The 65650-nt window shown below is 41.1% G+C and overlaps 1 protein-coding gene and 1 long non-coding RNA gene across 3 annotated transcripts; both read left to right on the top strand.

Annotated features, from left to right (window-relative positions):
- Positions 1-7351: 7351 nt before the first annotated feature.
- HNRNPR (heterogeneous nuclear ribonucleoprotein R) lies at positions 7352-43693 on the top strand. 2 transcript variants are annotated; one of them, XM_004592268.4, is made up of 11 exons: positions 7523-7659; positions 10772-10937; positions 13130-13248; positions 13856-13963; positions 16115-16228; positions 26716-26892; positions 28392-28527; positions 33109-33314; positions 38760-38909; positions 42164-42285; positions 42404-43693. In XM_004592268.4, the coding sequence occupies exons 2-11, from the start codon at positions 10781-10783 to the stop codon at positions 43014-43016; spliced, it is 1902 nt and encodes a 633-aa protein (XP_004592325.1). In that variant the 5' UTR covers positions 7523-7659; positions 10772-10780; the 3' UTR covers positions 43017-43693. The 2 variants fall into 2 exon arrangements, with proteins under 2 accessions (XP_004592329.2, XP_004592325.1); XM_004592272.4 differs by lacking the exon at positions 10772-10937 and having other exon boundaries at positions 7352-7659.
- Positions 31836-33004, top strand: LOC131482450 (uncharacterized). The gene is made up of 2 exons (XR_009247008.1): positions 31836-31879; positions 31924-33004. It is a non-coding gene; the product is annotated as an uncharacterized LOC131482450 (long non-coding RNA).
- Positions 43694-65650: the final 21957 nt, after the last annotated feature.

Genomic DNA, 65650 nt, shown 5'->3' with positions numbered 1-65650 from the left:
TAGGGGGTGAAAATGCTTTACACGGGGCATAAAAAACAAATGTGGAGGAAAAATCGTAATTAGCAGTACAGCTAAGATTAGGAAAACTCTTTTTAAAAATTTTTTTTTCTTAAAAAAAAAAAAAAAATCTCTCTCCCTTCTACAAGCTCAGTGTTTTTGATGGCTGGAAAGGAAAGTTAAAGGACAATGCCAGGACAGCTGGAGGTGTAGCCTCCCCTCTAAGGTGCTTGATATGGTAATAACTCACCATTATCATCATTATACTGAGCTGTACCCGTGAGTTAACTGGTGTCTAGGAGGCTAGGGTGGGTTAGGGCTGCGTGCCCCGGCCACTGGAGCCCTGCTGAGCTCAAGGAAATGCTAATTCCTTCAATGGTCCTCCCCTGTGAGGGAAGTTCCCGACCCCAGGGAGTAAAGGGCACTCCGAAAGCTTGGTGAGACACCTTCCTCTGCGGTAGAGACCTTAGTGAAAGAGTAAAATTAGTGGGAGGAAATGACCCTGCAATGACCTGAAACCGTTTTGTGGCTCCTTGGTTCCTTTCCTAGATGCATCATTTTTTGATTCTGCAAAGGTCATTCTACTTACCTGTGTTTCTGGGAGAGACTGAGGCCAGCGACACCCAGATCTCTCTTGGAGTTTCACACCAGCCCCTGCGGTCATCTTCTAAGCAGCCCTGCTTGGGAATGACCAGACACCCTGAAATCAGACCCAGACTTGGCCTACTCCCCACCTGCTTCACTCGTAGAAGAAGCTGGCATGTCATACTTAACCCCTGCTCCCTTAGCCACTCTCCCCAGGCCAATAGAGAATATTAACTGCATAATCAGTCATTCAGTCATGCCCACACCACTTGCTAAATGTTTCACAAATCCGTCTACCTCACTTTCTCAGCAACCACCACTTACCGTATGACTGTGGGCAATTACTTCGCTTTCCTGATCCTTGGATTCCCCATCTGTAAATAGGGGTAATTATATTTCCCTTGCAGAGCTGCAAAGATTAAATGAGATAATGGGGCTCTGGATATTAGCTGCAATTATCCACACCATCCTGGGAGACACATCTGGCTTCCGGAAACAACCTCCTAATGAGTTTATTCTGCATTCATTTCCCTTCACCTTCAGGCTGCCCTCCCTTGCTGCAGCTGGAAAGATGTTGGTGAGACAAGACCCTCACACCATTCTCTGCGCCAAACCCTCTGGAGCATTCCAAAACCTTCAGCAAGCCGCCAGCTCCTGCTGTGCAGGGTTTGAGCAGCTCAGCCAGCTCTGCCCTCCACAGTTCCAGCTCCCTGCAGTTTCCTGCACCTGTAACACCTCCAAGCAGCATCTCTTTCTCAGCACTCCTCTTGCCAATTTGTCCTTCAAATCTCAAACCCAACTTGTCTTAGGAAACCCTTACTGATCCCACAAGACTGGTTTTGCTTTTCTACCTTCCCTAGATTTGTCCATCAAAGGACTTTATTCTTGTTTTGTGATTGCCTGTTTCCTGTGTGTGTGTGTGTGTGTGTGTGTGTAGTCGCCAATTCCACTCGGGTAGCCTGAAGAAGTTACTGGGTCTTGATCACCCTCTGGCAAATGTTTGAGCCAAAGTATCCAGGTGACAAGTGTTTCTGGGATAAATAAGGGGGATGTGCAGAAATCATATTCCCTTAAGTAGAGCTGGTGATTAAAAAAAAGATATTTTTATTGGAAAGCCAAATACACAGAGAGGAGGAGAAATAGAAAAAAGCAAGATTTTCCATCAACTAATTCATTCCCCAAGTGGCCGCAAAGGTCGGAGCCAAGCTGATCCAAAGCCAGGAGTCAGGAGCCTCTTCTGGGTATCTCACATGGGTGCAGGGTCCCAAGGCTTTAGCCCGTTCTCAACTGCTTTCCCAGGCCACAAGCAAGGAGCTGGTCAGTAAACAGGGCACCGGGATTAGAACTAGTGCCCATATGGGATCCCAGCATGTGCAAGGAGAGGATGTTAGCCACCAGGCTATGGTACCAGGCCCCTTTATTTTTTATTTGTTATATTACAATAACTACAGAACTCATGCCCTTGACTCTTGGCCTTATACAAGAGGAAGAAAGCCCCTGGAACTGATGGGTTCTGTCTCAGACCCCCAGGTAAGGTTGCAATGAAGACAGATATGTCCCCTTGTGCTTCTGCACTTAATGATGAAATAGGTATATATGTATATTCAAGCTTATTTTTATTGGAAAGACAGATCAGGTTTATGGAGAGAAGGAGAGGTGGGGAGAAAAAGATCTTCCATCCACTGGTTCCCTCCCCAAATGGCTGCCACAGCTAGAACTAAGCTGATCTGAAGTCAGGAGATTCTTCTGGGTCTCTCACACAGGTTCAGGGTCCCAAAGCTTTGGGCTATGCTCTCCTGCTTTTCTAGGTCACAAGCAGGGAGCTGGATGGGAAGTGGAGCAGCCAGGATATGAACCAGGTTTCATTGCCAATCTAGCGAAAGTTTTCAGTCATCTATTTGTTAATGGGTTTTAAGAGTTTTTTTTTTTTTTTTTAACATTTCAGATACAAGTCCTTTAACAGGTAACATGATTTGCAGAACTATATGTATTCCGTTTGAGTACTGTTTGAGTCCCAGCTGTTCCACTTCAGATCTAGCTCCCTTCTGATGCACCTGAGAAAGCAACAGATGGTGGCTGAAGTGCTTGGACTTCTGCCATGCCTGCAGAGGACCTGGATAGGGTTCTAGGCTCCTGGGCTCAGCCTGGTCAGCCCTGTCCATGTAGTCACTTGGAGAAGGAACCAGCAGATCTCTCTCTCTTTCCCTTTCTAATAAATAAAATAAACCCTTACAAAGCATATATTATTTGAAAATACAGTGTTTCTCCGTTTCTAGTATTTCCTCTCAATGGGGCTGGCACAGTGGAAGAGCAGGCTGATCCTTTACAGTGTCGGCATCCCATATAGGCACCAGTTCTAGTCCCGGCTGTTCCACTCCCCCTCCCTGCTTGTGGCCTGGAAAAGCAGCAGAGGATGGCCCATGGCCTTGAGCACCCTGCACCCGTGTGGTGTGGGAGACCCAGAAGAAGCTCCTGGGTCTCAGCTTTGAACTGGTCCACCCCTGGCCGTGGGTGACATTCTGGGAATGACCCAGCAGATGGAAGCTCTCTGTCTCTCCCTTTCTCTCTCTGTATCTATGACTCAAGTAAAACAAATCTTAAAAAAAATTATCTTGGATCCGGTACAGTAACGTAGTGGCTAAATCCTTGCCTTGCAACCACCTGGATCCCATATGAGTGACAGTTCTCTTCTGTTGTTGCTTTTCCAGATCATAAGCAGGCAGCTGGATGGGAAGTGGAGCAGCGGAGACGTGAACCAGTGCCCACATAGGATGCCAGAGCTCAGGAGAAGTTTAGGTAGCTATTCCACTGCACCAGCTTCCTTCCTTTTTTCTTTTTTCTTTTCTTCCTTCCTTCCTCCCTCCCTTCCTTTCTTCTGCTTGCTTGCTTGCTTTCTTTCTTTCTTTCTTTCTTTCTTTCTTTCTTTCTTCCTTCCTTCCTTCCTTCCTTCCTTTCTTTCTGTCTTTCTTTTCTCAGAGACAGACTTTCAGGACTCAACCCAAGCACTTAGGTCACCTGCTGCTGCTTTCCTAGATCCATTAGCAGGGAGCTGAGTTACAAGCGGAGCAACCAGGACTCAAACCGGCACCCATAAAGGTTGCTTACATCACAGTTGACAGCTTTACCCATTATGCCACAATGCTGGCCCCTGGGAATGTCCATTCCATCAATATAACATACGTTTTTCATTGCCATTTCACTCCTCTCCTGTTCTTTCTTGTTACAGTGTTTCTTTCCTTGCCTTTGCCTGTGCCTTTAAACTGTGGCTCTGGGGCCCCGCACAAAGGTTCAACTGGTTAATGCTCCCTTTACAAGCGCTGGGATCCCATATATGTGCTGGTTCATGACCCAGCTGCTCCACTTCCCATCCAGGTCCCTGCTTATGGCCTGGGAAAGCAGTCGAGGATGGCCCAAGTCCATCCTGAAGCCACGTGGGAGACCCCAGAGGAAGCTCCTGGCTTCAGATTGGCTCAGCTCTGGAAATTGTGCCATTTTGGGGGGTGAACCTGCAGACAGAAGATCTTTCTGTCTCTCTCTCTTTTTTTATTATTAAGATTTGTTTTACTTTTATTGCAAATTCAGATATACAGAGGAAGAGAGAAAGAGGAAGATCTTCTGTCCAATGATTTACTCCCCAAGTGACCGCAACGGCTGATGCTGCGCCGATCCGAAGCCACGAGCCAGGAGCTTCCTCCAGGTCTCCCATGCAGTGCAGGAACCTAAGGCTTTGGGCCGTCCTCAACTGCTTTCTTAGGCCACAAGCAAGGAGCTGGATGGGAAGCGGGGTTGTTGGCATTAGAACTGGTGCCCATATGGGATCCTGGCACATTCAAGGCGAGGACTTTAGATGCTAGTCTCCTTCTTGATGGTTGCACTGTTACGGGAGTAGAGCAGAGCTTGCTTTGAATCAGTGCTTACACTAACCTCAGACTGGAACCCGGAAAGGACAGCACAAATATGGCATACCCCTGAGGCAACAGAGCCTTTGCTGCAGCAATGATGGACGCAGGCGAATATGCCTCACCAAACAAGGCCCGAAGTGACACCTGCTTCAGCTTCCATGTCAGGAGGGGTTTAAAACCCCTGTACCTTCTTTCCTTAGCTTTCCTGTTCCTCTGTAGCTCCCTCTTTGATGTCTGTCTTTTTGCTACATGGTGGTAGAAAGGCCTGTGAACAGAGTTTCTCTGACTACCTGCCATCTATATTCTTTTCTATACTTGGCTGATGTGTTCCTTCATGGATGGTCAGCGAGTCTAACACTTCTTTCAGTAAATCTGCCATTTGAAAAAAAAGTGTGGCTCTGATGGTTTATCCTAGTTAGTGAAGCCAAGTCAGTGAAGTGAATGTGTTGAAAAGACTGATATAACCCTGTTTCAAGCTTGAGGTATGGATTAGATGTTTGTTTTAGTATTATGACAGCGACAGATTAACAATCCCGTTTGGAGTTTCGTAATTGTGAACATCCTATTATTTCAGTTGGAGCTTTAATTCGAATATTTGTGTGCCCTATAATTGTTGGAAGAACCAAAAACATACTCCCCAATTCAGTGCCTCAGTCTACAAACTGGTCCCGTGATGGGAAGGGTAGTGGAAGGGCCTGGTTGCACAGCTACCTAATTTCAAAAGAGTAGGGGTACAGCTGGAGCTCCCCTCAATAACTCATTTTTATTCTGTTTATACTAGTTCCATTTTGTTAGCTAGTATGCAAACTCTTGGAGGACAGGGATTGTGTTTTATTCATTCTATACTCCCTGGTCTTAACACAGTGCTTTGGATCTAGACAGCATGCAACCAGTGTTTGTGGGATAATGAATTCATGTATACCTAGAATTTTTGTATTGGTTAAGCATTCTTCCAAATATAAGAAATCAAGATAAATGTTCTGAAAAAGGTGGAGTATAAGAGCAATATGGCAGAATATTTGAAATACTGCCCCCCTAAAATGGTGGGTGATTTGGATTGTTTCAATTAGAGCATGTAGGCTAGGCATTCCAACCCTGTAGTTGGTAGACTTACTGGGGGTCTCTAAATGGAATCCAGGAGTCCTAAAATAACATCTTCACTTTTGCTCATGCCCAACGAAAAGTTTGCCTTCTTCCCCCAACCCTTCACTTTGTTAGCAACAGAAATCGAACCTTTATGTATCACATGATAGTTGTTACAGCTGCCTGGCAGTATCTTCCCATTGCTTAGACCTGCTGCAAAATCTTGGCATTTAATGCCAATCATCATTACATTTTAAATTTGTTTTAAAATCTATTGTGCATCGATGTAAATTGCTTCCTTCATAATGCTGTGTATTTCATTTTATGCACTGAGAAAGTCAAGATGCACAGCTTTAACCAGAATCAAACAGCACAAAATCGGTGAAGAACCCTTGAGCTAGAGGTAAATTTTTGTGACTAAATAAAGTTTAAGCTTCAAGATCCTTTAGCTCTACCATTGTATTTCCAAGATTGTCACCAAATTTGTATTTGTCACCTTATATTACTATATTTTCCTGAGTTCTGTGAATTTCACAGCCCATAACACAGCAGTTTGCTCCACCAGATTTAGCTGGCAATTGGGCACATAGCAGGTGCCTTAGCTCGGTTTGTGCTACGACTCAAAGTCACGGGAAACAGACTCCTTCCAGTTCTGCAGGTTGGAGGTCTGAAAACGAGCGGTGTATCAGAGGAGGGCTTTTTTTTTTTTTTTTGCTGTGTCATCCAGCGCGGAAAAGCAAAGGGAAAACGCAGACATCCACACAGCACAGCCTCAAGCCCTTTTCTAATTGCCACGTGAGGGTGGGGCCCTGCTGACCTAGGCACCTCCCACCAGGTCCCGCCTCCCCAAACTGTGGCTTTGGGGGAAATCGGTTTCCAACACCTGCTCCTAGGGGGGATACTTTCAAACCACAGCAGTAGCTTTCCAATACTTCAGTTTTGGTGTAGAGTCCTGAGAAATTCAACCATTCGCAAGCCTGTCTAAAAATTCTGCAAACCACTGGACCCCTTCCACTGCCTAAGCGGTGAGCAAGTTAGAGTGAGTTCTGTGGGATGAGAGATTTGGGACTAAAGCGAGGAACAAAATCAGAAGGGGTGAAAGGTGAGAAATAGGTTTAGGAACAACGGGAATTAATCTGTATCCGGAATTAACCTCTTTTGACCACACAGATGAACAGATTTATTCCCATCTACTTTACGATTATTAATTAGTTCTAAATCCTGTGGGAAAAAACATCGCTGCCCTATCATCTCATGCCCACTTCAGCGATTTCCATCCCAGCCCCGAGCCGCCACCGACGATGTATGGAAACGAGCCAGGGATGGAAGGCGGCAGTTTTCCAAACGGTCCAAAGGGATGAAATTTTTTTTTTCCCCCACACAAAATTCTTTAGCGAAAACGACAGAGCCAAATCATCCCTGAAGTCGCCTTCCAGTCAGAGTCTAAAGGACGACTTGAGGAGAGGCACGAGCGCGCGGCCATGGGCGTGTCTGGAGCGAGCGCCAGCCGCGGCGGGGCGAGGAAGGCGTGAAGGCCCCGGCGGCCCCGGCGACGCGGCGGGAGCGCCATGGCAGAGCGCGGCCGGCACGGACCGTGGGGAGGCGGGGCTCCGAGGCCAGCCACGCGGCGCGAGGCCTAGACATCCCGCCCGGCCCCGGCAGCAGACGACGAGGGAGGAGCTTCGGCCGAGCCGGGGCCTGAGGCCCCGCAGCCTCGCCGCCGTCAGGGGCTTCCACCACAGACCCCTTTGTGTGCCTGCCCCCGCCCCGGAGGGGGCCCCAGCCAGCGGCGCTGAGGACCCTCATTGGCTCTGCCGACAGCTGCCACGATTGGCTCCCGGGACGACCGGCGTGGTCCGCTTCCCTCCCTTTCTATTGGTCGGCTGAGCTGCCAGTCCTGCCACCTCGTGAGGTGATTGCCCGACATCTCAGAGTCCCTGGAAGCAGTTCCGGGAAACCCCGCGTGCTGCTGGGATCGCGTCTGTGTCCATGAGGGGGGGGGAGGGGGTGGCGCGCGCGCCATTTCTAGTCGTTTTCAAAGCGCCTCGCGCTGATTCTCACGGGCCCGGCCGCCGGCCCCTGCTCTGCCCCGGTGAGTCTCGCGCCGGCCCTGGGGGGGAGGGGCCGGGAGCCCCGATCCGACGCGACTCGGCCCGGCCCGGGCTCGGCGCCTGGTCCCCCGTTTGGCTTTTCGCTCCGAGGCCCCGGGGTGGGGGTGGGGATGGGCTGGGGGTGGCTTCGGCCTCGTCCGGCCGCGCAGCTGTGGGCCTAGCCCTGCCGCGGCGGCGCCCGCTCGCGCTCGCTCATCCTGCTCCCGCCCCTCCATCCCCGGCCCTGCGGCTCGGCCTGCCGGCGCTGGCCCGGCCTTTTTTTTTTTTTTCCCGCCTCCGCCCGTCCGCTCCATGCGGCCGAGCCCGGGCGGGAGAGGCTGAGACGCCCACGGTTCCCATCGCTTGTTCCCCGGCCGAGTCCGCTGTTTAGGCTCTGGTCTCCACCGACCCGGACCCGAGTGGGACGTGTGGCTCCTCGGGATGGGCCTGACGGGGTGCGGTGGACGAGGGCGGGGTGCCCAGGGCTACCCGAGAGGAGAGAAAACTTTTGTGTGAGCGAAGGCGAGAGGCCAATTTCTGTGGGGAGCCTTCGTACGCCCCCCTTCCCCACTCTGCATGCTTCGAGCTGAGATTTGAAGGAAAAAATGACTACTAGAGGCCGTGAAACTTAGGCGTCCTGCAGCGCCCGAGGTAGCTCGTTCTGAGAATGTCAGAGGCGCCCCAAACTGGAAAGGCGATTCTTTCTCTTCTACGGCTGCGACCGTATTGCCAGAGCCGAGAAATGAAAGCTCAATCCTTGCACACTACTCGTGTGAGATTTTTTTTTTTTGCTGTCCTCATGAGACTGTTAGATTGGTGTCTCCCCTACTCAGTCCTAGAATAAGGGCTTGACGCGCCTAAGCCGTGACATAACCGTTAGTTTTCATTTCGTTGGTTCTTTTTGAGCCCGTCTCTTAACGTGAAGAATTTGTACAGAAAAAGCCAGGCAGGAACTAGCGCTGATTTCCCAAAGCTTCCAACAGTCCTTGGACGTCTGAATAAAATTTTTACTTTTTGCAAAAATATTCAAGATCGAATGACCCCAGTAACATTAAGTCTATTTGCTGCATCCAGAAATATGGTTTGGCTGTGTGGCATCGTGTTGAATTGACATGAGTTTTCAGTGGTCTCCATGAAACTTTTTTTTTTTTTTAATGAGTGCTTTGTGTTTGGCTTGAGAGATTTTTTTCTCCCCTTTGATCTGAAGGTTTTATTTTCTGGAATCTACCTTTTTTGTTGTTGTTGAAGTTTACAAACTTTCAGACTGTTTTAACTAATTTCAGTATCAACTTGTGGAACCTTTGCAGCGAAGTGGTAGTCAAATATTTCTATCTTGTGCTTATTACAAACTTGTCTTATTGCTTTACACTTAAGAAAAGCCAGCACCTTAACAGAGGTTCCATTGTAACTTGTCTGTTAAAAATTCGCCTCTTTTCTGTGACTAATCGTATTCCCACTAATAATGCAATGCGGAGGGCTCTTGTGATCCTGAGAACTTCGGAGTTGTGATGATCTGACTGTAGTATCTGGGGGTGGGACAGCATGGGGAAAAGTGGGACTATCAGTAGCAATGATTTTGGAACTTACGGTACATCTTTGTAAAAGCAGGTTGTATTAATCAGCCAATGGATTAATAGAATAGTTTCTACATCAAAAGTTGCAGTTTTGAGTGTTTCTGGTTTTGCTAGTTCATCGGAATTTGATGCTTGCCTTGAGAAACATTTGCCCAGCATTTAACCAGTATGTGTCTATATTAGACAGAAAGCTTGTCAAGCCTGAATGTTTTGTAATCATGATATCATGTATCTCATTTTCAGAGTTAACACTTCATGCATTTTCCTTTCTTCCAACTTTGTAACCTCCTGCCCTTGGTCTTCCTCCCTCTTTCATTAACTTCAAATAAATATGAGTGGAAAAGCAAAAGTTTTAAGCCAGGAAACTGCACCCGGTGCATTTGCACCACATGTGATAAGCTGTCTGAACGCGGTGTCTGATGGGTCTTAGTACTTTGCGGGAGACTTGGATTTTCTCTCTAGCCGGTGAGGTGTCTTGAGTTTCATCAAGAAGCAGGCTTTTCCTTGAGACCCCCCTTCCTGCGTTTTATGTTGCAATTCCTTCGCTCCACAGCCTGCTATCTTCCTGCACGTTGTAATGCCACCTCAGATAAATGCTTTGTAATAATTCCGTGCTTTTGAGACAGCGTAGATACTGGTCTTGTATGGGTTTATTCTTTCCAGGATGTTGATCTACTTCAGCCTTACTTTTATAGGCTGAACATACAAAATGGTTTTTGGTAGGGAATCAGAAATTCTGGCCAAGTGTATCCTAATTAGGTAATGTTTATTGGAACAACTCGGACGAGGTTAGTTGGCCATCCTTCAGTGTGGTTTTGCATCTCTATTTCACTGACATGGAAACTGTACATGTACTCATGCTTTTTATTTTTTGAGAAGCAACCTCAACTGTAGCTCACTATTTTATGTGAACTTAATTGTTTAGTTCTTAAAATTGGTCATTTTTTCTTTTAAATCTGTGAATGGAAATAGCAAATTAATCTTAGAACAATATTGTCAAACTTCGTGGTTTTTGCTTTTATTAAGTGAGGTGGAGAAAGCCCGAAGCCCAGCATGTGGAACTAGAGACGATAGGACACTTACTGTACACCGACACTGTGCTTGAAGCAGGGTGAGGGAAAGCTGAAAACCTCTAAACTTCATCAAGGAGCCTGTGGGTGTTCATTCTGTTTTTAAACAAAACTTTCAAAAATGGTGTAAGAATGGAGAGCTAAGGGGCCTTTAGGATTTTGTGGTGATGTGTGGATCTGCTCACCAGAGCACAGCAGGTGCCTTGTTAATCAGTTGTTCTGCCTTGAGTAAATTAACCTAGTGTACATGAAGTTCCTTAAAGAGCTAATGCTTCCATGTACATTTTCTAGAGTTTTGCAGGATGATTATTGCAAATTTAGATCAGATGCATCACAAAAGGCATAAAATATTATTTTGATAGAGGTTTTTAGCAGCATGTATACAAATTAGTTTAGATAAATCATGCATTGTCCTACAAACTAGTTATTTCTGGCTTAATGTAATATAGCTCCTGAATTTTTTCCAGCAGCATAATAAAATGGCTAATCAGGTGAATGGTAATGCGGTACAGTTAAAAGAAGAGGAAGAGCCAATGGATACTTCCAGTGTAACTCACACAGAACACTACAAGACACTGATAGAGGCAGGCCTCCCACAGAAGGTGGCAGAAAGACTTGATGAAATATTTCAGACAGGTATAATATGCATTTCTTGTTTCTGATGGTTATGAAAGTGAGGGCAAACCACTTTGATTTTATAGAGTTTTAAGGTTAAATATACTTGTTGTTTCTGATCTGTGTAGAGCTGAATGTTTGTTACTTTCCCTTCACTGAGGGCATATTGGGTTTGACTTTGATATTCTTATTTCATTATTTTGAAGCCTTCTTAGTGTTGAATATGCAGTCCTAGTTGTTTCAGAACAGTACATCAATTTGTCTTAGATTTATCACCAGTGAATATTATGTTTCAGCACACTAAATTTTGCATTTTTTTTTTAATCTAAAGCAAGCATCGTTTTGCTTTTACTTTTCTACTTGTAGCTTCTAACGTGATTGTTAAATCAGATTAGGTCTGATTAGGCGGTATTATAAAAGGAGTAGTTAGAATGTGTGTCTGAACTGACAATAAATGTTCGACTCCTTGAGAAGTTGTGGTCTGTCTTGTTTCTAACAGACAAAAATCCACATCTCTCGGTAATTTGAAATGTTTGGTTTGTTAACAGCTGCTTTAAAAAAAAATCTCTAAGTCCCATGGCTGTGTGCTTAAGCAAATTTGAACATCTAATATGGCTGGTTGTGAGTGGTTTGAAGTTTTAAAGAGGGAGAGAAATATTTACCCTTAGGGAGCCTTGTTCATAAATAAATGTGTCCTCCTCCTCTGGGGCCATAGATGGAAACTTCTTCCCCTGTGTTTTGTGTGCCTATCCAGATTCTGTGTGTGGGAGAGAGAACTCTCATTCACAAGTGTTGTCTTAAGTACAGTAGTAACAAATAGCTGCTTTTTTTTGTTCCTAAAAAAAAAAAATTTTTAAAGCGGGCAAGCTCAGGATAGTTTAGGCAATAAAATGACTTATAAGAGTGACTCCTGGATGATGTCCCGTTTGCACATCAGTCCTCGGGAACGTTCTGTGACACTCTGTCAGAGAATTGGCAGCGATCTGCTTAGAGATGTTCTCTTGTAGAGTGTTTTGTTCCAGAGAAGAGGCGATGGTTTGGGTGCAGGCTTGGATTGACTAAACGGACTGACGGGTGTCCAGAGTTGTGGCTTCAGGTGGTGGCATGGGACAGTCAAGTAAGGAACCTCCAGTTAGTTCGGCATGCTCATTTTGAGCTTTTAAGACAAATCATGACAGCATTTGTTAAAGTAACTTTGCAAGTTGCATTATGCTTATTTAAAATTTATTCGCTGTGTGGAATAAAGTCTTATTTGCTTTACTAAAATGGAGTCACTTTTGATGTTAGTTCATATGGACGTGGGGGTTTCAATCTGTTAAATATTTCCATTTTCCACTGAATCAATTCTGAAACATTCTTTATATACACACAGAAATTACAAATGACAGATTATATTACACTTAGTAGATGTCCTGTGTGCAGTTTAATATGCTACATATTTAGGATACATTGAATGTCTTTTCTGTATAGTTAATTTATAATCCTTTATTGCCATTTGAAAGATTGTCATTATTGACAGTCTGTTGGGAATGCCACAGCATCTTTTAAATCTCAGCTTGTTATCTTGGAGCAAACAATGCCTTAAAATATGACTTTCAGAATTGATTGATGAAGCTGCACTTGCAGTTGTAAAGGAGTTTGAAATTATGCCTTTCCACATTCTGACTGCAGCAAAGTAGATGCTCAGATAAACACATGCATTTCAGTTTGTGTTTGGTGCTCAAGGGGGAAAGCCTTTGATACTTTTTGGAGCGTGGAAAGAATTATTAAATAAAATTCTCATATTTTCCCCTATCTCTTACATGGTTAACATTAACAATTCATAATTTAAAGGTTTATTCTTGGGAAAAATAGAGTACTTTTACCACTCTGACATAAATCAGAGTTTGTTAAGTGAATGCTTATAATCTGTCATATATCAGATTTATTTTTCACGATTTTCACGTCTGGGGAGTTGGAAATGACTATCAGTATGATTTGTTTTTTTTAAATGGATATGGGGTTTGACATATGATTAAGGATGCTGACACTTTCTCGTTAGTGTTCAGCTTTTCTATATAGTATTGTGTGGCTACATAGGTGTATACAGTCAGATGAAATATAGTTTGTTAATGATAATAGTGAATGGAAGATTCTTGACTAAATGTGACTTGGACAATGTAGGTTGCCCCTTTTGTGGCAATAATATCACCCCTCTCCAATTTAATTTTTAGGATTGGTAGCTTATGTCGATCTTGATGAAAGAGCAATTGATGCTCTCAGGGAGTTTAATGAAGAAGGAGCTCTCTCAGTACTGCAACAGTTCAAGGAAAGTGACTTGTCACATGTTCAGGTAAGAACACCTCGGGACGATTCATGATCTCAAGTTACGTCACTGTTCCGGTGCTTTTCTTCCCGCCTGTGGAAAGTGGTTTTTTGATTATGACTTCCTCTGCCCCTTTTTTTTTCCTAAGTAGTTTAGAGGGAAAAAGATCTGCTTGTGGCAAAGAGTGTCAGAAGCACAAGCATAAAGCAAAAGTCTCCTCCCCTTACTCCTTTGTGCAGTAAGTTACTTTAAACACTTAAAGTCAGGATTTAATGATTGCTACTGTTAAATTTTTTTTTGCATGTATAAATTGTTTGAGTTATTAACATTTTTGGGTTATTTGATTCAGTTTTATTGTCTCAGAGGGAAGTAATGTGGTTGGGAGGAATAGTTTCAGCATCTGGCACAGATAGTGCAGGTTCAGGGCAATAACAACAAATCAAAGGCATTTCCCGGGTGCTGCCTGAGGAAGGTAAGCTCTCTGAGGTCTAGCCTGTCTTCTTGATGTCTGTTCCAGTCTCTGATGTGTCATTCAAATTCAGCGAATACTTGTTGAATGGATAACTGTTTCATTAAAATTTATGAATTTTCTGTAATGTAAATGTAAATTTGCATATTTGATTATTTGTTTTAGAACAAAAGTGCATTTTTATGTGGAGTTATGAAGACCTACAGGCAAAGAGAGAAACAGGGGAGCAAGGTGCAAGAGTCTACAAAGGGACCCGATGAAGCAAAAATCAAGGTACAGCTTGACTTGGGCAACTGTAATGAAGTTACATTTAATGTGGTGTTGTCAGAGTCTTTGCATTTCTTCTCAAAATAGTCTTTATAGTTTTGTATTAGAAAGAAAACACTGTAGGGCAATTTGCATAAGGATGATTATTTGGGTGGCCAGCATACACGTGTATGTGTGATTAAAAGGTGAACATCTGACACTCTGGCCGCTTGTTCTGGAGAGGAGTGACATGCTTGTTGATGCTGCTTAGATGCTGCTTGGGTTGATCCGGCAGTGCTTGTTGGTCCTGTTGCCAAACACTTTGTTCTTTCCTCTTGTTAAATGGCTGTTATAACTGCTTTCCTCCTGAATTCTCAGCTTCCTCCGTTTATTTGTACAATAGCAGTAGTGGTAATGCCTACCTCATACAGTTATTGCAAGGATTAGAATAATGCCTGGCATGTAGAAGGGACTGTATAACTAGAAGCCATTGTTGTTGTCACCATTCTTATTACTTAGATCTCCGTTGAGAGGCCAGTATAGGACTTCCAGTGAAAGACAGTGAGTCCCATTCCTTGGGGAGATGAGTAGGACTTGGTGCATAGAGGGACTTTTTTACTTACACAGTTATTTTATTTTGGAAGCTGTTTATGTGGGTGGTTTATGTTTTAGGTGGGTTATGTAACCTGCAGTTCCTGTCAGCTAACTGATTTTGTATATATAGTCCTTTTGTACCCATTTTTCATCCTCTGTAAGTGGTGCAGAATTATAGGTTTTTAAATAATTAAATGCAAAAATTCTTGAAGTAATAGTTTGTTAAGAATATTTATTACTGTTCATTGAATAGACCTATAAGTTGTTTCCCTAAAATTGACATTGGCTCTTAATTCTGGAAAAGGTATATAGCATAGATTCAACATATGTATTACATGTCACACAAATTATGCATAAGTGGTATACTTGGTATGTATTTTATGTTACACAAATTTTTATGTCTAAAACTAGAGAACTGTGTTTGAGTCACAGGTAGAGGAATGGAAGGCCTCAGGCATGCATGCCTGGGGACTCGTTGGAATTCTAAGTGTGAATGTAAAATGCTTTGTTGGTGGATTGCGTTTCTGTGGTGGCCCTGGTATCTTGCGTGAGCCTTCCAAAGAAAGGAGTGTTGCCTCAGGTGGCGTAAGCTCTGTGAGGACAAGCACATTGTCTTTCCTATGATTTGCTTTAATATCCAACAACATGCTGTTTGAGAAAGGTTGATGATCAGGAAACATGGTTTTGTTGGTTTGAAAACTGAATATATTCATTTGTTAATTGCCAGATATTTTGAGTCCTTACTGTTAGGAGATTGTCTGATTCCTCTGAAGTAGCGTGAATATGAAATGAATGCAAGGTCAAACAGGCTGAACTTTGGAACTTATTGGAACTTTGATTACAGTAGACTAACAAGCAGCAAGGTGGATGGGAGCAATAGGAAATGAGGATGGGAGGTAGGACTTCCTCCCCTCCCCAACAGGATTTATTTATGTGGAAGGCAGAGTTACAGACACAGAGAGACAGAGATCTTAGCTGATTCACTCCCCAAGTGGCATCACTGGCCGGGGTTGGGATAGGTGGAAACCAGGAGCGTATAACTGCATTTGCATCTCCCACATGGGGGCTGGGGCCCAGGCATGTGAGCCATCTTCCACTGCTTTCCGGACGTGTATTAGCGGGGAGCTGAATGTGAAGCAGAGTGTTTAGTGCCCATATGGGGTTCTGATTTCACAGGTGACAGCTTAACTCACTGTACCACGGCACCAGCGATAGACATCTGATTTTTGTAAGGTTAGAGGGCGTCTCAATTCCCAAGAATCACTTGTGTAATGGCAATGAGAGACACAAGCAGTCTAATTGAAGTGAAGGAGTGAGAAATGAGGGGTACCATTCATACCTAAATTCAGACAGCATGAGTCAATTCATGTAGAATTTTTAGCTGCCCATTTTTTTTCCTGTTCTCATTTATAACATAAGGTGATAGGTCTGGAGATTGAGTTTGCCCACATAGAAAGGAACAGTAAAATAAATAAGAACCAGGGTGAATTTTGACCTTTTGGAATGCCTTTTGGAAAATAATGTATTAATTCATGTGTGTGTAATTATGTATTTAAGTATAAACGCGTGTGTAATTATCTCTAGGCATTACTTGAAAGGACTGGTTATACTCTGGATGTAACCACAGGACAGAGGAAGTATGGCGGGCCTCCACCAGACAGTGTGTACTCGGGTGTGCAGCCTGGAATTGGAACAGAGGTAAGTGTTCTAGCTTTTTTTTGCTAAAGTTGTAATAGTCTACTGTGGGATGGGGAAATACTTAATTGCTTTTGAAGTTTAGCTTTTTTTTTTTTTTTTAAGATTTATTTTTATTGGAAAGGCAGATATACAGAGAGGAAGAAAGACAAACAGGAAGATCTTCTGTCCGATGGTTCACTCCCCAAGTGGCCACAACGGCTGAGCCTGAGCCGATCCAAAGCCAGGAGCCAGGAGCTTCTTCCAGGTCTCCCTCGTGGGTGCAGGGTCCCAAAGCTTTGGGCCATCCTTGACTGATTTCCCAGGCCACAGGCACAGAGCTGGATGGGAAGTGGGGCTGCTGGGATTAGAACTGGCACTCATAAGATATCCCAGCGTGTTCAAGGCGAGGAATTAAACCACTACGCTATTGCACCAGGCCCAGCTATTGTTTTGTTGTAATTCATTCCTATGTTTAGTGCTAACCTGGGCAAGGATAATCTTGTTAACCAAACCCCTTAAGATATATAGAGGGATTGGGCCTGGCACGGTGGCCTAGGGGCTGAAGTCCTCGCCTTGAACACTGTGGCATCCCATTTGGGTGCCAGTTCTAATCCCGGCAGCTCCACTTCCCATCCAGCTCCCTGCTTGTGACCTGCACCCGTGTGGGAGACCCAGAGGAAGCTCCAGGCTCCTGGCTTCAGATCAGTGCAGCTGCTGCTAATGTGAGTTTGGGGAGTGAATCAATGGACAGAAGATTTTCCCCTCTGTCTCTCCTCCTCCTCTCTGTATATCTGACTTTGCAATAAAAATAAATAAATCTTAAAAAAAAAAGAAAACATAAATATTTCGTTGGTATTAAGTTTTTATTTGAATTAAATATTAGGAGGTCTTATTAGCTAGTGAGTAGAGTTCTAAAAAGTGTTCATTTATTCAGGCTACCACCTGATTAAATTTAAAGGAAACAACAATGTCTCATGGAAATTGTTACGAGTGTCATGCTCTTAATAACTAAAGTTGCGTTTCAGACGAGTAAAAACAAAGATTACTATTTCTGGCTATAGATTGATATGCAATGGTGGCACCATTGTAGCATAACGGGTTCTGTATCATAACCCGTTCTGGTGTCAGTTCTCTGTGTGTAGAATGGTCATAGGTCTTTTTTTTTTTTTTTTAAGATTTATTTATTTTTATTTGAAAATCAGATACACAGAGAGGAGAGACAGAGAGGAAGATCTGCTGTCCAATGAGTCACTCCACAAGGGATCACAACGGCCGGTGCTGCGCCAATCCAAAGCCAGGAGTCAGGAACTTCCTCCAGGTCTCCCACGCGGGTGCATGGTCCCAAGGCTTTGGGCTGTCCTCGACTGCTTTCCCAGGCCACAAGCAGGGAGCTGGATGGAAAGTGGAGCTGCCGGGATTAGAACCGGCGCCCAAATGGGATCCTGGCGTGTGTAAGGCAAGAACTTTAGCCGCTAGGCTACCTCACCAAGTCCTGTTTTTTTTTTTTTTAATATTTAATACATTCAGTATTCCTAATATTTAACATTAATAAAAGGAATTCAAAGCATTTTTATTGATAGATGAGTCGATCTGCAAATGATGATTTAGGGGTATTGCAGTAAGGAGGCTGAGCTTGTTAGCCTTGGCATGCCCGTATCCGGTGTCCTAGTGTGTGGGAATGAATTTTGCTTCTGCAGTGATCCACCTCTGCAGGTGCACACCCTGCAAGGCCGCGCCTTGTCCCCTCCTCCCATGTGGGAGACCTGGTTGGAGTTCCCAGCTCCGGTCTTCAGCATGGCCCAGCCATAGCTGTCGCAGGCATTAATGGTGAACACTGAAAGCAAAATTACCTGTGTTCTCTATTCAAATAGATACAAATAAGCTTTAACAAAGCAAACTATATGACACTTAATGTTATGCAAGGTTAATTGCTTCGGAATTGAAACTATGAACCATCTAGGATTCTCTGGAAGCAAATGTCATTAACGAAATGCAGGATATAGATGAGTATTGCTTTGATCTTCTGGTCCTCTCGTTAATGCCTCCCTGTTATCTTTAGTGTTTACTTCTGCCATGAATACTTTTGAAACCATATTTTTCTTTTTGTTATATATTTTGCTTTATATAAAAAATATATTTTTATTTGAAAGGCAGAAAGCTCTTCCATCTGCCTGTTTACTCCCCAGATAACCCCCAACAGCTGAAGCTGTGACCGGCCAAGACCCAGAACTCAGTTCGGGTTTCCAGTGTGAGTGAGAGGAGCCCAACTTTTGGGGCCTCCACTTGCTGTCTCCCAGGGCACATATTTAGCAGGCTGGAGTCAGAGAAGTTGGGATTCATACTTGGGCACCCTGATATGGGAAAGGGCGTCCCAAGTGGGGCCTTCGCTGCCCAGAATTCTATATACTTGTTAAACCAATGTGGAATTGTGGTTCAGTTTTCTCATTTGAATGCTACAACATTTTTTGTTTGGTTATTTGTTTTTTAATTTTGTGCTTAGCATCAGGATTTTTTTTTTTTGAGGTTGTCCATTTATTTTTATTGGAAAGGTAGATTTACATACAGAAGGAGATACAACAGAGAGGAAGATTTTCTGGCCTCTGGTTCCCTCCCCAATTGGCCCCAATGGCCAAAGCTGAGCCAATCCAAAGCCAGAAACCAGGAACTTCTTCCAGATCTCCCACACAGGTACAGGGTCCCAAGGCCTTGGGCCAATCTCGACTGCTTTCCCAGGCCACAAGCAGGAAGCTGGATGGAAAGTGGAGCAGCCAGGACACAAACTTAAGTCCATATGGGATCCTGGCGCTTGTAAGGCAAAGATTTAGCCACTGAGTCATTGCACTGGGTCCAGAACCAGGATTTTTTTTTTTTTTAACATAAACCCCCACATAAAATAGATTAAAAGTGTAACTTTTATGACGTTCTTATTTTTTTTCTGAAGGTGTTGTTTATTTTACTTAAAAGAGTTATAGAGAGGGAGAGAACTTTTCCATCACTCCCGAAGTGGTGACAACTCCTAAGGCTTGGCTGACCCAGCGCCGGGAGCCAGCTCGCCCATGTGGTTGTAGGGCCTAAGGCTTTGGGATAACTACTGCTTTCTGAGGTCATAAATGGGGAGTAGGATTGAAAGTGGAGCAGCTAGACCCAGACTGGTGCCTACAGAATGCTGGTGCTTGCTGGCGGAGAATTAGCTAGTTGAGCCATCATGCTGGCCCCTGCTTTCTTCATTCTTTTTTAAAGTTTTATTTATTTTTCTTGGAAAGTCAGATTTACAGAGAGAAGGAGATACAGAGAGAAAGATCCTCCATCTGCTCTTGGTCTTGATTTATGCAAGGCAGGAACTTTTGCCACTAGGCTACTATGCTGTGCCTTTTTTTTTTCTTTTAAGATTTATTTGTTTATCCGGGCCCAATGGGGTGGCCTAGCGGCTAAAGTCCTCGCCTTGAACACCCTCGGATCCCATATGGGCGCTGGTTCTAATCCCGGCAGCTCCACTTCCCATCCAGCTCCCTGCTTGTGGCCTGGGAGAGCAGTTGAGGACGGCCCAAGGCTTTGGGACCCTACACCCACATGGGAGACCCGGAAGAGGTTCCTGGTTCCCGGCTTCGCACCGGCCGTTGCAACTCACTTGGGGAGTGAATCATCGGACGGAAGATCTTCCTCTCTGTCTCTCCTCTCTGTATATCTGACTTTGTAATAAAAATAAATAAATCTTTTAAAAAATTTAAAAAAAGATTTATTTGAAAGGGAGAGGGAGAGAGGTTTTCTGCATTCTGATTTACTCCCCAAATTGCTGTTACAGCTGAGCTTCCAAGTCTACACATGGGTGCCCAAGCACCTGGATCATCTTCCACTGCCTTCCAAGGTGCATTAGCAGGAAGCTGAATCGAAAGTAGAGCAGCTGGGCCTCAAACTGGCACCATGTGGGGTGCTAGCATTGTTTTACCACTGTACCACTATGCCAGTTCTCTTTTGACTAATTTTTAACTCTTTAATAAGAATTAATTCTAATACTTTGGTATACTTCATGTTAACAAATAACAGCCTAGTGCAAAGCAAGTTAGTAATTATTTCACAATGATTTATAGGCATGAAGATGTTAAACTTGTTACTGATTTCATTAATGAACATAATAGTGGGTTTTTTTTTTTAAAGATTTATTTATTTTACTACAGTCAGATATACAGAGAGGAGGAGAGAAAGAGAGGAAGATCTTCTGTCCGATGATTCACTCCCCAAGTGAGCACAATGACCGGAGCTGTGCCAATCGAAGCCAGGAGCCCAGAGCTCCTCCAGGTCTCCCATGCGGGTGAAGGATGACAAGGCTTTGTGCTGTCCTCGACTGCCTTCCCAGGCCACAAGCAGGGAGCTGGATGGGAAGTGGAGCTGCCGGGATTAGAACCGGCGCCCATATGGGATCCCAGGGTGTTCAAGGCGAGGACTTCAGCTGCTAGGCCATGCCGCCGGGCCCGGGATTTTTTCTTTTTAGAGATTTATTATTTTTTTTTTTTCAATTGGACAGTCAGATATACAGAGAGGAGGAGAGACTGAGAGGAAGATATTCTGTCTGATGGTTCGCTCCCTAAGCAGCTATAACGGCTGGAGCTGAGCCGATCCAAAGCCAGAAGCCTGTTCCGGCTCTCCCACACAGGTGCATGGTCCCAAGGTTGGGCCATCCTCAACTGCTTTCCCAGGCCACAAGCAGGAAGCTGGATGGGAAGGCGAGGCTGCCAGGATTAGAACCAGTGCCCATATGGGATCCTGGCACTCAAGGAGAGGATTAAGCTGCTAGGCTACTGTGCTCGGCCCGGGGGATTTGTTTTTAGTGTTTATTTATTTATGTATTTGAAAGGCGGAAAGAGAAGGAAAACTAAACCCAGTGTATCTTTTTAACTATTGGTTTATCTAGGAACCAGTCGTTACTGTGCTAGTTTTAAAAGATGAAACTTCAAACAGGTTGTGGAATGAACCTTTATTGTGGGTAGGAGGTTAAGCTTGCCATGTTGGCATCCCATACTAGGGTGCTGGTTCAAATCCCAGCTGCCCTTTTTTTCCCCCTTAATATTTACTTATTTATTTAAGAGTTAGAGCGAGAGAGTATGAAATTGAGATTGAGAGCAAGAGATGGAGATCTTGATCCGCAGAATGCTTGCAGGGCTGGAGCTGGGCCTATCCGAAACCAGAGCCAGGAGCTTCTTGAAGGTCTCCCACATGGATGCAGGAAACCAAGGACTTTAGGCCATTCCCTTTCTCAGGCACATGAGCAGGGAGCTGGTTGGAAGAGGAGCAGGCAGGACTTGGACCAGTGTACATATATCATGTCGGAGTTATAGGTAGCAGCTTCACGTGCTCTGCCAAAAGGCTGGCCCCAGCTACTCTGGCAGTCGGTTCCTGACTGCTGTCTCTGTTGTGGCTGTGGAGAAGGGCCAGAGTGCTTAGACTCCATCTGCCATGAAGGATGTTTAGATGGAGTTCTGGCTCTTGGCTTTTGCCTGGCCTGGAGTGAACCAGTGGGTGGTTCACTTTACTCTGCTGTGTCACTGTTTCAAACGTGTTTACTTTGTGCCAAAGGAGTTTTGGATGCTGCATAATTCCTTGGAAGTAAGCTTTCCTTGGACTTTCTGAAGACTCTTCATGAGCAGGGACTTAAAAATTTCCAACACAGAAATAAACTTATCGTTTGATTGCTCTGTAAGCATTTTTAAAAATTTAATTAAAGACTTATTTATTTTAATGGATAGGTCAATTCACAAACAGGAGAGATAGAAAGATATTCTATCCCCTGGTTCCAGCTGCTGGAGTTGAGCCCATCTGAAGCCAGAAGCTTCCTCCGGGTCTCCCATGCAGGTGCAGGGTTCCAAGGCATTGGGCCATCTTCACTGCTCTCCCAGGCCATAAGCAGGGAACTGGGTAGAAAGTGAAGCAGCCAGGATATGAACCGGCACCCATATGGGATCCTGGTGCTTAGAGTTGGAGGATTAGCTAAGTGAGCCATTACACCAGCCTCTGTAAGCTTTTTGATGTGTTCATGTTTCTGCTGCACTATCCTTAGGAGAAAGATACAGTGTTCTGTATTATTAATGTTCTTGGATAGAGCAGATGTTGTTGCAGCAGGATCCTTTTGTGAGATTACCAGCCTGAGCCATTCCTATTAAATAATTTATTAAAATGAGAATCTAATGTAAAGTTTTATTAGATTCCACCCAGCAAGTTCAGTTTCATTAGATTGGTTTTTATTTGTTAAAAATCAGTTTGGGGCCCGGCGGCATGGCCTAGTGGCTAAAGTCCTCGCTTTGAACGCCCCGGGATCCCTTATGGACGCCGGTTCTAATCCTGGCAGCTCCACTTCCCATCCACCTCCCTGCTTGTGGCCTGGGAAAGCAGTTGAGGACGGCCCAATGCATTGGGACCCTGCACCCGCGTGGGAGACCTGGAGGAGGTTCCAGGTTCCCGGCTTCGGATTCGCGCAGCACTGGCCCGTTGCGGCTCACTTGGGGTGTGAATCATTGGACGGAAGATCTTCCTCTCTGTCTCTCCTCTCTGTATATCTGACTTTGTAATAAAATGAGTAAATCTTTAAAAAAAAAATCAGTTTGGACAAATGGACTTTTTAGATGTATTTTGTTGCTGATACATGTAATAAATAAATTGGTTTTAATTGATAACAATTGATGATGTGAGGTTTTGGTTTTTGTTTCTTTTTCTTTTGTGTTTTGTTATACTTATTAATTTTTTTCCAACTACTTAATTATCTGAAAGCCACAGTTAAGAGAGATGGGGGAGTAAGGAGGGGGCGGGAGAGAGAGAGAGAAGGTGAGAGAAATTAATTTTCTACAGCAGATGGAGGCAATAGCCAGGGATGGGCCAGGCCAGAGCCAGAGCCAGAGCCAGGAGCCAGGACCTTGTTCAGGGTCTCCTATGTGGGTGACAGAGGCTCATGGTCTTGGAGCATCCTCCGCTACTTTTCCCAAGTGCGGTAGCAGGGAGCTGGATTGGAATTGGAGTAATCAGGGCTTGAATGGGCATCTGTAAGGGATGCTGACACTGCAGGGTGCAGCGTTACTTGCTGTGCCACAATATTGGCCCCAGTTATTAAAAAGTTAAAGTTTGAGAGACATACTTTTGTAATGGTCTTATTTATAATTCTCTGTAGTTTTTAAATCCTGACTATATAAATGTGTTGTAAATAACTGCATGAGTGATCAAAAAGAGGCATTTTATGTTGAAAAGTTTTATTTTGTTAAAAATATTTTTCTTTTAATTGTTTTTAAAAGATCTACTATTTTAATTTGAAAGACACAGTTAGGGAGAGAGGGAAAGAGAGAGAGATCTGCCATCCTCTGGTTCACTGCTGAGATGGCTGCAGCAGCTTGGGCTGAGCCAGGTCAAAGCTAGGAGCTTCTCCACGTTCCCATGTGGGTGCAGGAGCCCACGGACTTGGAGCAGCCGTCACTGCTTTTCCCAAGCAGTGTAGCAGTGAGCTGGATTGGAAGTGGAAAAGTCGGAACTCGAACAGGTGCCCATATGTGAGGCAGTGTTGTGGGCAGTGGCCTAGCCTGTTAATAGTGCAATGCTGGCTCCCAGAAGTTCTTTATGTAGCTGACGTGGATTGTTCCTATTAGTGGGAACCCATGTGATATTTGAGAAAATGTTCAAGTCGGTTAAGCCTATCTATATCTTCAAACATACATTTTTTCTTTATGGTGAAAACATTCAGAATCTCTCAACATTTTAAAAGAAATCTATCATCCATTATATTTTTTCTAGTCTTTCTACTTGTTTAAAACATTTACCAGTGAAAGCTACCAAGAATTAGACTAATGTGGGTCTTGGTTTATTAAATTATGTGTTTGGTTGTTAAACTAAGTTTGAATTTTGTGAAGATACAAGAAATTGGGGAGAAAGGTGGGGTTTACTAAGATAGGACTGAACAGGGAAAAGAAGATATGCAGCTAGTTTTCCAAAGAAGGTAGAAAAAGAAATGGGCAAGTAAGTAAAGACTATGAGGATAACAATGCCAAAATGATCTTAGGATATTTAGTGAGGATTGACAACCGTAAAGAATCATTGGAATAGCTGTTGATTTAGTTGTTTCAAAGGCAGAGTGGCAGAGGTGTCTTCTGCTCACTGCTTCATTCCCCAAATGCCTGTGATAGCCAGGGCTAGGCTAGGCCAAATTTAGCAGACAGAGTTCCATGCAGGTCTCCCATATGGGTATCTGGGACCCACATGCTTGGGTGGCTTCTGCTGCCTTCCTAAGAATCAGAGAAGCAGAGAAGCAGAGAAGCTAGTCCCAAACTGGCACTCTGATATGGGGTGCTGGAGTCACAAGCATTGACTTAAAACTGCTGTGCCAGAACAGTCGCCCCTGGGTCTGGCACATTGACTCAATTAGCTAGTCCTTCCCTTTTAAGTGCTGGAATCCAATATGCGCATCTGTTTGTGTCCTGGCTGCTCCATTTCCCATCCAGCTCCCTGCTTCTGGCCTGGGAAAGCAGTGGAGAATGGCCCAAAGTCTTGGGACCCTACACCCCTGTGGGAGACCCGGAAGAAGCTTCTGGCTCCTAGCTTCAGATTGGCTCAGCTCCGGCCATTACGGCCACTTGGGAAGTGAACCAGCGGATGAAAGATATGTCTCTTTTCTTTGTAGATCCTGCCTTTTCAATAAAAATAAGTAAAAAAAAAACTGGCCCCTTTTGACTTTTAATTTGATTTATCATTACTGTATACATATATGTATATATATATATTTTTAACTCTGAAAACTTTTTACTGTTTCCATTTTGCTTGTTTGAAAGGCAGAGACTCATTCCCCCAATGTCAACACCAGCCAAAGCTGGACTAGGCTGCAGCCAAGAATCTGGCACTCAGTGGAGGGTGACAGACCAGGTGCTTGAGCTCCTCCTCTCTCTCAGCTTGCACATCAGCATGAAATTCAGTTGAAAGTGGAGCAGCTAGGATTTGAACCATGTGCTCCAATATGGGCTGTGGGCAGCGCACATGGGGACTTAAGCATGATACCTAATGCCCTCTCTAGTATATTATAGTTTGAATCTATCACTGCATAATTTTATAGCTAAAACTGATCATAAATTATTAGGCAGAGAGGGTTTTCATGCCTTTAATATGTTTTTTGAAAAGTATTTTCATTTTAAAGATTTATAGAGAAAGAAGGACAAAGAAGGAGAGCTCTTCCATCCATTGGTTCACTCCCTAAATGGCAGAAATGGCCATATCTGAGCTGCTCCGAAGCCAGGAGCCTTGTCTCCCAAAAGGATGTGGGACCTGAGTTTGTGGGCCATCTTTCAGGGCTTTCCCTGTCGCATAGGGAGCTGGCTTGGAAGTGGAGCAGCTGAGACATGAACCAGGAGGTATATAGGCTGCTAGCGCTACAAATGGAGGCTCAAACTACTATACCATGGCGCTGGGCCCAAATTTGCTATTTTGATAGAGAGGAATAGAAATTCTGAAGTTTCTGAAAAATGGTTAAGATGTGAGTTGAGAAAGCTTAGATATAGTTATGTCAGTTTTTATAATTTTATTATTATAGGTATCGTATTTCTGTGGAGACACAGATATGTCCTTTTTTCTGTTTTTTGGGAAAAAATAGGAATCATAAGTATTCAAAAATTTTAATCGTTAGTACAAATCTAGGTACTCTTCTTAGTTTACATTATTGTTTTTTGTTGATAATTCTGAAGTTGGAGGCTGGCGTTGTGGTCCAGTATGTTAAACTGTTGCTTGCAATGCTGCCATCCCATATCAGAACTTCAGTGAGAGTCCTAGGTAGTCCAGATCCCTGCTAATGTGTCTGAGAAAGCAGCGTAAGAGTGCCAAATACTTGGATAAACTCTGCTATCCATGTCGGAGACCAGGATAGAGTTCTTGCTCTGGACTTTGGCTGGCCCCGCCAGCTGTTACGCCCATTTGAGTAGTAACCAGCAAATGGGTCTCTGTCATCAATCTGCCTTTCCACTAAAATAAACAAATCTATTAAAAAAGAAAACTTGGCTTGGTGCAATAGCCTTGTGGCTAAAGTCCTCGCTTTGCATCTACTGGTATCTCATATGGGCATACAGTTCATGTCGCTGCAACCCTGCTTCCCATCCAACTCCCTGCTTGTGGCCTGGGAAAACAGTGGAGGATGGCTCAAGGCCTTGGGAACCTGCACCTGGGTGGGAGACCCAGATGAGACTCCTGGCTTTGGATTGGCTCAGCTCCGGCCTTTGTGGAGTGACTCATCAGACTGAAGATCTTCCTCTCTGTCTCTCCTCTTCTTTATATATCTGTCTTTCCAATAAAAAGAAATAAATCTTAAAACAACAACAACAAACAAAGCCCTAAGATCATTATGATGGAAATTAGGCTTTTGTAAGTCAGTTGCTGGATTCAGATTATTCCTGTTCTTTGTTTACCTTCTGCCTCCATATGCAGAAATGGAAAGTTAAGCTTTATAGTTCAAAAGGCAAATGCTTATGTTGGATTCTAATAACAGAGTTTTATTTCAGGTCTTTGTTGGTAAAATACCCAGAGATTTATACGAGGATGAATTGGTGCCTCTTTTTGAGAAGGCTGGTCCAATTTGGGATCTCCGTCTTATGATGGACCCATTGTCTGGTCAGAACCGCGGGTATGCGTTTATCACCTTCTGTGGAAAGGAAGCTGCGCAGGAAGCTGTTAAACTGGTAAGTGATAAACACCCTTGGTTTGGCATGTTTGTATTTGAGAGAGTAAACTCATTGAAAAAATGATTGCAGTTAACATTGTTTCATTTTCTTCAGCTGTTGCTTTGAATGTTTTTATATTGACAGAATTGGTATCTGGCCTTTGCTTTAGTTTTTCTGACTCTAAAAGTAAAATTAATGCACTCAAGATACAATGTATATTAGAAAGTTATGATTTAAAGACATTACACATTAGATGTATTAGTATCAAAGTTTCATTCTAATTGAGTTTTTAGTTTTGCTGTTAAGCTTTAGGAGTCTACAGAAAGTATGAAAGTTGGAATTTGGGCGGTAGTCACTTTGGACTCAATTCATATACTCAATAATAATCTTTTCTTTTTTTGTCCAGGCCTAAGCATACATTTGCTTTATTTTCTAATTCTTTCTTTTGCTATTTCCAAACCATTGAATCTCCTCTGACTTTATTCTTTCTCTTTGATTGTTCATAGCCATTCTTCTAGGTCCTCTCTTTATATTTCTCTCTACTGTTTCATAGCCAATCTTCTAGCAATTTCTTGTCTCCAGAATTTTTTTTACCATTTTGTACTTATGACAGAGTAGTAGAAGTAGTAGTGAAAATTTCTATAAATTTTGTGCTCATTGTATATAGTAAGATACAGCTATCTCAGTATCTTAAAATAACAGTATCTTCTTCTTTTTTTTTTGGCATATTCTTGCCAGGCATCCAATGGCTCACTTAATGTAATTCCAGCCCTTCTAGAGTAGGTAGACTCCTTTACCAAGGCTTTGGTCTCAGTGGTGGGCTCTGAGGTACTTCCCTCCTGTGTTTACCCAGATTTTAGTTTTTACTAGGTATTTTTGCCTTCAAACTTGTTTATTTAAAATTAAGGAGTTACCAAAACTTTGCTTTTACAAATATATTGAAAGCTTTAATTTTTTTATGATCATATCTTTTATTAGATCATATCCCCAGTGGATACGGTTAAGACAAATAACTATAGTGACTTCTAAGTATTACTTTTTGATTGACAATTTAAATCTGTATGTTTATAATTTTGTGTTCTGTGAGGAATGTGAAATTCTTCTGTTTGCGTTAATGAGACATAGTTTCACTCAATATATTGTGATTTTTGACCATGATTTGTATCTGATTTCATCCCCAAGGACCCCAAATGAACAGTCTCAGGTACTTTCTCTGAACTCTGGTAAAGAATTTTCAGAAAGATAACAGCTGAACTGTAAAACAAAACTTTTTGAAAGAAAATGAGTTCTTTTTTTGTATAAAGGAGTAGTGAAAATTAGCAAAAGCAGACTAAAAGAAGAAACCATATTAGTGAAATTTAAAACATCTGTTGATATAAGGGCGCATTTGAGGGAACTTGGTGAGTTCGTGAAGCAGGCAGTGCTTGACTTCAGATTGTTGGATTCTTTAGAGTAAGATCAGCTTGTTCTGAGTTTGGGGTGGTTTGGGGGGTCTCTGGCTTTGTTCTTCCTTGCAGTGTGACAGCTATGAAATTCGCCCTGGTAAACACCTTGGAGTGTGCATTTCTGTAGCAAACAACAGACTTTTTGTTGGATCCATTCCGAAGAATAAGACTAAGGAAAACATCCTGGAAGAATTCAGTAAAGTCACAGGTAAAACAAAAATGTATTTAGAAATTAACTCTGGAAAATTGTTAATACTGTAGACAGATTTACAGATACTTTTACAAAAAGAAAAGAGACATAACTGTCCTGTGTGTAATTGCTTCCTGCATTGAGGTGGTCTGGACCAAGCTCCCTGTCTCCTCATGTTCTTAGTGTACCCTTCACGGCTTTGTTTTCTTTGAACCCTGGCTTTGCTTGATGGCGCTGAAGTAAAGACTTCTTTCCCCCGAAGATGCACTTCAGGGCTTTTTCTGTTCACTTGTCTAGATCATAGGTTTAATATGTTCCAACTTAAAATCCATGGAATTGATTGAGAAATACATTACTCAGGCCTGTATACAATTATGTATGAAAAATAGTGTACCAAAACACCTTTATTCTGTTTTGTATTCCATTTCATTTTAAAGAATGCTGATTGAGAACAGTTAATGCTACCTGTGACTTTAAGATACCATTTTAGACTACTACCTACCGTTCTAAAAACTATTCCTTTTTTTTTTTTTAGATTTATTTATTTTATTACAAAGTCAGATATACAGAGAGGAGGAGAGACAGCGAGGAAGATCTTCCGTCCGATGATTCACTCCCCAAGTGAGTTGCTACGGCCGGTGCTCTGCCGATCCAAAGCTGGGAACCTGGAACCTCTTCCAGGTCTCCCACGCAAGTGCAGGGTCCCAATGCATTGAACCATCCTCCACTGCTTTCCCAGGCCACAAGCAGGGAGCTGGATGGGAAGTGGAGCTGCCGGGATTAGAACCGGCGCCCATATGGGATCCCGGGGCTTTCAAGGCGAGGACTTTAGCTGCTAGGCCATGCCGCCGGGCCCTAAAAACTATTCCTTTATATTTTTGTCATGCAGACATATATCCTTTGTCCTTTGTTGAAGCCGTCATCTGTTTTCCTAGTTTTAGGCTTAATCTGAAATTTGCTTCAGGCTTACTTCTTTCTCTTCCTGAATGGACTGATTAGGACTTTTAGCATCCATGTGAATGAAACGACCAAGGCACTAGACGCCTAGTTCTGTGACTGCCTTGTCTGCAGTCTGTTTTCTCAACTCCGTGGTATCCAGGTCACATTCTGGATCTTGTCATCAAAAGTTCTGCTGACTCTGAAATCTTAATTTAGTATCACACTTCATAGCAGTTGCCACTACTTATTATAATTTTGTTAATCAGATACAGCTACTGTCAGGATTCTTTGAGCTCATCACTTTTTTTATTATCTACCAGCTCTTTCCTGACTTTATATTCATTTATGTATTCCTCCATCGAGTGTTAAAATGCCTATATTAAGTAAGCACTGGCATTGTGTCATGGGCTGAGTGGGAAGGAATGAATAAAAGATCTACCTGTCCTCACAGAACCTATGTCCTAGGAAAGGACATAAAACCCCAAAATCAGGCCCAGCGGCGTGGCCTAGCGGCTAAAGTCCTCGCCTTGAATGCCCCAGGATCCCATATGGGCGCCGGTTCTAATCCCGGCAGCTCCACTTCCCATCCAGCTCCCTGCTTGTGACCTGGGAAAGCAGTTGAGGACGGCCCAGTGCATTGGGACCCTGCACTCGCGTGGGAGACCCGGAAGAGGTTCCAGGTTCCCGGCTTCGGATTGGCGCGTACCGGCCTGTTGCAGCTCACTTGGGGAATGAATCATCAGATGGAAGATCTTCCTGTCTCTTCTCTCTGTATATCTGACTTTGTAATAAAATAAATAAATAAAAAAAAAAACCCAAAATCAAAGAAATCTTTACATATTCCATATAAAGCATAAATACAGGATATTTAACTAGAGAATAGCTATTACCTTTGGTTTTCTGATGAGGCGATATTTCTTTTTATTTATGTTTTTTTTTTTTTTTAAAGATTTATTCATTTTATTACAGCCAGATATACACAGAGGAGGAGAGACAGAGAGGAAGATCTTCCATCCGATGATTCACTCCCCAAGTGAGCCGCAACGGGCCAATGCGCGCTGATCCGAAGCTGGGAACCTGGAACCTCTTCCAGGTCTCCCACGCGGGTACAGTGTCCCAATGCATTGGGTCGTCCTCAACTGCTTTCCCAGGCCACAAGCAGGGAGCTGGATGGGAAGTGGAGCTGCTGGGATTAGAACCGGCGCCCATATGGGATCCCGGGGCGTTCAAGGCGAGGACTTTAGCCGCTAGGCCACGCCGCTGGGCCCTATGTATTTATTTTTAAATTGAAACTAAAACTTACTTTTTAACAACTCTAACTTATATGTTAGGCATATAAATTCAAGGAAACAAAAATCATCTAAAGTAAGATGGGTTTCTTACTTAATTCATTATGGTGGAGTAGACTAAGCCCAATAGCAGTACTAAATAAATTATTACTCTGAACATACAAATAAAATTTATTTAATTTGCTGGCTGTTTTGTTAGGATAAAGTAATTCCCAGCTATTGTTAAGAATAGCTCCAAAATCTCAGTAAATTAATACAATTAAGGTTTACATCTCATTTATATTGTTACTTGGCCGTGATATAGCACTTCTACAGTTTTGCTGCCCTAAAATAATTCAGGAATACGTGTTGTCATGTAATTTAATTAGTAAAAAGATTAGTTTCATGTTTCTTCACTGGATTTCCTATATAATTTTGGAAATGATGACCTATGACAGATCATAAACAAAATATCATAACCAATTAATGAGAGCATAAAACCTTTCCTCCCATCTGTGGGCATTGCATAATACCTAGCCAAGTGTTATACTGCTAGGAGAAAAGTAATTAATAGCTGGTAGGTATCCTGGGCCTGGAAAATGTCAAATCTTTGTTATCCATACCAATGTGCCAGCATTGTCACCTAACCTATTCTATTTTATTTATTTATTTATTATAATCTTTTTTTTAAGATTTATTTGTTTTTTTATTACAAAGTCAGATATACAGAGAGGAGGAGAGACAGAGAGGAAGATCTGTCCGATGTTTCACTCCCCAAGTGAGTGCAACGGCCGGTGCTGCGCTGATCCGAAGCCAGGAACCAGGAACCTCTTCCCGGTCTGCTACGCGGGTGCAGGGTTCCAAGGCTTTGTGCCGTCCTTGACTGCTTTCCCAGGCCACAAGCAGGGAGCTGGGTGGGAAGTGGAGCTGCTGGGATTAGAACTGATGCCTATAAGGGATCCCGGGGCTTTCAAGGCGAGGACTTTAGCTGCTAGGCCACGCCGCTGGGCCCTGTTTTTTATAATCTTACTTAGTTGATTAGGGTACAGAGGGTCAAGGGCTATAGGAAAGTGGGTAAGACCATTGTTTCCACACTAATATCAATTTTTTCCCCTTTATCTGGTGTCAGGGGAGAAACAAAGGGAGAAGCCCCACCCGATGAGGTGATGTTTCTTTCCTTTTTTTTTTTTTTTTTTTTTTTGATGAGGTGATGTTTCAACCAAGGTCTAAGAAGATGTAGCATACCAATAGCAAATGGAGCTCCAGTCTCAGAGCACAGCATATGCCAAGTGTCCAAGACAAGAAAGAACTCAGAATATTAACATTACTGAAAGAAAGCTATTGTTAAGAGCCAAAATTAGGAGTAGAATTGCATGAGATGAAAAAGGCAGGACTTTTGTAGTCCATATAAAAAGATCAGACTTTATTATATAGATGGTGGGAAAGGCATTTGAAGGCTCAGTCAGGAAATAACATCTGTTTGGTGTTTGCAGAATGTTATTATTGCTATGTGAGAGTTTGGAGAAAGAGTCAAGAGGAGAAACTGATAAATTAGTTGAGGCTGTCTGTAGATCAGAAGACTGGAGAAGGGTTTTCGCAGCGGAGATCAAAAGAAGTAGATGAGTTTGGAAGTGGTAGGAAAGATACAGCAAGGGAAGAAATCAAAGATTCCTCATTAGTTTTTGGTTTAAGAATTAAGAGGATGGCACTGTTTATTAGGGAAGTCTAGGAAGGAAAGGTTTGGGACAAGGTGGTGTAGTGTGGGATGTGTTAAGTTTGAAATGTCCTAAGGGGACATGTTAAGCAACAGACATGTATATTGGTAAAGTCTGGACTAGAAATAAAAGCTAGCATTATAATGATATATGTGGTCTCTGAAAGCACATCTGAATGATATTACCTAGGAAAAACATGTATAAAGAGGCTAGGGCACAGGACTGATACCAGAGGGATACCAGTAGTTTGGGACCATCTTCATTCCTGGCAAAAACAGCAGCAGTAGGTCTAGGATATTTGTCCATGATTAGCTGCTGAAAATTAGTTGTCCTGGGTTTCTGTTAAATTTGGTTTTTAAGATCTTTCATAATACTAAAATTATGAGGCTAAGTTATCTAAAATACTCTAAAAAATTGTGGAATATTAAGTATCAATGTGATTAAACCTGTTAATGTGGTATACCACAAGAATTCTAAAATTAAAAGAGAAAGTTAAACTTCTGTCCCACACTCCATATCTGATTCTGTTGACCTAATGGTCTATTCGCTAACTAGTGACTTGTTTTAAGGTTTCTTTGATTTTTGCCTTAGTTTTGCTTGTTGACAAGTGGATTTAGGTCTGCCTTAGATGTGTGGTGGATGCTTTTGGCTTATATATCTGGCTGTTGGTTTAACAGAGGGTTTGGTGGACGTTATTCTCTATCATCAACCCGATGACAAAAAGAAGAATCGGGGGTTCTGCTTCCTTGAATATGAGGATCACAAGTCAGCAGCACAAGCCAGACGCCGGCTGATGAGTGGAAAAGTAAAAGTATGGGGAAATGTAGTTACAGTTGAATGGGCTGACCCCGTGGAAGAACCAGACCCAGAAGTCATGGCTAAGGTAAATACACTGGGTTGGGGTGGGAGTAGGGAGATTATTTCAATTTTGTACTCAGAGTAAAGCTTAGATATTTTGAGTTTTATGATAAATACGAATTTATTAACTGTAGCAGTTTAGGCAAGGACTGATTTAACTCGGAGGCTACAGGCTGCCTTGGTGTTCATGAATTTCCATTAGTCATCCCTTTTCGTAGAGATTAAATGTGTAAGAGGAAATGGTGTGTCTTCCCTTGAGTATTTCATATACAATGAATATTTTCTTTATCCCCATAGTGTTGGTGGATACTTGCAGAGTAAAGAGATAATGTTTTGGAGTTTACAGATTGTAGTCTCAATCAGTGACTGCACTATAACTTTTATCACATGATGTCAATTACCTTTTATTTAGGTTTATACCTAATTTTTCTTTTCATTTTTAAGCTTTTTTTTTTTTTTTAATGGTCAGCTTCTTTTGTAGTCCCTGTGAAGAAAGACAAAGAATTGTGTTTGTCCATTGACAGTAGAATCTTCGTGGCAGGTCCTGTTGATGAACCCTCCATTCCTTTCAACACACTGTGCTTGTGTTGCCAGGATGCTCGCCTGGCAGCTGGTGGTGCCCTCATGCTGGGTTTTTAGGCTTTCTTTTGGATACTTCGAGGATTCTGGGGAGGGACATGTAGGTTGAAATCTGTCCTGCTTACATGGAGTTTTAACTATTTCAGTTTCAACTGTCTCCTCCCTTTTCAGGGAGGCATCAACTCTTTTTTTTTTTTTTTTTTTTTTTTTTTTTTTATAATCCATTTTATTGTATTGTTGTTGACAATCTTTACATAGTTAACTATAGTTGAAGGAAAATCAAGAAAAAGAAAAAAAAAAAAAGGTTCAGGGGGATAGGGAGGTGGGCAATGCTATTATGTCCATATTGTTTCCATCATGTATCTGAGGTAAAAGGGGATATTGAGGGAGAAGCCCCACCCGGTTTCCCGCCCACCCCAAGTCCCGGATGTGGGGCATGCTCTGAGATATGTGCTCAAGTGGAGTTAATAGTTCTCCAGTTATGAGTCACTGCCAGTTTCGCTCGATGAGGTGGTCCACTGATTGATATGGTCCATCATGAAGTCTCCATTTGTCCCATATTTCGCTGCCAACATGTAGCTGAGATGAATGATTGTCCTATTCTGTCTTCTGTCTTTTCTTGGTTAGAATTCTGAGTCCAGCAGTTCAAGTGGGGAGATCTCCAAAGATACTTTGAGGTATTCCCAGACCAGATTCTTGTATGTTCTAGCAAGCACAGGGCCCGGCACAGTCCATCACCCTGATCAGCTGGTGGTTGCAATTGCTGTGTTGGTTCTGTTTTCAGTCCCGAGTTGCACTGGAACCAATGGGTGTTGCAGTCCAGTCTGGTTCGGCCCTTACATCAACCAGTGGGAGCTGCAGCCTAGTCGGGGCGACCCACAATAACCCCCACCAAGCCTGCCCCCTACCCTGGTTTGCCAATTTGTGTAGCAGAAGACCAGTCTGTCCCCCATCCCATTTGGCTCTGGTACTTGTCAATGGGTATTAAAGCTTAGTTCCATCTAATCGACTCAACCATCCAGCCCTCACAGATGTTGTTGAGTGCCTCTGTCTAGCCATCCCAGCCCCCGTCCTAGTTTTCATGCCCTCCCACGGGAATAGTGACCCAAGAAGGGGGAACCCACTTTTTCCCTCCCAGGTCTCTCTGTCCCGGTTTATGCACTCTTTAGGTGGTCCTGTGATTTGACTCGACAGAATTAGTCCCCAGTGCCAGCTTCTGCCAGCTGATGCTGTGGCCCTGATCTATTCCACATGCAGCGCACAGGTGTTGTAGCCTTGCTTAGTCGTGTCTGTCTCTATCCCAGCCAACACTCTCCAGTGGGAGTGGTTGTCCAGCGAGGGGACCAGCCCCTTAACCCCCCCGCCAGCTCTGCCCCTCCGAGGCATCAACTCTTAATGGCTATAAAAACTGGTTGAATTATTGATTGAGATTTCTTTCCTTTGGCTTTTTTTTTTTTTTTTTTCTAGTTTTTGAGGAGTCCAACTGTCACTAGTTTGGAGATGAATTCTGGTTAATTAGTAGTATGATATAGTCTTTGTAGGCAAAAACGTCTTTGAATTATGTAGGAAAAACATCCATTGAGAATGAACCAGAGAGGCTCTCAGAAGGTCTTCTCAGCTGTATCTTTTATCTTGGTGTTTGAAAGGATAAATGACTAGGAAAAGTTGAGAATGTATTCCTAATTTTTATTTCTGTGTTTTATTAACTTGGTCTTAATATCGCCTGCTACTACAACTTGGACAACTGACTTTGGACAGTTACACAACTTTGATATCATTTTTAATGAAATAAATGTTAAGATCCACTACAACTTTGAGTCTGTCTGTAGAAACTAAGTGTGATATTGTTGCTTTTTGTGCTTAAAAAAAGCAGAAATTGCAGCTTAGATATATTACACATTAAAAGAGAGAAATAAAACCAGGAAAACTAAAATATAGCTAGGAATTCGTGTACCAATACTTTTTATTTATTGTTGGTGGTCTTTCCTGTGGTTTTATCTTATCTCATTTTTGGAGGTAGAAAACCTCAAGATTTTATACTACTATTTGTCTTCCTGAATTGGAAATATTTCAAAATGAAAAGGACGCCTCCAAATTTGGGATCAAATAATCTTGACTCCTTTATTTTCTAATTGAAAAAAAAAGTTTATCCTCTGTTCACTCTTAGTAACAATTAATTGAAGATTGTTTTGTAGTTTGGGTTAGTTTTCTAATGATTAAGAAACTAAGAGCCTAAAGGAGTCTTCCTATAAAATATAAACAAAATTCCATCAAGTAATTTTTATATAGTAAGTTGTGATTTCTTCACATAAAAGAATAAAAACTGCATCATGAGGTTATTAAAAGTAACAAGCCGGTGTTGGAGGGCTAATGTTGGGGCTAGAACGCTCCCCAATATGACAGTGTTTAGAAAAAAGGGAAGGAGTGTAAAGGTAATTAAGTAAGTATTAATCCCTGCTCCCCTTGAGTCTCTAAAATATTTTGTCTCTAAAATATTTTGATTATCATATAGCATTTAGTCTGAGGCTACAGTGTGTTCGCTGTATGGATTTCTTTTTTCTTGTAGTAAGTAATATCTTTAGTTCAAAAATCAGAAATTATACAGAAAAGTTTACACTATGGAGTCCCCACTTCTCCTATGCTTCGGTCCAGGTGTAGTAGTCTCTGGCTTGTCCTTTTGTTATTTCTGTAGGCAAGTATGAGTATGGATTATCTTACTTGAATCCTCCAAGGATGGTTGTAGGGTAGCTCACTATATTCACTCATATCTATTTGATTGATTTGTCATTCTGTTTCATCATTCCTGAGGAACTATGGCATTATTTTATGTGCCGTTAAAAATTATAAAATGCTCAAGTTTGGTATTGTGTAGTGGGTAAAGCTGTTTGCTGTCACACCAGCATCCCATGTGGGCACTGGTACATGTCCCAGTTGCTCCACTTCTAATTCAGCTCACTGCTAATGGTCTAGGAAAGGCAACCAAAGATGGCCCAACTCTGTGATCTTTGCCACCCATATGGGACAGCTGAAAGAAACTGTGGCTCCTGGTTTTGGCCTGGCCCAGCTCCAGCCACTGTAGCCATCTGGGGAGTGAAACCGAGGATGGGAGATATCTATCTTTCCCTCTGTTTCAATATCTGTGTAGCTCTGAATTTCAGTGAATATATATATTTTTTTCTCTTTTTTAAAAGATTTATTTATTTTTGTCAGAAAAGCAGATTTAAGGAGAGAAGGAGAGACAAAGATCTTCCATCCGCTGGTTTACTCCTCAAATGTCTACAGCAGTCAGAACTGAGCGATTTGAAACTGGGAGCCAGGATTATTCTGGGTCTCCTCTGTAGGTCAGGGGTCCAAGGCCTTGAGCCATCCTCCATTGCCTTCCCGGACCATAAGCAGGGAGCTGGATGGGAAGTGGAGCATCTGGGACACAAACAAGTGCCAATATGGGATACTGCTGCTTAAAGGTGGAAGATTAGCCTGTTGAGCCATGGTACTGACCCCTCAAATAAGTAAATATGTATGTGTGTGTGTGTATATATATATATATATATTATAAAATACTGCTGGCAGTGTGAAACAATGCTTAGTTAACATATTGACTATAAATTTGTATCCCCGTTTCGGGAACGTGAGAATGGGGAAGCAGAGTGTCTTACCAATAGTGTTTCTTGGCAGTTTCTCTATATCAGTGCATAGAGCTCAACCTGATTTCCGTGGCTGCATAATATTCTCTGTAGGTGTGCTATATTGTGTGCAGACCTGCTAGGTGTGTCTTGCCTGTCTTATTGTTGTTGCTAACAATAGTTTCCATATCAGATGACTGATGTTAGGGGTAGAATTGCAGTCCAAATTGTAAATGCATCTGTAATTATTAAAGATAATAATAACCTCTAAGGAATATGGTGTGATCTTTTACCAGCCAAATGCAGGGGGACTGTTTCCTCAGCCTTGGCAAAATATTGTAGGGCTGCACTCTGCAGTTTGCTGATCTAGTAACAAATGGTATCTCAGTGTGTTAAGATTGGTTTCTCTTACCATGTAAGAGCTTGAGTTTGTCATGTTTTAGGTTCAAACCATGGATTCATGATTTCTGCCTGTTTCTCTTTCCATTGATTGGGCTCATTCTTATTTTCTGGTCTTTGACAGAAATGATTATCTCTGTGATAGAGGTCATTTTTCTTCTGACACTAATTGGGGCATTTTTCGTCATATAGAAGGCATTTATTTTTAGTAGTTGAATGCATTGTTCTTTGATATGATTTCTAGATTTTAAGTCAGAAGACCGTCCCCATACTAGTGTTACATGAAGATATCAGACTTATTTCACAGTCCCCATCTCTCTCACCATTTACAGTTTTAATCTGCCTCAAGTTTATCATGATAAAGTGTGAGACCAACTTTTCACCTTTTTTTTCTGATAAGTGCAATAGTAACTAAATTGTGTAAACATTTAAGTTTACATCTCATAGGGTTAGGTTCTAGATTTTTCATGTGGTTTTGTCTTGGCTATTCTTGTTTATTTCATGTGAATCTTAGATAATTATCCAGTTCTATAGAGGAAAAGCTGGAAAACTCACTGAGGAGGGAACTTAGATGATCATGTTAAATGTGTGCATTAGCTTAGCAGCAATTATGTGTTGATTTCTTGAAGGTTCTGTTCCTAATGTTAAGTGCTATAATGGTATGGATAGAAGGTAAGACCCAACAAATTCTGTAAATTAGTACCTAATGCCAGTGGTTTTCTTGACAGTTTCTTATACTTCTTATAATGATACTATAGCACTAATTTTTTGGAGAATCCTGTGCCCTGAAGACAGGAAGTGCTTGAAGTGCTTGAAGACTAAATACAGTTCAGTAGCTGGTGCCAATTTTGTGTATTTGTTGCTGTTAGGTGAAGGTTTTGTTTGTGAGAAATTTGGCTACAACCGTGACAGAAGAAATCCTGGAAAAGTCATTTTCTGAATTTGGAAAACTTGAAAGAGTAAAGAAGTTGAAAGATTATGCGTTTGTCCATTTTGAAGACAGAGGAGCAGCTGTTAAGGTAGAAATTTGGAAATTTTTTTACTTCTTGATATTTGAGTTTTGCTGTTAAAATTTATAAACACATAAAGTATCTTCAAAAACAAAATTGGTTTTGGCTTGTATTAAACTTTGAAACTTTGTTTTTAATAATCTCTGTAAAGCAGTAGTATAGACTGTATTTCAATGCCAGATTATTCCTGCATCTGTAGTTTCAAGTAAGTTATTTTTAAGCTATTGTTTGTATAAGCGTAACATTTGATAGTATGTCATAGATATGAGATATAATAATTAGCTGCTATAAATACTGAATAGGTAGCAAATACATTATTACTTTGTTTACTTTAGCTCTGTAGACCAATGAAAAAAACCCAATAGTATGGGCGGGTTTACCTATGGTATAGTATCAGATTTTGTAGATTTTTTTTTAATGGAAATTCAAATTTGCAGAGAGAGGGATATATAGGAAGAATGATCCTCTATCTGCTGGTTCACTCCCTAAGTGGCTGCAATGGCCAGAGTTGAGCCGATATGAAGCCAGAAGCCAGAAGCCTCTTCTGGGTCTCCCACACGTGGGTGCAGGGTTCCGAGGCTTTGGGTCATCCTCTACTGTTTTCCCAGGCCACAGGTAGAGAGCCAGAAGGGAAATGGAACAACTGGGCAGAGGATCCCAGCGCATGCAAGGCGAATGTTTTAGCCACTAAGCTGCTGCACCGGGCTCTGTAGATGTATTTTGAAGGTTTGGTTGGCTTTTCATATTTTTATCTTCAGTCTATGATTATTATTATTATTATTATTATTATTAATTATTCATCTACTCAGAAGGAAGACTGCTGGGTGACTCTCCAAATGCCTGCAACAGCCAAGGCTGGGCCAGGCTTAGACCAAGAACTAGGAACTCCGTTGCAGTCCCCAGTGTGGATGGTCATGCGCCCAGCACTTGACCTGTCATGTCCTGCCTGCTAGCATATGTCAGCAGGAAGCTGCGTTAGAAGAGAGCCACCAGGCTTGGAAATGTGGGATGCATCTGTCTTCAAGAGGCACTTTAACCTACCCCACTAAGCTGCAGTACCTGTTCTGCCTTTAGTGTCAGCTGTGGTTTTTTTATTTCAATAATAGTGAAGAGAAACTATTATATATAATGATTGGTTTATTTCTTTATCATAGTTTAGAAAATTGAAAAGTTCTGCTGCTTTTTCGTGATAGTAACTAGCACCATGTTTAACAGAATTTCCATATTCTTTTCCTTGTTCATGCTTCCTTGGGGAGAAAGGAAGATAAACCAGTAACAAAATCTTTTTTAGGTAGTTAGGAAGATGGGTCTAAAACACTTGGTGATTCAGGTCTGATTTTTTTTTTTTTTTTTTTTCCTTCAAGTTCAGTCAGAAGAATGCTGCCAGTTTCAGTCTCAGGGTTTTTTTTGTTTTATTTCTTACCCAAGAAATAATACTTTGTAATAGCTTTCATTAGGGTAGAATTCGCTTACTGATGAGAACCAATTAGTGAGGTAATATGGATAATAAAATTCACAGTTTAGTCCAAAATTAAACATTTGACTTCTGAAATTTCTGGTGTTGTAGAACTGAAAAATTTATATAGTACTTTCTAAATACTCATTTTGATCACATTGAAGAAGTAGCAGGATAATGCCAGTGTTTTGCTGATTGAGCTGCTGCCTGCAATGCCTGCATTCTTTAGCAGAGCACTGGTTTAAGTCCCAGCTGCTCCGTTTTCATTCTGGCTTCCTGTGAATGTTGCCCAGGAAGGCATCAAAAAATGACCCGTACGTGAGACCAAATGAAGCTCTAGCTAGACCAGCCCTGGCCGTTGCAGTCATTTGTGGGATGAACCCGCGATTAGAGCATCTGTTTCTTTGTCTTTCTCTCTCTTCACTGTGTTACTTTTTCAGATAAATCTTAAGTAAGGGAAAAAAATGAATTAGTATGATTTCTCACATAAACTAATGAAATTAGAAGATTTCTAATTCAAGAGTTGATCGTCAGTTCTGTCTGGCAAAACAGAGGATAGCTTTCCATTCTTTGTTTATACCTGAAAGCTTTTGTAGACTTGTTCAGTTGCTTTAACAGCAGTCCAAAGCTGAAGTGCTACAAGGGGAATATTGAAGTCTAAAGGAGTACTAGCTTGTAAATCACCTAATAAGCTTGATAGATTTTATCTACGTATGCCCAGAGAGGGGGCATTTTGTATCAGTAGGCAAAAACATGGTGATGAGTTAATGTTTTGTGACTGAGTACCTGAATCTTGGAGTATGGCAGAGGTTGATGATAGAACAACGTAAGATCTGTTGAATGCCTTGTGTTTAATTTGAATCTTGAGAAGTTAAAAATTTTTTTTGGATTATTAGTTTTTTGTTTGAAGTCAGATCCTGTGTTAGCGCAACTTCAATAAAAATGAGCTTGGCAGAAAAGAGGTTGGGGCTACCATGTTTTGCTTCTGTCTCACAGAAAAAATTTCCTGAGAGGTTGAAATTGTTTGTCTGATTTGTGTTAGTACAGACATTTTTCCATAGTGTTAAGTTGGTGTCTTTGGTTTGACTAAGGTTTAAAGAGTTAGTTATTTAAAATTAAGGGAGAGCAACAGGCAACTCTTTGATCTTTTTTACTATAATGGAAGAGGACAGGTATTTTGCTGAGTGGTTAGGATACCACGTGGGGTCCTGCATCTTGTTTCTCATCCTGGCCCCACTCCTGATTCTGCCTCTGTGAACATGCATCATGGGAGGCAGTGGGCCGTCGTGGAAAGTTTGGTTCCTGTCATCGTATGGGAGGCCTGGATTGAATTCTGGTCTTCTGGCTCTGGCCTAACCTGGTACCAACTGCTTCCAGCATGTGAGGAGTTAACCAGCAGATGGATGAAACTCTGTCTCCCCTTCAGATAAATAAACATAAATTAAAAAAATTTTTATACGAAGGTTAATAAGTTTTGTTCTGGATGCAGTTTACATAAAACAAGTTATGGTTCAGGGAAACTTTACCTTCTGGCCATATTCATCCTTTGTGAATTAAAAAATGATTGGGAATACCTGCATGGGAGAATCAGATTGCATTCCAGGCACCTGTTTTATCCTGGCTTGTGATGGGCATTTGGGGACTGAATCAACCAATGGAAGGTCTCTCATTTTCAGGATAAAATAAAAATGAAGAATTTTAAGTAACTTCAAAGTAAATAGTATCTTAAATTGACTTATTACTTATTTATTACTTATGTTATATTTTAAAATTTACTTTGTGTACTCATTTCTCTAATTTTGTTTAGGCTATGGATGAAATGAATGGCAAAGAAATAGAAGGGGAAGAAATAGAAATAGTCTTAGCCAAGCCACCAGACAAGAAAAGGAAAGAGCGCCAAGCCGCTAGACAGGCCTCCAGAAGCTCCGCGTGAGTCTGCATTTCAGTAGATGCGTCTTCACACAAGGAAGAGCATGGCAGTAGAGATCAGGTGAAGAAGAAACTTGAAAGAAGCTAATCTGAGTTCTTTTTTCCCTTCCATTGCTAGGTATGAAGATTATTACTATCACCCTCCTCCTCGAATGCCACCTCCAATTAGAGGCCGAGGTCGTGGTGGGGGGAGAGGTGGATACGGCTACCCTCCAGATTACTATGGCTATGAAGATTACTATGATGATTACTATGGTTACGATTATCACGACTATCGTGGAGGCTATGAAGATCCCTACTACGGCTATGATGATGGCTATGCAGTAAGAGGAAGAGGAGGAGGAAGGGGAGGGCGAGGTGCTCCACCACCACCAAGAGGGCGGGGAGCACCACCTCCAAGAGGTAGAGCTGGCTATTCACAGAGGGGGGCACCTTTGGGACCACCACGAGGCTCTAGGGGTGGCAGAGGGGGTCCTGCACAACAGCAGAGAGGCCGTGGTTCCCGTGGAGCTCGGGGCAATCGTGGGGGCAATGTAGGAGGCAAGAGAAAGGCAGACGGGTACAACCAGCCTGATTCCAAGCGTCGTCAGACCAACAACCAACAGAACTGGGGTTCCCAACCCATCGCTCAGCAGCCGCTTCAGCAAGGTGGTGACTATTCTGGTAACTATGGTTACAATAATGACAACCAGGAATTTTATCAGGATACTTATGGGCAACAGTGGAAATAGACAAGTGAGGGTTTGAAAATGATATGGCAAGAACCGATTGGCACTAGATCTACATTCTTCAAAAAAAAAAAAATGGCTTAACTGGTTCATCTTTAAGTAGCAATTCGCTGCCATTTGTATTGGGCTGAAGAAATCACTATTGTGTATATATTCAAGTCTTTTTATTTTTCCTCTTTTCATAAATGCTCTTGGACATTATTGGGCTTGCAGAGTTCCCTTATTCTGGGGGTTACAATGCTTTTATTGTTTCAGGCTTCATTTTAGCTTCCAAACAAGCTGGTAAATCATGCTTTTGCAGAACCTTTGGTTTTGGACAGTTTCATTTTTTTGGATTTGGGATAGATTACCTAGGAGTCTGGAGTATGCTGTAAATAAAAATACAAGCCAGTGCTTTGTCTTAGTAGTTTTAAGAAATTAAAGCAAACAAATTTAAGTTTTCTTGTATTGGAAATAACCTATGATTGTATGTTTTGCATTCCTAGAAGTAGGTTAACTGTGTTTTTAAATTGTTATAACTTCACACCTTTTTGAAATCTGCCCTACAAAATTTGTTTGGCTTAAACGTCAAAGCCGTGACAATTTGTTCTTTGATGTGATTGTATTTCCAATTTCTTGTTCATGTAAGATTTCAATAAAACTCAAAAATCTATTGAAAACATTACCTATTTCAAATTCAATTGTGTCCTAAAACATTATTTTACTTGTAATCCTGCAAGGAATATTGTTTTCAAAGTATTAACTGCCTATGTGAGTGATCAAATTCATGCAAAATTTCTTGTCTGTTCCAACATGTACCATGGATATCAGACTGAGGAATAGTCTAAATTCAAGTAGCACTTCATTGATTGGTGTTTTCTCATAGTTTATTAATTTTGAAATTTTATTATTTAAAAAGAAAACATGTTCAAGCACTGCAAGCACTGGATAATTTGTGTTTAAAATGGGCCTGGGAAGCAGTCTGCAATCTATTTTGACCCTCATTCATTGTATAATGGATAATCTGTGGCTGGAGACGTTATTTGCTGGATAAGCAAAGATACATATTGGGAAAACTCTTAGTACTGTAGTGGCCAGTTACACTGTGGACCGAGCTTGTGTTAGCATATGTTGTTGTGGCTACTGGTTTAGAAATACAATTACCTTTTGCTGTGTAAATTTGCTTTGAGATACATGCCTTCTAAGAGAGGCTTAAAATATTCTAATAGACTTTCTGGTAACATGTCTTTTTATTATATTTTTACTATCCCTAATGGCTAAGTTTTTGGTTGGCCAGAACATAAAATCTAAATTCTGATTTATTTTAGTAGCTTTCTTGTTTGAGAAGGAAAGGAACAAAAGAAGCTAAACTGCAGTGCAAAATAGTCTAGATCGTTTTCAAATTACTATCTAGTTTTCCCTTCCATTTTGTTCCTAGCTTACTTCAAAATGTCTTTATAATGGTGAAAGTAAAAGCCATTGGGGAATGCTTAAAGTAGACACACCATTATTTTGTGTTTGTTCCTTTTTGGTGTCTTCTGTGGTAGCAAATTCCTTAGGAGCTTGATTACATCAAATTTGGGCTTTTATGACTTCATTTTCAATAAGAAAGTATTTGCTTATGATATACAATATAGTTCATTTCAATTTCAGTTGTACTCACTGCATCATATAGTAATAAAACAGGCCTTATATTTTTGGAAGCTAATGCAAATGGGTCTGTTGTAGTTGCAAGTTAACATGGGTATTTATGTGGTAAGGATTCAGTTTATTGTTTTTCTTATGCCCATGTCTATAAGTAAAGACACCAAACATTGTTTAAATGCTGCTTTTAAACTTTCTTGAACATGCAGTTTGAAGGTGTAACTGTAAATCTAAATGATACTTAAATAACATTGATTTTTTGGAAAGAAAATTACAAGTGAATTGTTTATATTTATTAAAACTTAGACATTAAAAGCTACAGAATTGTCATGAAGAAAATTAGGAATGGAAATAGATGATTCTAAAAAGTAGCTTATTATGCTTCTCCCACCCACCCTAAAATATAATCCCTTGTAAAAACATAAGAATGTAAATTGAGTTTCATATCAGAATTTTTTCCTTTTAAAAATTGCAAATTACATTTTGACTGTCCCTCTTGCTAATTAAAGATATATTGCAGAGGTACCCCACTAATACTTGCTTTTATAGATTTTCTGATTTATTTCACCAAAAACATAGCTCATTAAAACTTCATAACTTTTCCTTTTTAATGTTTATAAATTACTGCAGTAGCAGCACTTAGAGAAAATGAGAGCTCAGCTTTTCACAGAAATCTCAAAGTATAAAAAATAAACTTGAAAAATATCAGTTGAGGGAAGTCTTTATTCCAGATTTATAGTATGCTTAAAAAAAAAAAGATATTAAGCGTGAATTGAGTTCCGATGGATTTGGTTTCCACTTCTGTCTTTCTTTTTCTGGTTTCCCAATCTTATTGGTTCAGCATTATTTATGTGCCTATTTAAATAAATTGTGTGTTGGGAAATAACATTGAAGTAGACTCTTAATGACAAATATTCCCCTTAATGAAGCACTAATTTTCATTTGATCACTCATTTATAGCAGTTGCTTAAATGTATGTATTATATGAAGGTGTTTTAATTTTTTAAAAGTGAAAGTTAAAAAGTTGCCACATTTTTAATAAATTTAGCTTTATATGATCAAAAGTAATGGTTATGTAGTTTTTTTTTTAAACAAAAGAATTTAGTAATTGCTTTCGAGTTTTCTCAGTTATTGGGATTAATTCTGCATAAGAAAGCCCAATGCTTTCTGTTAGTAGTAGATAATTTTTCTCATTTGATTTTGAAAACTGATTTAGATGATAAACCCTCTTTTTATAAAGGTCAGATTGCATAAAAATAAATTATGTATTTTAAGTTCCAAAAGAGAAAGGACATAAAATTCCACTCCTAGCATAAAGCCATATATTACGATTCTTGAAACTCATTACATCATTTGCCTCCTGCCCATTTGAATATAATCATACCTATGTTTTATTAATTGTATATTATTTGTAAAACCAAACCCTTCCAGTAAATACTTACTATAAGGCTATTGTCAATTAGAAGTACTCCTAATTCTAAATTTTGCTGTTTTGATTTTTTGAAGAGAACATTTCTATTCTGAGTTATCTGGTGTTGAAGGCGACCAACTGTACTTCCTGTTTGTGTTGTCCTTGAGTGTGTGGAGTTTCTTAAGTGAGCAGCTCAGAAAAAGCCTTATAGAAAGAATGCACTGGATTTCTAAGTGTGTTTTATGTTTCTCTAAGAATGGGAGCTTCTGTTAACTTAGGGGTGGGGTTACTCTGCTTCAGACCATGGATTGGATGACTGGAGAATCCAGAATAACAAATCCATTGAACAGTCATGTTTACATTTACACTACAAGTTTCTTGATTAGGTCTTAATTTTGAAACGCAAGCACCAAGCTTTAAAAGTATGCATATTTAACTTCATATTGATTAGTAATTTAATAATAAATGTTTAATTTGACATAGTTATTGGTGGTTTTCCTGAAAAAAGTACTTTTTCTTTTTACATACATATGTATGTGTGTGTGTATATACATATTTAGAGGTTACCAGAAGCTCTGGTTTTGTTTTGCTTTTGTTTTTAATCATTTTCAGATGTTATCCAGAAATCTGCAAGTGTTCTTTCCCTGTTTTAACTCCTTCCTTTTATCACCTGACTATCAGGGAAGCGAGGTTGAGGCTGCCCTGACCTGACATGTCATGATGTCGACTTGCTAGGTGGGGTTCGCTGGGGACGATAACCAGTGGAATTGTTGGTAAGAACTTTTTTTTCCTATTTTTTTTTTTTTAATCAGTAGTGGGGCATTAAGTGTGGGCAAATGCCCGTGTTCTATCAGTGGGCAAATATGTCAGCCTTGTAGAAAAATAGGAAATGATTTTGTTCTTAATAGGTACATATAAAAAATACTACGTTTATTCTTGAATGGGTAGTTGATCAGTAGTATAGGAAAGAGTTGCAAGTATGAAATAATGAAATATTGAGTATATATTTTAGGCAATCAAGAATGACATCATTCAGTCTAGTCTCTTGAAGAGACTATAAGCTTGCTTTATTTTACTGTGATTTCAGTCCCATCACTGATGTTTACTGTATTTTTATTGGGTAGGTTAGTAGTATATAATGCATCTTAAGAGATGTTCAATTACACACTAATTTTAGTGCAAATAGGAAGGTGCTGATAGACCAGAGGGTTTGAACACTAGTTGATAATTATTTTAAAAATTCCTGCAAAATAGATATTAATGTTATAAAGTGAAACTTAGGTTTTAGCAGCTAGATGGGCAATAGAGGGATCAACTTAGATAACACTGGTAAAATGACTTTTGGTCCAGAGGAATAATATAGCTAGAATGTTAAGACTTTGAAATTACAGAAGCACAAACCGTTACGTGTTTTGTCTGAAGCTCCAAGACAGAAAAGATTAGTAGACTGGTAGAATTCTAAGCCATTTTTGAGATAATTGTTAAGGATGAAAATCTCATGTTACAATTTATAGGAGATTCTGTGATGGTAAAGTATAAATTGAGGAAATTAAATTTAGTAATAATGCATTTCTGGCCATATTATATTAAAAATTATAATATGGCATAAGCACTGATGAAAAATAGTTTGGATTTTTATGCCTGAGAACCTCCTCAGTATTCTTAACAATACTATACCTTCCTTATTGTTTGGGAGTGCCAGTATAGAAAGGGGTCTCCCAGGTGTTAAATAAGTGCTAGTCTGTGTCATGAATATAAATCCTTATCTGTAATTTGTTGTAGGCTTAACTGTACATCACTGCAATGAAATTCCAGTTCTGAGAATTGCAGTGATTACAGGGTTGAATTAAGGTACTTTCCTCTTCTGACACGCTTTATGCATGTATCAGTGATAGAGAAGATCAAGGGATAGAACCTGACAAGTCGCACTAGGTCGCATGCTCCTTGAGAAGTTTATGGTAAGCAATAGCAGTACTCAAGTAATTCACATGAGTTTGTGCAGGTTAAGGATAATGCAGTGTATGTTTTTGTTGGCTTTATAAAAAAAAAAGAACATGGAACCAAAAAAGGAGGAGGCATTCTGGAGGAAAACTTAGGTTGCTCAAATATCATAAAGGGCTCTCATAGAATATAGCAACTTAGTCAGGATCCCATGGACATTGCTTATCTTCCTGTCTCACCAGAGTTGTGCAAAAGGACTTCTCTAGCCTGTGCAGTATAATAGGTAGGATGTACTTGAATGAGTTCTGTTATGGTGTTTAGTACTATGTTCTGAGACTATAATTGGATTGCTGGTGTGCATAGAGTAACATGAGAAGTACAAATTGGGAATTTGCAATACCATTTCCATTTAATCATGAGTTTAATAAAAATGCTTCTGGTACGGTGTTCATGTACCAATACTGTATTGAAATATTTGTACAATGTTAAATATTTTTAATAAAATTTAACATGTTCAAAATGTTGTGTTGGTGATTTTGGGTGGGCTATTGTGGGTTCAGTTACGTAAAACAGATTCAGTGTGAATTGAGGCTTTTGTAGTCAAATAGAATTCCTGTTCTTAAATTTAGTAGTAGGTGTTAGAGGCCTATTCAAAGGAAGGTAGTGAAAAAGTACAATCGGAAGGGTGAATAATTGGAGATTGTGGAGGTGTTAGACAAGACGTAGCATTTTTGGGGGTGAAAACTTGAGTCTGTTCAGTATCAGTGTCCGATTGTAATGTTGCTTTGGGGGTCAGTAGGCTGCCTGTAAGATTTTTTTCTGAGGAAATTGTGGCATGCCACGTTGGACATGATCTTAGAAAAAGCACCAGAGGTAAGCACATTGAAACTGGTACAGGGCTTTCAGCAGGTTTTGTCTGCCTGAGCCCTTAACCTGATAGGTATATCACAAGTGAAAGAAAAATGGGGAGGGGAATATTCGAGAAAGATTGTGTTGGAGGGTTTTTTGCACAATCGGCAAATGTCTCCAGTGTATAGAAAGTTCCGTATGAAGAGTTCTCTTTATTTCTTAAAGAAAACGTAGTAGGTTCTGTTTAGATATTGATACCATTCTCTTGTGAGTAAACTTAGTAGTCCTTTTTTTTTCCTTTTTTTGAGATGTGTGTATTTTTATTGGAAAGGCAGATATACAGAAAGGAGGAGAGACAGAGGAAGATCTTCCATCTGCTGCTTCACTCCCCAAGTGACCACAACGGCTGGAGCTGTGCCGATCCGAAGCCAGGAACCTAGAGTTTCTTCTGGGTCTCCCATAGGTGCCAGTTCCGAAGGCTTTGGGCTGTCCTCAGCTGCTTTCTCAGGCCACAAGCAGGGAACTGGATGGGAAGCAGAACCTCTGGGATTAGAACCGACACATTCAAGGCAAAGACTTTAATGACTAAAAGCCATCACGCTGGACTTGGTAGTCATTTTTCTTATGAATTTCCTTGACGATCTCCTGGATTCCTCATCAGTCAGGAAGGTAGAAGTTTTACAACTCAGTGTAAATTTTCTTGCAACAATACACTTATTCTTCTGCAGATTACTTACAGTATTATTAGCTAAGATGACCAGAAAGTTAATAGGGACCTAACACTTTATAAACAAATCGAGAAATAAACTGTTCAAGAGGAATAGTAGCATATTCTGCCTCTGTTACATTTGAGTGAAAGCAAATCAATTTAAGTGATGGGGGAAAAGTACCCTGTTGTTTTTTTGTGTTTTTTTGTTTTGTTTTTTGTTTTTTAAGATTTGTTTGTTTTTATTAGAAAGGCAGATGTACAGAGAAGGAGAGACAGAGAGGAAGATCTTCTGTCTGATGATTCACTCCCCAAGTGAGCGCAACAGCCAGTGCTGCGCTGATCCGAAGCCAGGAACTTCTTTCCGGGTTTCTGACGTGGGTGCAGGGTCCCAATGCTCTGGGCGATCCTTGACTGCTTTGCTAGGCCACAAACAAGGAGCTGGATGGGAAGTGAAGCTGTCGGGATTAGAACCGGCGCCCATATGGGATCCTGGCATGTTCAAGGCGAAGACTTTAACCACTACGCTGTTGTGCTTGGCCCAAGTGCCCTATTGTTTTGCGGCAAGAAAAAAATAAAATATTTTCCCTTGGTAGTATTTTCCAGAGTTCTCCCTTTTTTCCCCAACAGTATCAAATTTCACTAGCTGAAACAGAAAGGAATGTTAGTTACAAAAATACGTAAGCGTAGGCACTTCAGGTTTGGATGAACTAGAGGTAAAAAGACAGCTCACATTAGTGTAGTTTTCCAGAAGTAAAGGGAAATCACTTTTCAAGTTTGGGCAGTGTTAATATCTTTTGCTTCTACTTAAAGCCCTTAATTTATTAATTTATTTAGTTTGTTTTTAGAGATAAGATTTTATTATATATTGCCTTAAAGAGAATATTTATATTTGTATAGCAGAATATCAGTAATTTACTTAGGATTCCAAAATGGTGACTTTAGGCTGTAACTCTGCGTTTATTAATAGGAAAAGAGTTTAAATGAATAATAAAATTATCAATAATAATAATAAATGTACCTTAGTCATGTCTTTTTTTTTTTTTTTTAGATTTATTTTTATTTTTATTACAAAGATATACTGAGAGGAGGAGAGATAGAGAGGAAGTGGAGCTGCCGGGATTAGAACCAGCAGCCATATGGGATCAAGGCGAGGACCTTAGCCACTAGGCCACGCTGCCAAGCCCCATGTCTTTATTTTTTTAGATTTATTTATTTTTAATGGAAAATCAGATATACAGAGAAAATGAGATACAGAGAGAAAGATTCTCCATCCACTAGTTCACTCCTCAAGCAGTGGAACTGCCAGAGCTGATCTGATCTGAAGCCAGGAACCAGGAGCTTCTTCCCGGTCTTCCACAAGGGTGCAGGGTCCCAAGGCTTTGGGCCTTCTTCCACTGCTTTCCCAGGCCACAAGCAGGGAGCTGGTTGGGACGTGGAGCTGCTATAATTAGAACCGGAGCCCATATCGGATCCCGGGGCGTTCAAGGTGAGGACTTTTAGCTGCTAGGCCACGCCGCCGGGCCCAAACTCCACATTATTTTAACAAGGCATGACCTGGTACCCAGCACAGTAGCCTAGTGGCTAAAATCCTCACCTTGCATGCGCCGGGATCCCATATGGGCGCCGGTTCTAGTCCCATCAGCTCCACTTCCCATCCAGCTCCCTGCTTGTGGCCTGGGAAAGCAGTGGAGGATGGCCCAAAGCTTTGGGACCCTGCACCCGTGTGGGAGACCTGGAAGAGGTTCCTGGTTCCCGGCATCGGATCGGCGCGCACCGGCCGTTGTGCTCACTTGGGGAGTGAATCATCGGACGGAAGATCTTCCCCTCTGTCTCTCCTCCTCTCTGTATATCTGACTTTGTAATAAAATTAATAAATCTTTAAAAAGAAAATAATGTGGAGTTTGATTGTTTTCAACTGCTTTTCAAAGGAGTGACACTAAGAACGAACAGTATTGTAAAGTGTAGTAACTTTTGTTTCAAAAAAAGGAGTGTAGGCCCTGGTGTGATAGCCTAGTGACTGAAGTCCTTGCCTTGCATGCACTGGGATCTCATATGGCTCCAGTTCATGTCCCGGCTGCTCGACTTCCCTTCCAGCTCCCTGGGTGAGGCCTGGGAAACCAGTGGAAGACGACCCAGGGCCTTGGGGCCCTGCATCTGCATGGGAGATCCAGAAGGGGTTCTTGGCTCCTGGCTTCAGATCAGCTCAGCTCAACTTTGGGTCGTGTGTCTGCTTGGGAAGTGAACAGATGGAAGTTTTTTCTCTTTTCTCTGTAAATCTGACTTTCCAATAAAAATAAATTTTAAAAAAGTGTAGCCTCAGATTTTCAGATATGTGAAGGAAACAATGCATTGTGATAGACCTCATAGAGTCCATTTCATAGTATTTACAAACTTTATTGTACTGGTGTTATTTCGTGCGTTAATTTTGTATTTCAGCTAGGAAACCTTTAGTTTGTACTTCTCAGTTTCCTAGGTTTTTAAATAGATGAGGCAGAAGTTAATTGTTTCTTTTCAGAATCACTGTTTTGAAGCTTTTGTACTCATCAGTCAGTTTTGTTTTTGTTTAACATGTTGGTGGTGTGAGGACTTTAGCCGCTAGGCCACAGCGCCGGGCACTAACATGTTGGTGGTAATGGTGTTTTTAATTCAGTCTCAGATCAAATGCTAGTAAGGTTTGGCCAGAAGAACTTGAGTATCTTTGGCAAGTTTTGATATAGCTAAGTATTTTTGGTTAAGCACAGTGTGTGTTTAACATAACATTGACACTTTCCGTCATTCTTGTTGTTAGAAAAAGAACCTTACTAGATTAATCATATTTAAAAAGATATCCATTGGTATGGGAAACATTTTATTAGACAGCTAACATTAATTATTGTTATTCAAATTTCTCTTATTAATTGTAACATTTCCAGTTGACTGTTACATGTGAAAGAACTGTTGCACATCTCAGTTTTGAAAGAAGATCTTTATTTTTCTAGTTAAACTGTTTATGATTCACCACTTAGCAGCGCATCTCATACTTCATGTGGGTCAGAATCCTAGGGAATTGTTTTTAATGTAGGTTTGGATTTATTTTATCTGAAGTGGAATAAGTTTCCTTTTTTTTTCTAGATTTATTTTATTTTTATTGGAAAGGCAGAGAGACAGAGAGGAAGATCTTCTGTCCAACAATTCACTCCCCAAGTGACCGCAATGGCAGGTGCTGCGCCGATCCAAAACCAGGAGCCAGGAGCTTCTTCTGGATCTCCCACATGGGTGAAGGGTCCCAAGGCTTTGGTCCGTCCTCGACTGCTTTCACAGGCCACAAGCAGGGAGCCGGATGGGAAGCGTGGCTGCTGGGATTAGAACCGGCGCCCATGTGGGATCCCGGCACATTCAAGACGTTAGGTCACCGCGCTGGGCCGTAAAGGTTTATTTTTTATTGTAAAGGCCGATATTTGGGAAGAAGGAGATACAGAGAAAAAATCCTTCGTCTGCTGGTTCACTCCCTAAGTGGCCACAACAGCCAGAGCCGAGCTGATCCAAAGCCAGGAGCTTCTCCGGGTCTCCCATATGGGTATAGGTCCCAAAGCCTTTGGCTGTCCTCTACTGCTTTCTCAGGCCTCAAGCAGAGAGTTGGATGGGAAGTGGAGCAACTGGGATATGAACTCGCACTCAAATGGGATCCCAGGGCAGATGTAAGGTGAGGATGTAGCTCCCAGGCTATTTGCCAGGCCCAAGAGTTTACATTTCTAATAAGCTCCTAGGTGATGCCAGTGTTCCTGGCTCTACCTTTTGAATTTCAAGGTCAAGGATATTTCAGAGGAGTTCAGAAATTAGACCTTAGTGGGAACAAGCCAAAAACATATTTCAGGTGATTTGTGTAGTTCTACTTCTGTGAAATTTGAAACTGATAAAGACCACCAAAAATGTTAAGGGTTTGAAGTCTAAGGAACATTTAGTAACATGATATTACAGAAAATAAAATGGACTAGAAAAGTGGATTTTACTAGTTAAAGAATCGCTAATAACAACGGGAAGAGAATGACCCCCCCAAAAAAAAAAGTCTCCTGTGCCTGGCACAATAGGGTAGCGGTTAAAGTCCTCGCTTTTAATGTGGCAGGATCCCATATGGGTGCCGGTTCTAATCCCGGCAGCCCTGCTTCCCATCCAGCTCCCTGCTTGTGGCCTGGGAAAGCAGTCAAGGATGGGCCAAAGCCTTGGGACCCTGTACCCGCGTGGGAGACCTGGAAGAGGTTCCTGGCTTTGAATTGGCTCAGCTCCAGCCATTGCAGCCTCTTAAGAAGTGAAGCATCAGACAGAAGATCTTCCTCTCTGTTTCTCTCTGTGTATCTTCCTTTCCAATAAAAATAAATAAATCTTTTTTAATAAGTCTCCTAAGGAAATATCATAGAATGTTTAATAATTAGTTAAGAAAAGAAGTTAGAAGAGATGATAAATGAAGAGCATAGTTAAAGGTTAGAAAGGAAGAGTTTCAGGTAGGTTACTAAAATATACCATGGAGAATTATTTGTTTATTTACTGAAATTAACTTGTTCCTCAGAAGAGGTGTGACATAGATTGATTGTATCTGAGAGCGTTTGGGGGTGGTGGAAGGCTGAAGCGGGATGAGGAAAGAAATCTTTCGAGACAGCTTCAGCTCAGCAGGTGAAACCTACCCTTGAAGGGTGGAAACGGCTCCTGTTCCCTCCGAGGACTAGAAGACGGCCCCTGATTAGCTGAGGAGATGGCTGGCTTTCCTCGGACTTATAGGTGAAGTGTGGAAAAGCAAGCACTCTTTCCCTTTTTTGCTGTGACTTGTGTTTTTTTTAGTGGTAGGTTAATTACACCTACTAAGCTTGGCTGGGTCTAGGCTGCGACTAAGGGGGAGTTTTGCATTCTCCGTGTTCTGTGTTCCACAAACATGCAAGGTAGGTGATGCTTCCCTACCGATCAGAATGAGCTCAAGGTGAAGGGTAAGTGACATGGTTTTTGTAGCTTCTGGCCACTTTTCTATATAATTTTAGAAGCCAGCCTCATTTTGAGTTTAAAGTCAAGTATTCAAGAGTGAGGATTGCTGAGGTGGATTTTTTTCTTATGCTTTATGTTAATAGTTTTTGCTTCTAATCCATTCTTTACTCATTAAAATTCTGGATAAAATATATTTTCATTACTGAGAAAGCCGATTTTTACCTCAGCAACTTATACTTCATTTGGAAGGAATGTCACTTGTCAAGGGACTTAGTTTAGAATTTTTCCCTTCATATTCTCAAAATCCAAATTCATCTTCAGTCCTGAGTTCTATCTATAACTAGTGTTTTTAAGAGCCTAGTATTTTAAGCTGCCATCTAATTTCAATCCTGCATTTCAAGGATGTTGTGGATGTGTTTGTTAAAGGGCTTCCCTTAACAGACTGTGTAGTGTGTGTGTGTGTGTGTGTATGCAAGATACTAAATACATGTAGAAACCTTTGTGTTCAAATCTGTTTTCCTTTAGTGTTCTTAGGGAAAATGTTAACCTTTCCTGATGCAGAAACTTAAAAATGCAATGTTATTTCAGTAGCCTTAGATCAGTTGGTATTGCCAGCTCTTTTATTTCATGAAAATTTGAGTTGTAGATGACAATGCAAGTTAGCACATACTGCTACCGTTCGCTTGTTAACTCACAAGGCCTGTAAAACCTTTCTGGAATTCCATGTAGTTTGGTTCAGTGCCAAAGAATTAGGAGTGTCCGAGGGAGGAGCTGAAACCTTGTGTAGCGTGCCTGAGCTTGGGGATTTCTAGCTAGCTAGAATCCATGACTTGGCTCTAAGGAAACTAGAGCAAGCTAATGCCACGCAGAGGAAGATGTGAAATACTACATTAATAGTCAAAGCAACGGCTAGCATTTGAAAACACTGTTCTTTTGAAAATTAAACCTGTATCACAATATTGTTTATTTGTATTCTGGAAAATATAGCAATGATAAATGCTAGGAAAAATTCACCCAGAAATTCTGTCTGGGGCAGGATATTTAAACACATAGATGTGCCGTGTGGTATCCTTGAAGAAGGAAGTTTAATTAATTCTTTAGCAGCTGAACACTTAGCATAGGTAATTGTTGATGTATAATTAATATCTTGCTTACTAATAAATATTACAGAAAAATATTTAATTCTAATGCAGTAATGAATCCAGATTTCATCTTGCAATATTGTTGGAAATTCTGAATTCTACTATTTTGTTGTATGTGTAAGTTAAATTGTGAAAAATGTTCTTTATTTTTATTGGGCAAATAGTAATTGTCCATACTTCTGTGGTCAGGATAAAGTCATTAGATCAGGGAGCTGGATTCCAGGCCTGTATTATTTCTTTCTGTTGGGAACATAGAAAGTCTCTGGCTTTTTGGATTATTCAATTTCTATCGCCATTAATTCTGATTTTTTTTTTAATTAAGCAATTTTTTTTTTTACCTTAAAAAGGATTACAAAAAATAATTGACAGTTGTGAATTAATTTTTCAGTGTTGAAACTTTACAGTGATAGTTAAGATTAGCAAAGATTTTCAACTTGGGAATTTCGTTCTTCTGAAGTATTGTATAATTTTTTTTCCAGAAAGGGCAGTAACATCTGGGTCAGCTTGTTAATGCCTAGGAAAGGGTGTTGTCAAATGGATTGATCTTGTGCCTCATCAACTTCATGCAGATAATCAGCTAAAAGGCGGCTATTGCTACGTCAAGTCTAGGTCATGCTGGACATTGATAACTGATATTTTGTCCATTCATTTTTTAGTCAGTGTTCATTTCAGAAATGCAGATTAGTAAGTTACGGTCATTGCCTTCAAGTGTTGAGGTTACCAGAGGCAATATTAGACCTGCAAATTACAGTGTAAACCAACACAGAAACACCATTGGAAATCTGAAAGATGTTTTGTGCTCTTAAATATTCAGCTTAAAATTGTTGAGTTTTAGATAACTCTAGAAATTTTGTCAGAAATTTAGGTTACTCTCAAATTCAGCAATTCTAAATTTTAGATTACTCCTCAGCAAATTTAGGTTACTCTGGGAGAACAGGGAAGTAGGTAACATATATTAATCTTCCTTTTCTTTAAAGTGCTAAAAATAAACTTAACATCCACTGGCTATGAACATAGGAACATAATTTTAAGACTTTTCACCTGTGGGCAGGTGTTTGGCATTGTGGTTGAGATACTTAGCACCTGCATTCCACATTGAGAGTGGTGGGTTCATCATTGTTCTGCTCCCTGTTCCAGGTTCCTACTAGTGAGTAGCCTAGAGGCAGCAGGTGATGGCTCAAGGTGTTGGGTCCCTTTTGCTCATCCAAGTGACCCACGTTGTCCTGGTCCCTGGCTCTGTCTGGTCTGGTTTGAGTGTCACAGTCATTTTGAGAATGAACCAGTAAATATGAACTAACCAACCAACTAGCTCTCCCTTCATAACATTTCACTGTCTGCCTTTCAAATACAGTTTTTTAAAAATATGAAAACTTAATGTTGGGTGACTGAGTATATGTGAATCTGAAGGAATCGATGTGAAGGTAGGTTTTGTTGTATTTTTGTATGTATGCTCATTACTGAAGGCTTATGCTTGAGATGCCAGCATCTATGAGAGTGCCTCTTGGAGTCTCAGCTTCTCCACCTCTGATCTAACTTCCTGCTATTGCACCTTGGAAAGCAGCAAATGATGTCACAAATGATTGCCACTGCCATCATGCAGGAGCCCAGGTGGAGTCCCTGGCTCTTGGCTGCAGCCTGACTCAGACCTGGCTATTTGAGAAGTGAACTGAATGATGGAAGATTGATGTCTCGCCACTACCAGTACTCCATTTTGCTCTTGCTCTGCCTTTCCAGTCTTAAAAGGAAAACTGATCCAAGATTGCATGGTCCAAAAAACTGTTTCTTCTTTCCCTGATTTTTCCTGTAGCTTGTAAGGTTCTGGGATCAAGCTATTTCATCCTCCATTAGAACTAGTTAGTTCAGCTAATACAGGTCTTTTGGTAGCAGAAATACAGGATACTAATTTGACATGAATGATTCCTGAGATGATTTTTCTTTCATTTTATTTATTTAAGAACTCTCATTTGCTGGTTTACTTTTTAAATACCCTTAATAGCAGTCCAGTTAGGGCCAAAACCAGAAAGCAGAACTACAGTCGAGGTCTCTTGACCATTTGTCATAGACCCATCTCTTGAGCCACCCAGGCTCTCCAGGAACTGCAGCAGCAGGAAGCTGGAGTGGAGCCAGAAGTCAAAACACAAGCTTTCCAACATAGGGTTCAGACATCTTGACTGCTTGCTGAAGTGTTCACCCCAGAAATGATCGTGGTTTTTGTAGAAAGAGAAGATGGAGAAAGCCAGCTCCTTTTTCACTGGATAAAACTGCGGGGTTTGGCCCACTAGGCACTTGCATTCCATGCCCGGCTCCACGCCAGCGAGCCAGGCTTCTTACCCATTAAAAGTTTGAGAATAGGTTGAGATCATTTTGGCCCCAAGACCTCTAATCATTCGCTTTTTTGTTTAGGAAAAAAATGCAGAACTACATTTAATTTAACCCGGTGTCTATAGTTTCCTGCTGGCTGTTTTTTTTTCTTTTTTCCTTTCTTTTTTTTTAATTTTGAGTGACTGATTCTGGCTCCCTTCCGCCAGATTACATGTGGGGTGGGGCTGAGGTGAAGCCAGGAGCCAGGAACCTAATTAGTTTTTCAAGTGGATGGCAGGAATTCAACCAACCTGAGCCATCCCTTGTCAGTTGCACGGGAGCAGGAGGCTGTAACTGGAAATCAGCCAGGAATTGAGGCGCTGTAAATCAGGACCTGGCCATCTTTGCTGGCCAACCCAAACCTGCCCCCATTTACATTTTGTTTATTTATTTTCCCATAAACATACTATTTTTAAGTTATAAGACCTGCAGCTTCCATCTGGAACTTTGAGTTTGCAAAAACTGTTTTTCAGACATGGAACATAGATCATTTCAGTGTGTCACAAACTTAATAGAAAAGCCTAATATGGGATTTTTCCAATTGCTCCTATTGTTTATGTTGATTAAACTGTTTAACCTGTTAGCTAAAAGTGCAAGTAGATAGTAAGACAAGTATTTTTGTTTAAGACCTCCCAACTAGTAGGTTTCTGTGAAAATGAAGCCAAGGGGGTGTGATGCCAGCACTAACCGACTGCTGCCTTCTGGACTCTTGGAAGGACTGGAACACTGGGGTGCTCCTGTTGGCTCGTTTTAGTGGTTTCTCCAGCTCAGAAGTATTACATGGGGCTCATGACTGGTCTTACAGAATAAGAGTATTAGGATTGGTGTGTGTGAGGATGCTAAGATTATTGATGGTTTCTGACTAGCTCAGACTTCTCTCCTTTTGTGAAATAATATGCTGTAATTGTAACCTCTTAGTTAAACAGTGCCCTGATGCCTGCTCAGATTTTCAAACTGTACTTTTTTTTGTACTTGGCATTTATGGCACAGGTTTACTAAACATGTTATGATTTAATAATTCTTTTTACCAGTTTAAATCTATCTCCTAGTTACAGTGTTTCATAACTTAAGTTATTTTTTAATAAAATGGAGCCAGGCTGTGTTTTTTTTATCTGTTTTGATTATGCATGGAATTCAATTTTGCTGTCTTAACTTTTTCTTTCCAGATGGAATTCTTATCTCTTTGAAGGTAAAAGTTAATTTATTTCTGGGAATACTTACTAATTGTACTGTCTTACACTCCCCCCCTTTTTTTTTTAGATTTATTTATTTTTATTGGAAAATCAGATATGCAGAGAAGGGGAGAGACAGAGAGGAAGATCTTCTATCCGTTGATTCGCCAAGTGTCTGCAACGGCTGGAGTGGAGCCAATTCAAAGCCAGGAGCGCAGAGCCTCTTCTAGGTCTCCTACGAGGGTGCAGGGTCCCAAGGCCTTGGACCATCCTTGACTGCTTTCCCAGGCCACAAGCAGGGAGCTGGATGGGAAGCTGGGTGGCTGGGGTTAGAACTGGTACCCATATGGGATCCTGGTGTGTGCCAGATGTGGACTTTAGCCACTAGGCTACCGTGCCACGCCTTTTTGTTGTTGTTGTTCTGTCTGAAGTGGCCCCTCAAAGGTCATTGGTATACTGAATGCATATGTAATCATGACTGGACATAGTTATCTTTAAGAAAAAAAACTTTTGACTAAACACCACCAGCAAAACCTCCCTCGCCCTTATTTTTGTGTTTGAATATGGTTTAGCAGGTGGGATTATTTGCATTTTAATTTGTTAACGTACATGAGGCTGCTGTTACAGAATAAAGATAAAGCCAGAACCTCATGGTGATTATTCAGTAACCTTGAAAAGGTGGGAAGGAACTAAGTGGAAAGCCAGTAGTGATACGCACAGGAAATGTTAAATGGCATCCTGACTTCCTGATAGCAGTAGTCTATGAGTATATGGCTGGCGAATAAACAGAAGTATCAGAACTATAGCATAATGACCTCGGATAGATATTAAAAAGTGAACTGACTATAGAATTCTGAAGAATTCCAGATAGATGTCTGACCAACAAGGTACCCTCTCTTGCTTTGGGTTTCAGCATAGTCTTGTTCTGCCAGAAACAGCAGTTTAATTGCTGTTCAGTGTGGTCATAGCAGTGATGTTTAGGCTGATTGAATTGCCCTTTTCCTGACAATCATTGTCCTTGGTTTTTCTGTTCTTAGTTGAGTAAATTTTGAAAAAAAAACCTTAGCTTTTATTGATTCTGTTTTATTGATCCACAATTCTGGGTATTTCTTGTCCTCTGTAATGTTCTGCTGTTGTTTTGTCTCACTTTAGGGATTTCGCATGTACTATTAGTGCTACATTAGGTTTTATGCCCTTTCCGCCAACTTTTGATCCCCAATTCAGACCGACGTGAAACTGACAATTCGATATCATTTGTTCTTTGGATTTTGTGTGACTGTATGTGTTTTTATCACTTTATATAGATGGGGTATATGGATAACGACCAAAGCGAAGGGGGACAAGACCTTACAGATGTGAAGGAGTTATATCCTGAGAATACAGATTTCTTTTAAAAATTATTGATTCAATGCTTTCTCCCACACTTTTCTCCCTCCCTCCATGTCTTGTACACATACACACTCACAAACACACAGCTATTTGCTTAAGTTCATTCTCCAGATGGCCTCAAAGTCTGGGACTGGGCCAGTCTGAAACCAGAAATCTGAAACTGTGGGTCTCCCGCATGGGTGGCAAGGGCTGGACAATCAAGCTACACTCTGCCGCTTTCCCAGGAGCATTAGCGAGGAACGTGGGTCAGAAGTGGATTAGCCGGACTTGGTTGTATAGTTAGTAACAGGATCCTGTCTCCAACCCCACACATTGCAGTTTCAATAATTCTTTGTTGGATTTTCTGTTAGTCATGTCAAACTGTTCAGCTAATACATTTTTCTTAATTTCTTTAGTCAATGTTTTACAGAAGAATGAACTAGAATCAGTGTGGACAAATCAGCTGTAAGAAATTACTTTAAAGACCATGCAGTGTTTTTTTCATAATGTGCATTTTCATGAGCTCTTTGAAGACCCTCCTGTACGTGAATCTCAGAGGTCTTTTTGCACCAAAATATCTATTCCTTGAAGTACTCTTGTATTTTAGAGGGCTAGCTTTGTGTTAGATGTTTCAGGTACTAAAAATAACAGCAGTTTCCCCTTACAGAGCTGGTATTCTCTACAAGACAATTCACATAAACTCTAATACATTCCAAAATCCAAGACTTGTGATTGGGGAGCACTGCTGTGAGCCATAAAAGCCAGTGACTTGGATTTTTACAGCCCTGCCTAATCTCTTGCCTGCTGCATTTACCCTACACACAGTTGTGTTATGACAAATGCTGGCATTCCAGTTATGTCATGGTGTCTTTGAAACTGCAAGCTTTTCCTATGTTTATCTGGCATCTTTCACACTTTATTTTTTCAATCTGGCTGCATTTCAGCATAAGTGTGTATTGCTAGCCTTCGGCTATACTGACTTGGTGCTTGCTCCACTTTGCTCTAACCCAGTAGTTCTTAAAAACTGCTTTGGAGATTCCAGTCTTCTAAAACTCAGGGATTAAAAAATGTGATACCGTTGCTGAAGGCAAAGTGGTTGGGCTCTCCAAGTGGCTGTATGTGAAAGGCTCTCTCGGCTGCTGGTGGTGACCTGGAAGGAGTTGGAAGTTGCCTCAGTCACAATTGTATATAAGTTTGAACCTTGGTGTATACTTAGATGTTTTCGATCACAAACTCTAGAAAATGTGGAAGGGTCAGAATTTGCCAGATTACATAATCAGGCCCAACATTTGTCAGAAATGCATGTAAAGGTCACAGACCAAACCAACCCAGAGGGCCACTCCAGGCCTGCTCCTAACATCGTGTAGGTGGGTATGTATCATATGCTTCTGTCTTTGTTTTCCGAAAGCGAAAGTATTACATGTTCGTGTGATATGTGTCCATTTTGCTGTAGTCATTCCTACTGTGGTCGAACTGTTGACACATGTTCTTTGCTTTGATAGTAACAAACTGCCTTGGACAGTCTATTAAGATGCTTACAGCTTCCATCCTCCAGCTGTCTGAAAATTAAAGCACCAAAAAAGGGGGTGAACCCCTTGATATTTTGGTGTTTGAGATGTAATGTCAACCCTCCTCATATTTATAAGGATTTGCTCCCATTCATTGAATTGCTGCTTTATGCCAGACACATGAAGTTAGGTACTTTGTTTTTAGCATTCAGAATAACCCTGTGTTAAGTTGTAGAGCCAATGTTTAGCCAGAGTAGAGCGGGCCCGTGAAGATTGATAATTATACAGTTTCTGACAAAGCAAGTACTATAGGTAAGAACAAACTGTTCTTTTTCCTACAGGTTTTTTTTTTAGAAACATGTTTAACTCATAGTACTTAAGACAATATTTTTTTTTTAAGATTTTTATTTTTATTACAAAGATATACAGAGAGGAGGAAAGACAGAGAGGAAGATCTTCCGTCCGATGTTTCACTCCACAAGTGAGCCACAACAGGCCGGTGCTGCGCCGATCCGATGCCGGGAACCAGGAACCTCCTCCAGGTCTCCCACGCTGGTGCACGGTCCCAACGCATTGGGTCGTCCTCAACTGCTTTCCCAGGCCACAAGTAGGGAGCTGGATGGGAAGTGGAGCTGCCGGGATTAGAACCGGCGACATATGGGATCCCGGTGCGTTCAAGGCGAGGACTTTAGCCGCTAGGCCACGCCACCGGGCCCAACAATATTTTTGAAGTTACATATGTGGAATCTTAAATTATAAGCTCAAAAGACAAGTTTATTCTAGAATATGAAGTTCCAAAGTTAGTTTATTGTATACTTGAGATGTTCTTTTAAAAGTTTGTGGAAAAGCAAAGACTGACTATGTTGGTGCAAAAAATGTAGACTCATGTGTATGAAGAATCTGGAAATTTCTTTAAAAACTACATTTGAAAAGATTGCATGGATTTGAAGTGTTTTGGGGGGCCAGATAGCATCTTTAATTTCATTTTTCCATATCGTAGGAAGTGCCCTCATGTCACCCATGACCTTAAAATTGTAGGATACTTTTCCACAATTACAGGGTTACAGGGTGGCTGTTTATTTACAAGAGCTTGAATTTACTAAATGAATAAAAAATGTTGGTTATTTTAAGTGCAACATGGCGAATTTCCTTTCCCAATAGCAAACTTAAATATTTAATTCACCGGTCATTTTTGGTGCGGTGACGGTACATAAGGTCTTCAAAAAGTTCTTGGAAAATGTGTGAAAAAACTACACATGGGTTTTAAAGGTGGTGATTTTTGTTTGTTTGTTTTTAGGGTTTTATTTTTATTGGAAAGTCAGATATAGAGAAAGAGAGGAAGATCTTCTGTTTGTTGATTCACCCCCTAAGTGGCTACAACAGCCAGAGCTGAGCTGACCCGAAGCCAGCAGCCCACAGCTTCTGGGTCTCCCTTGCAGATGCAGGGTCCCAAGGCTTTGGGCCGTTCTCGACTATTTTCCCGGAGCACAGGCAGGGAACTGAATAGGAAGCGGGGCCGGTGGGATTGCATTTTTCAATGACTGTAGAAGTGTACCTTTTGCAGGAGTAAACTGCTACCTTTTTCTAGGAGCAGTAACACTGATGGCTGGCAAGAAGAGGGCTACTCTTGTGTAACGGAGGCATTTTCACGTCGCAGAAGCCCTTCTGAACATCATTGAGTATTTATTGTCTAAAGCAGTGAACGTGCAAATCGTATCCATTCAGGAAACCGCTGAAGAGAGATGCCTGATTTTGTCCTTGCCAAAATGAATAACCTCGTGAATTGGACATTGTCTGTGTTTGGTAGCATCGGGGAGTGTGTGCTACGTGGCAGAGTGCTTTCCATGAGCTCCTTGTAAAAACCTGTCTCCACGTGAAGACACTGAGTTGCAGAGATGTTTAAGTTTACACAAATGCTTAGTTGCTAAACCGTGACTCAGACTAACTTCAGTTTAAAAGTGTAACCCCATGGTGTTATAGGTGAAGCATTTTTATTTTGCTTTTTAATTTTGTTTTCCCACCCTTTCTCCTCAAGTTCCCTCTTAGCCTATGACCTATTTTGAATTTTCCCCTTGTACTTAAATTCCCCCCCCCCTTTTTTTTCTCCTTTTCTTAATACTTTTCAAAACATTTTGGCGTGCTTAGAAGCAGGAATCTGGGAGTCTGTTCGTAAGTTGAGAGATTTTATAATACACCCTAGAATATGAACCAAGAATGCACCTTGCTTCAGGAGTCTTCATTTTAAATCGTTTCTTCGAGGGGGAGCTATGAAAGTGGTCTCTTTGCCCACGGATGGTTCCTTTTAGATTTCCCACGTTTCTGCCTATCTGTCAGAAGAAGTTACGTGAGGTTTGGTAAGTAATTTAGTTTTGCTGTGTGTCTCAGATTTCCCACATATTTAAGCCTGTCCGCCTCTGGCCTTCCCTCCTGGCCCGCTGACTGCAGTGTTAACTGAAGATCCTGTGCTAATGTGCCGCTGCTCTGCTCTCCACTAGCATGTGTTGGAGCACTCACACTTGAAGAAGAGCGTAGGTAAAAGCAAAATCTAAAACACTTCGACATTAGTTAGGGTTATGAACATTTTCTCATTCTCTCATTGTCAGATTTAACCAAACTTTAGAACAAGGGGTGTAGTTCAAGGCAAAACCAATTATGGATATTACCTTTTTCTTTGTAAATTCTGTTTTCAATTCTTCGATTTTTTTTTTTTTAAAGGAAAATAGCGTTGATTCCCTTACTCCCAAAGATGCAGGAGGTGGCTTCGTGTAAGATAAGGACATTGAGGACTTTAATTTCTGCTGTGTGAAATGTTACGCGAAAGACTTGAATTACTTAAGTGTGAACAACAAAATTTAACATGCATGTTAGGTTAATCAAGATCAAACCTCTCTTCCCAAGTGCTGCTGATTTCCTCGGAAGCCCTTATTGGATTCATGCACCATTACATTCCTGAGACAGGTGGGCCACAGTGAACCCTGCCTGGCCTTGGAAGTTCTTTTCTGTGAATGGAAGTTGTAGAAGATCAAGGAAACTTGGAAGCGACTTAGTCCTTTTTCTGCTTCCTGAACTTGCTTTAGAACAATGGGGCTTTTCAAAATATGTCAGAAAAACAAAATACATTGCCACAAATTTTATATTAATTTTGTGGCATTAACAATGTTAGTACATATTATTCCATGAAATGTTTTTTTGAAAATAAAGTATCTTCAGTGTTTTCTTGGAGTTACTCAAAGCTTGCCTAAATGCTGTTCACTTGGATTAGAACTTCCCTTAATGAAGAAAGAAAAAAAGTTTTTCTGTAATGTCTATGAGGACACTAGTTTCTGCATAATCATGATAAGGTTTCTCCCTGCTAACTCTTAATTATCAAAAATTTTGAAAAGATTGATTTATTTTTATTGGAAAGGCAGATGTAGAGAGGAGAACAGAGAGGGAGATCTTCCATCTGCTGGCTCACTCCCCAAGCAGCTACAATGGCCAGAGCTGTGCTGATCTGAAGCCAGAAGCCTCCTCTGGATCTCCCATGTGGGTGCAGGGTCCCAAGACTGGGCTGTCCTTGACTGCTTTCCCAGGCCACAAACGGAGCTGGATGGAAAGCTGTGC

Source organism: Ochotona princeps, chromosome 2 (assembly GCF_030435755.1).
Source record: "Ochotona princeps isolate mOchPri1 chromosome 2, mOchPri1.hap1, whole genome shotgun sequence".
In the NCBI taxonomy this organism is placed as follows: domain Eukaryota; kingdom Metazoa; phylum Chordata; class Mammalia; order Lagomorpha; family Ochotonidae; genus Ochotona; species Ochotona princeps.
This window is presented reverse-complemented; position numbering and strand designations above follow the sequence as displayed.

Bases quoted from the DNA above. Each gene is read 5' to 3' on its own strand.
- HNRNPR (XM_004592268.4), top strand. From the start codon at position 10,781: ATGGCTAATCAGGTGAATGGTAATGCGGTACAGTTAAAAGAAGAGGAA. The intron at 13,249-13,855 runs GTAAGAACACCT...TATTTGTTTTAG, and splicing joins GTGACTTGTCACATGTTCAG to AACAAAAGTGCATTTTTATG. The intron at 16,229-26,715 runs GTAAGTGTTCTA...GTTTTATTTCAG, and splicing joins AGCCTGGAATTGGAACAGAG to GTCTTTGTTGGTAAAATACC.